This window comes from Zootermopsis nevadensis, unplaced genomic scaffold, assembly GCF_977971745.1.
Source record: "Zootermopsis nevadensis isolate Lab colony 2312 unplaced genomic scaffold, Znev_1.0 Znev_ptg000007l, whole genome shotgun sequence".
NCBI lineage: Eukaryota > Metazoa > Arthropoda > Insecta > Blattodea > Termopsidae > Zootermopsis > Zootermopsis nevadensis.
The window spans coordinates 18,846,738-18,917,841 of record NW_028259139.1 but is presented as its reverse complement, the minus strand read 5'-3'; the positions used below and the strand labels follow the sequence as shown (position 1 = coordinate 18,917,841).

Here is a 71,104-nt window from a genome sequence, read left to right as displayed (position 1 = left end):
CGCCCAAATCAGCTGGCACTTCTGAAGAGAACAACGGGGCATTTCGCAGTAAATTTTTACAATTTCCAACACATTTGTCCACCAGAACAGCTTGACGCAACTTTCCACAATCACTCGACGGTTTCCGATACGGAAACCAGGAATACAAATCGAATGTATCTTCCTCGCTGTCTGACGGAGTCAGTACTACGACCTTCACGACCTTCCACTGCCGCAGTTCCTCCAGGATCGGCAGCAACTCGTCCGGTCTCTCCAAAACCACGAGGAATCGCCCTCGGGCGTTCCATGCGTCGTAGTAGGACTTTAGCCCTTCCAATTGTTCCCTTAGTTGACCATGTGCGAACAAAAGGTAACTGTTTCGCTTGTCGAAAAATCCTCACTCTTCGGGGGGCATTACTTCATCCCAATCAGCGTCCGGAAGAATGGGTCCGGGTATTATTTTTGGTAAACGTGGGCACATTTCTTGCCCAGGACCAGAAACGACGATCGGTTTCCCGAGGCTGGCATGAAGTTGTCCTAACAACAGATTTCGATCGTCCGTGTCCTGCCGATGAGAATCTGCCAAATGTTCCTCATTCGGCAGACAAAGGACCGTTGTTCCTTCCTGGGCAAAAAACTTTTGTGCGATGGTTACGATGCAGGTCACTAGAGGACTCTGCTGTCGCGTAGTCTTCTGCGCAGGAATGCAATTGGCCATCAGAAGCCGTAATATGTCCGGTTGATATTCATCGCCAGATTTGTGAAGTTTATGGTGAAAATGCAATGAGTGATGGTAAGGTTAGAAAATCTGTTCACAAGTTCAATGAAGCACGTGACAACGTTCATGATGAGGCTCGAAGTGGACGACCGACGCTCCTCAGACTCACGTCATTTGATTGGGAACAAATGGACAGCCCTGACCTTTTCCTACACTTGAAGAAATTTTGTTGGCGACGATGAAGTGAAGCTGAGGCTGACATCGCAGGCGGCCGCGTTCTACGAGGAGGGTATACAAAAGCTTGATAAGTGCCCCAGTAACGGCGGTGCCTATGTCGAAAAGTAGCCTAAGAAACGTAGAATCTGATGAAAATAAATTTTTTAAAAAAATATATTTTGTTTTTTGTTAATTCCTAAATGATACTTCCCGAACACGCCTCGTACGTTTTAAGAATATGGTACGTAATTTTCAGTTCACTTTCTTTACCTTTTAAAACAGCTGTCGACAACCGCCGGCCCTCGATGGGCCGCAAATAATTTCTTGCGAAGAGAAGTCTGACTATCGTAAGACTAAACTAACTCAGCTGACCAGTTAACTGACGAATCAGTCCTCCTGTTCAATTACCGGTCACTGGAGTGCAGGGGCGTGTTTCGTGTTAACCTCCGTCTGTTTCTAACCATTTCTCTTAAGCACGTCCTTTCCCTTTCAGAGTCCTGAGTCGTGTTTTTGAAATCGGTGCGGGCTGTTGTGATCTCGGGTGAAAACTCATTCGGTTTAATTTTCACCGTGCATTTCCGTTCTGATTGTGCGAGTTTTTCTGTCGTCATGCACACGGAACAGAAGTGCCCGGGTTTTTGTCTCGTAGTTTTGAATTATGACGTCATAACACGTTTTTAAGCTTCGCGCATTTCAATGAGTTCTTTGCAAAAAAAAGAAAAGAAGAAGTTTGAATTGAACGAGTGATGAGTCTGAATGTCCGAAACTGCTGCAAAAATTTTGATCGCATTTGTACGCTCTACATAAAATATCGTCCGCTTAAGATCTTCAGCTCGTATTTTCAACATTTTCCGACGTAGTGTGAGGTTACCCTAACAAAAGTTAATTTCTGTCTGTAATAAATTGGTCTTACATAACCAGTCAAATTTACGAAGAAACTCTTATGTAGAATAAGTCATCCCTCTTCTGAGTGCAGTTTCCTGGTCTTATTATAACTTCCTAAAATGTTTGGTGGAATGTGGAAGGAAGCTGTTTCGATGTAGTGTAAGCTATTATCAGTGCATTTACCGAGAGGGACTGAGGAAATCCACGTGGCCCAGATTCGAACCCCGGACCCCTGTCGAATGCGAATCAGATGTGCTAAACACTTATCCTCACAGTTTGGTTATAACGTAAAATAAATTGTCCTAATTTTCACTAATCTTAGATTTTTAACATAACTGAACAGCCTATTGTGAGCCATGTGTATCAGCCCTGAAGATGGATGCGGTATGTTCCTCGGAAACGCTTGTTGTGAGAGCTACGAGACTGAATTACTTCTCAACCCAGCAGATCACAGTCGACAGGACCTCAGATCTCTTGACGTACCTCGACCGCCGACGGGCGTCGCTCTGAAATACCTGCAAAGTGGAACCACTTTGGTGTCTGGGGTCCGTCGCCGTCGCTGTGGTCAGGGCCTTCCATTAGCACCGCCCAATTCAGCCGTAAATGTCACGAGAGCAATTATTCAAAGACTTTTACTTCATAAGCGCACAGAGAGCTTATTAAATGCCTTCACGATATAGAGTCATCATTTAGTAGCTGATAGTCGCTTAGCTGGTGCTTAGAAATGACGTTATACAAGGCTGAGCCTTTTTAAATAAAGTTTACGTCTTCAGAACGTTTTTTGAAAATTCCTACTGGATTTTCTTCTCTGTCAACTGTGCCCAATGCATTTCTTGGTTCATGGTTTCCGTTGATGGTAATCAGTGGAATCATTTGCTCGGTTTACAAGGTAATTCCACACCATAATAGCTGATGACGTGTTTGAAGAACGTGTCATGGCTGTGATTATTCTGAACACAACGGGGCTTCCGTCCTGAAGATAGAGGCAATTTTTTTTCTCGGAATCGTTTGTGGTTGTGCAAGATTACACGATGTCATAACCCACAAGACAGCTTTCGAAACCTGCAATTCCGTAACCAAATGAAATTGTAAACGCTTTGAAAATCCAAGATTCCACATTCAAACCCGTGATTCCGGAGTGAGTTCATCTTTTGTTCTGATTTCCGTGTCACTTGGTCACTTGGTCACTTTTCATGCTACTCGAGGTCACTCGGCGCTGTATGTGGGATAAATGAATCACTAACGCCACGCGTTGTAAGGTGGCGACTTTTTAAGTAATGTTTTTTAAACTGGAAAATATAAATATGGCGGCCTCCCGAATGTTTAGATTTCACATCTGAAGCATTGAGTAGCAAAGGTTTGGTGATTGTGAAACATATAAAATGTGCTCTGACGTCATAATTCAAAACTACGAGACTAAAACCCCGGCAATTCTGTTCCGTGTGCGTGACGACAGAAAACTCGCACAAACAGAATTAGGGACCCTTAAAATCCACACTGAAGCCTCAACACGAATCATCAGAAAATTATAACTGACTGCGGTTTCTTTATTACACGTGTAAAGCTGACATATTTGGTTAATATATTGTGGTCTATAACTAACTAGATGGCTTACCGAACCCGAAGGTTCATCACCGAATTAACCAAAGCCCTCCACCGGACCCTGTCCTGGGCCAACAAAATCCAGTCTCCCTCAACTCCTATCTCCCGTAGATCCCGCCTGAGATTATCCTCCCATCTACGTCTAGGTCTCCCAGCCTCAGGCTTCCCAACCAGTACCCGGTGCACACCTCTCGCCCCATCCATGCGCGCTACGTGTCCCGCCCATCTCATTCTTCTCTACTTAATTACCCTGACAGTACTTGGGGGAGCAGTACAGATTTTTAAGCTCGTCATTGTGCAGTTTTCTCCACGCCCCATCGTCTTCCCTCTTAGGCCCAAATATCCTCCTCAACACCCGATTCTCAAACACCTGCAATCTGTGTTCCTCCCTCTGAGTGAGAGACCACGTTTCACACCCATACAAAACAACAGGCAAGATTATTGTTCTGTATACTTTAATTTTCAGGTTCTTAGAAATCAGACGGGAAGACAAAATATTTTGAACTGAGAAGTAGCAAGCATTTCCGGAATTTAATCTCTTCCTAACTTCCTCACGAGTGTCATTTTGATTTGTTGTTGTTGTTCCCAAATATTTGAACTTTGTCCCCCTTTCAAAGGACTTATTAGCCACCCTAAGATAATTTTGCCCTCCTGTCTTCTGATGACGAGACACTAACATGTACTTACTTCGAGCCCCACGTGTCTACTAGCCTCTAGTAAAACTTCTGCCCTTCAGGTATTCCCTTTTCTTAGTCCTAAAGGTTCTACTAGCCTCACGTCTCACGTTACATAGATTATCCGCATTTGTTTTGTTTGGGTTCTGCAAACATTGAAATTTTGTTTGCTTCCTTCGATCTATTAATTTGGAACATTCCTCATCAAACCACGGTTTATTTTGCTTTCTCCTGTAGTATCCTAGTTTCTCTTTTGCTGAAATTTTGATGCAGTTTCTGACATTTTCCCACTCCCTGTTGATGTCCACACTTTCATTATCCTCATTTGCCTCTAAAATTTGAAACCTATTCGAAATTTCAACTTGATATTGTTCCTTTGCCTCCCCTCACTTAATTTTTTCAAATCAAAATTTTGTTTAGTTCGTCTACGTACTGAAAGCCGCTCCCTCACTTTTGCTACCACCAGATAATGATCAGTGTCGCAATCTGCTCCTCTGAATGATCTCTCCGCCTTCTCTTATCTACTAACACATGATCTATTTGATTGTGTGTGCTGCCATCTGGAGAAGTCCAAGTGTATTTATGAACATCACGGAGTGGAAATTTTGTACTTTCTACAATTAAATCTTTTGACGTAGCAAAGGTTACTGCTCTAACGCCGTTATCATTACTAAGTGCGTGGAGACTCTCGCTGCCTATTGTGGGTTTGAAGATATCCTCCCTCCCAATTTTTGCATTGAAATCTCCTAGCAGAATTTTCATGTGATACTTGCCAAATGTATCAAATACTGATTCCAGTTCTTCATAAAAGCTATCCTTGATATCATCGCTTTTGTCCTCAGTCGGGGCACGAACATTAAGGACAATGATGTCGCACCAACGTCCTTCCAAAATTACGTAAGACAACCGGTCACAAACAAATTCTACTCTCTTAACCGCCGCCCTAATTCCGCTATGAACACCTCCTGCCACTACGTCTAACCTATAATTCTCTAATTCCCTACTCATTTATTTAAGTGACCCAGCCCTATAGAGGCTCCTGATGTTCCAAGTTCGTATTGTGGTCTATCATCATCATCATTACTCCGCCTTTCAATGTTCTGAGTTGGTGACCCATCATTAGACACGTTCCACAATCTGTCTCCATCGGCCCCGAACTTCTACGTCTCTACTGACGTCAAACATAAGCCGCGTTTCCTTTGATGGCCAGGAAAGTTGCCATAAATCATGAACATTAGCTTCCATGTATGATACGCCTTAACAACGCTTTGTTTACACACTAAGGCGTTTCTAGGCAACACGCCTTACAGACAGAGAACGAAACAATTGACGATAAATAAACTTTCTGGTGAATTCTCCACGTAAAACAAATGTCAAAGTTAACAAAATAAAGTTTCTGAAATGGCCCACTTCTGGCTGAATTATTTAGCGAAAATATCACAAAAAATATTCAAGTCATGAAGACCGCACTTCTTGCAAACTCGCTTTGCTCTTTTAATGAAAGTTTTACGTGTCAGAAATCACCTCTCTCTCTCCAACTACTGCACAGTTCTACGAGTTATTTTACGCAGAACCACGCTGACTGCAAATATTCAACGCGCTTATCTGTTTATAAAAATATCACAGCCAAATATATTGAGCTGCGTCCACCTCAGAAGTCTGCACATCAGTGACGATGGAAATTATGCTGGAAAATTAGAAATCTACTATCAGGGGTTCCGAATGGTTTGACACAAATATAATAATAATAATAATTGCCTCTTAATTGACATAGGAATGTTATTAAGAAAGGGTCAGAGAAGATCTTGAAATAGAAGGACCTTCTCATAGAAATACAGAGAATGTGGAACGTTCACTCAAAAGTAATCCCAATAATTATAGGAGCGACAGGAACTGTCTCCAGGTCCCTCAGTTAATATTTGGCCAACATTCAGGGCGAACACGACATCAGGGAACTGCAGAAGTCCGCCATTTTGGGAACTTCATACATCATTCGAAAGACGCTTTCATAAAATAAAATTATATAATACATGTGGCACGTGTTAAAAACAATATGTATCCCGGAAATGGCCGCTGCCCTACGTACCTTAGGGACAAGGTATTATTCTATCGCAAGTCGAAACACTTTCGTGTCTGGTTAGATATAAATACTGCAACTTCAGAACTTATACGCGAAACCTAAACGTAAATACGCGGCTGTTACGTCGAGGTATTTGTGTCTCGACTACGAATGCTGGTCCGAACGCCATTCTGCAACTCCTTAAATTTGGGATTTATGAAATGCAGCGTTCCTCAATTAAGGTAAAACACCTGCGAAGACCAAGTGAGCCCTGGAAGTTAATTTCCAATAAAATGACGCACAGGAAGACTGAGTTATGAAAATTGTTCTTTTGAACTCCGACCATTGTCCTAATTTAAAATCTGAGACCAGCTCAACCAGGGGGAGGGGGGTATCAACTGATACGTTTTCTGTTCTCTCCCCCCTTCGTCCCCTAATTATGGAAGCAGAATCCGGTTCTTGAAATCGTGTAATTTTAAGATTTTATAATTCAGACGATGGAACAAAGTTCAAAAGAACAATTTTACATATTATAACGCACATGTGTAGTCCTATAAGTTTTGTATTGAGACTATAAGACATCGTAACCCAGAAGACCACAGTCAGCGTTTCACCGACGTGGAAACCTGAAATTTTTTAAATGTTTCTTCGAACTATGGGACTGTTTGAACTTTGATCACAAAACTGTCAAATGAACACAACACCACAGAAAATTAAACTCAATTTAAATAATTTCGTAACACGTTTTTCGTGGTACAGAGTCCTTCTTGGAAAGCTAACAGTCGCTTACCTCGTATAGAAATTCCCTGCCTAACATGAAACTCGAGGGTTCATAGCCTCGTTCAAAACAGCCGGTCATCAGAACGTATCCTGAGCCAGATTAACCCACTCCACATCCTCATGTTTCACTTAAGATACATTTCAACATTACTACCACACCCAGGCATTCCTTCTACATGCCCCGTCCATCCGATCAGTTTAATAGTGTTTGGTGAAGACAACTTAGCATGAAGTTAATTTTATAATAGAACAGAATCCTTATTCGGAAGTTCACTGCCATCTGGACAAGTGAATCGAGTGTCGGGGCTAGGTTATAAATGTAAAAAGGCGTTGGAAGAACAAAGAAGCCTCGTGGGGGGAGGAGGCTCCAAAATTAATTTCATGAGACGAATACAGGCCACCGGGCTACCCCTGGAACACTGCTGACAGCATCACAACTCTTATTAATGTGTAGGGTTCGAGGTTTTCACGGCGGTGAGTCTGAAGATGGCGGTCTTCTGAAATTAATTTATTTAGTAAGTTTGAGAATCTGTCAGCATTCCCCATTTTGCTGTCAAATGGCGATACACTTTCGCCACAACAAAAGTCAATTTCTGTGCGTGAAGAATCTCCAACTCATTCGTGAACTGGTTTGTTCCTTCAGAACAAAGGCGATGTCTCATTCCTCCAGCCCTCAGAGAGTCTGTGACCTTTCACTAGAGGCTTGAGGCTTGATGAGACGAGCTAATGCATTTGTACCAACAGAAATACAGAGCAACGCTTGAGAAATGCCCCCCGTCTGCATTCCAAGGCAATGACGATGACGAATTTAAATTCCTCAGTGTGAGCATTGGCCACGATTAACGTCTGTCGTGGAGATGCTTACAACAGAGGTTTAAAGCTTCAGTTGTCAAATTGGCCACACATTTGGTTCAACGGTTTGTGACCTAAAGAAATATTTTAATATTTTCCGTCAAATCACAATTTTTTTAATAAGATAATAAAATATAAAATATTTAAAATATCATTTCATGTTCCGCATCGAATGATCGATTTACAAATTGGAACGTCTCTTACGACATGTTTCGGTTATATTTAACCGTCCTCAGGTATAAATTAGTTTGGTAAATTTAAAACTCGAATTACAATCATTTACAATGTTATGCAGTTTATTGAAATGTTCTTATCAGATTACTCTTAATATTATCTTATTAAAATTGTGATTTGACGGAAAATATTAAAATATTAACATAATTCACAATATGACGCAAATATACTACCTTATGACCTAAAGAAAGTTAGCAGTGGATAAATCCAAGGCCTACGAACAAACATTATGTAAAAACACACCATGAAATCAATATCGGATACACACACGTAAACAGAGAGCCTTATTAATATTTCAGAAGACAGTGCCTTCGGCCTCGATCGACCGAACTTTGAACGTGGTTCCTACGCAACGCAACGACAAACAATGACACCTCTTCTGTGAGTGATTTCTTTTCCTGGTCATTAAATGACACCGCAGCTTACAATCAATACGCGGCAAACGGACTGACGTGTATCATCAACGCTTTAGTACAGCCAGTGCCTAGAGACTTAATATAGCAGAAGTCTAGAAGCAAAACTTCAGATCATTTGAACTAACTTCGTGCGATCTCAATTAATCTTTCTGTCTACGTCGTTAATTATTTTTAATTCTATGGCTGAGTGGGCACCAGAAACCTTTCATGTTGTTATGAACTTAATAAAGTCACAGCCACAGCGAATCGGTGATAATACATGATTTACTTATACGACGTTAGATACAGAATGTGGCAGATGTCGGCTTTCGAGGATGATAACTGAGAGCATGGGAACCGCATTTTGTTGAAAAACTGGAAAATTATCCAACGTTTCGACAAATAATAAAGACGCCATCTTCTGGGAGAGAATGACAATGGGTTTGTGGTTTTGGAAGCTTAATAATATAGGACGGGCAGAAAGTGGCGAGGAGGACTCGATGATGGTGGTCGGAGGAGGGGAACCGCGGGTTGTCATTTGAGAGGAGATAATCACGTGGTTTTGGTTTCCATGTCGTATTGCAACATTCCAAAAAGACAGTCATCTTCATACTCGTCGTTATGACAACTTGAAATCTGACGATACGGAAGACAGGTCTACTTGAATTTCAGCATCAAAACTGTCATAACTAAAACAGAAGGACCTCCATCTTTACTTCTTAAGAATACGGAGTAACAGTTTGTGGAGAGAGAAACTCTTATTGGATGTTTTCTAAGACTTCTATAAATTTTTCATTTTCCAATAGACCGTTAAGTATACGATGTGCGATCGGAAAGTTTCCAGACTGTGTCAATAGAGGGCGAACCGGATGTAGTACGAGCTTCTGCCGCTAGGGGGTGCGGCCGGCATCATCGAATAAGCATTTGTTTCTTAGTTACGGGCGTTTTGGTAGTGCATTACACCGACCCTCCTGCGATTTCGGAATGGCGGATTTTCATGAACAAATCAAATTTTGTCAAAGACTCGCCAAAACGGCTACGGAAACCTATGAAATGCTAAAGCAAGCATTTGGGGAGTCAATAATGGGTCATGCACAAACTTTTGTGTGGCATTCACGTTTTAAAAATGGCCGAACCTCTGTCGATGATGACGAGCGTTCTGGACGACCATCTTCGAGCACAACGCCCGAAAATGTTACGAAGATTCGGCAGGCCATTCACGAAGATCGACGTCGTACCATCAACGACTTGTGCGACATTGTTGGGATAGGCTATGGGACCTGTCAGCTGATTCTAAAGGAAGAACTCCACATGCGACGCATCCTGTCTGAGGACCAGAAGCAGAATCGACTTCTCGTTTGTCAGGAGCTCAAAGATCTTGCAAGAACCGACCCCAACTTCCTTTCTAAGGTTTCCTCTTCTCAAAGATGAAAATTCAGCTAAAGGGAAGGAGATTTGAGACGATAGAAGAGATTCAGGCAGAATCGCAGATGGTGCTTGACAGGCTGACAAAGAAAGATTTCCAGGGATGCTTCCAGGCTTGGCAGCGGCGCTGGGATCGTTGTGTTCACTCCCAGGGGAACTACTTCGAGGGTGATAGATGAATTTAATACCTGAGATAAGTGTACGGGTTTTTATAGGCGCAGTCTTGAAACTTTCCGATCGCACCTAGTATGTTGTTCCCTCTGCTGTATTTTCGAAATGAGGTCGTTTTAATAAGCGACTATACAAACTTCTGTTTGTCCATTAGTCTTTTCCGCGTCTGTTACAAACACCGGCCCTTCCAAATGTGAACAGAAGACTGCTACAAAGCGATCTACGGATTTAAACCAGCGTCGTACATCAGCGGCCAGCGGGCCACATCTGGCTCGAGACCACTTGCAACCAGGGCTGCGAAATTATCTGTTAATCTCTTACTAGTCATTGCAAGTTGATCTGTTTTCTTGAATCCGAAGAATTTTAAAAAAAAATCATAATCTTTATTTCGTCTGCTGCCTTACGTACAACAGTCACACATGGTAATGACTAGGGTTTGTCGGTTTTTAAAAACCGGGTTTTTTGGGATAAATTTGTAAAATTCGAAAACCGGTTTTCAAAATTTAAAAAAAACTGGTTTTTAATACTAGAATTAATATGTAAAAATTTCTGTTAGATGAACTCAAAAATTTAAAGACTGAAATTGGTTCCAAATTATTAAATCCTTTAGAATTACGAATTCAAGAAAGAAGACAAGTTGGATTGGTAAGCCTTTTGCTATATTTGCAAAATCCACAAAACATTTCAACAAAGAAATCTAGTGTATTTCGACTACTTACAAAACTCGATATTATTAAGTTATCTGGAAAAATATTGTCTAGAATTTATCCAAATTCTTTATGGGAACTGATTCCGATGATGAATATATCGGAGACGGATAAACTGTTAATCAGGGCAATGCTTTAAAAGGAGCCATGGAAAAATCAGTTCATAGGTTTCTTGAGGAACCTGAAGAAATAATTTCAAATATGAAGACACTGAAGGCCGAATTTTCAGTATTTGAAAAGAACAAAGAATTTGGATTTATTATTTGATGCCCTGAAAACGATAGAACCAAGTTCAGTAGCCAGTGAGAGAGTATTTTCTATTTCAGGTAATTTTGACGTAAATACGTCTATATGGAAGGTTCATTCGGCAAAAAATAGAAATGAAAATGTGTAAGATCCGTATCAACAAATCGATAACAATTGTTACCTAGGGAACGTCGTGTTTACTCGGTGTAATGTTTTTTTATCTTTTGCAGTAGATGTTATATTGTCGTTGCTATCAGGTAATCTTGTAGTCGTCTATTGTAGTAGAGTTCCTGATAGGTTTTCTATTGGTCGGGATAATCAGTTGGTACGGTGAGGAAGCTAAGTCCCTCACGCAGGAAGCTTTGAGGTGAATCAGCAACAACCAGCGTCCACGTCCAAGTAGAGTTTATTTAAAGAGTAAGCTGACGTTCCAGTGAACAGCAGTGATAGAATAGTAGTCGTAGAAAAGTCCCTCTTCAGCCCAGATAGTGGTTTATATAGGATCAACAAATGAATAGTCATATTATGGTAACGGAAATGAGGCAAATTCCCAAACAGACCCTGTGACCGTAGACATCTTGACGTCTGAGGGGTCCGGATGTCCTCCTCAAGATAGCACCAAATTTATGTATCCTTAGTGTAAGATTTATACATCCGTTATTTCCCAAAACATACTAATTTCTACTGATATAAGTCATTCCACTATCTGGTCTGTTCATTCCGTGACTTACATATTGATAATAAGATGTCAAAGGAATGAATACATAATTATTTAGGAGGGGGTTCAAGGTACATAGTACAGTACATATTACACCTTCCCCCTTAAGAAAAGTTTTTACCTTTGTTTTTCAATTATTTTACCGAAATAATCTTGGTCTACTTCCAGTTCTAAGAGCTATAATCTCCTCATCAATAGAAGTGTTACTTTTGGCCTTAGGTTGCGTCACTGTGGGCAATGAATTTAATGATACTGAAGGTGAGAGACCTTCTGTTTTAGTGTAAGACACTTTCTGAGGGTAATTAAGTATGTTGACGCATAGTCTTTCATGAGTTTGTCTAACACAATCTCTAGGTGACCATTTATCATAAAGCCAAAAACAATCTTCTCGACAACATTTACAACAACATAAAACAATCATCATCAATATTCCAATAACTGAACCCCATGAGGTGGCAGTGAGAAGCCAATTATCATATTCCTTTTCTTGTTCATCTTTTATTAATTTTTCTACTTTTAAACTGGCCAACCTCAAATCATCTAATTGCTAAAGGTATCTCCAATGGTAACTTTTCAAAATTTTCATTTTTCAGCCTGTCAAAATAACAATCAAAATCAACTGGTGCTGTAGGCATAAAGTCAACAGTAACGTTATCAATAATTGTAAAAATAGCATATAAAGTTACGTAAGAAGAAAATGCTTTACAACTTGGTTTTAAAGTTAGTTTACCTTCATCTTTGTCTGTTGTGGACATATTACGGTTAGAGTGTCAGGTTGAGGTGCTATATATATATAGCCACTCATTACTCATGTGCAAGGGTATCCAAAATGATTTGTTTAATTTTAACAATCTGTATTCACAGCTTGGGGGAATTTTAGAAGTGGAAGGGTGTAGCAAAGTAGCTTCACAATCTGCGTCTGGAACATAGGTATAAATGGGAATATCTTCTTTACACACAAATTGCAACATGTGTAAGACTTGAGGTTCTCACAGCGGTGAGTATGAAGATTTCTGTCTTCTGGGTTGTTGCGCTGTGTAGTCTGGTCGATGTTAAACAACGTTTCAGAGGTCATACTGCCTCCATCATCAGGGCGATGAGTATGAAGATTTCTGTCTTCTGGGTTGTTGCGCTGTGTAGTCTGGTCGATGTTAAACAACGTTTCAGAGGTCATACTGCCTCCATCATCAGGGCGATGAGTATGAAGATTTCTGTCTTCTGGGTTGTTGCGCTGTGTAGTCTGGTCGATGTTAAACAACGTTTCAGAGGTCATACTGCCTCCGTCATCAGAGTATGAAGATTTCCGTCTTCTGGGTTGTTGCGCTGTGTAGTCTGGTCGATGTTAACCAACGTTTCAGAGGTCATACTGCCTCCGTCATCAGAGTATGAAGATTTCTGTCTTCTGGGTTGTTGCGCTGTGTAGTCTGGTCGATGTTAAACAACGTTTCAGAGGTCATACTGCCTCCATCATCAGGGCGATGAGTATGAAGATTTCTGTCTTCTGGGTTGTTGCGCTGTGTAGTCTGGTCGATGTTAAACAACGTTTCAGAGGTCATACTGCCTCCATCATCAGGGCGATGAGTATGAAGATTTCTGTCTTCTGGGTTGTTGCGCTGTGTAGTCTGGTCGATGTTAAACAACGTTTCAGAGGTCATACTGCCTCCATCATCAGGGCGATGAGTATGAAGATTTCTCTCTTCTGGGTTGTTGCGCTGTGTAGTCTGGTCGATGTTAAACAACGTTTCAGAGGTCATACTGCCTCCGTCATCAGAGTATGAAGATTTCCGTCTTCTGGGTTGTTGCGCTGTGTAGTCTGGTCGATGTTAACCAACGTTTCAGAGGTCATACTGCCTCCATCATCAGGGCAATGAGTATGAAGATTTCTCTCTTCTGGGTTGTTGCGCTGTGTAGTCTGGTCGATGTTAAACAACGTTTCAGAGGTCATACTGCCTCCATCATCAGGGCGATGAGTATGAAGATTTCTCTCTTCTGGGTTGTTGCGCTGTGTAGTCTGGTCGATGTTAAACAACGTTTCAGAGGTCATACTGCCTCCGTCATCAGAGTATGAAGATTTCCGTCTTCTGGGTTGTTGCGCTGTGTAGTCTGGTCGATGTTAACCAACGTTTCAGAGGTCATACTGCCTCCATCATCAGGGCAATGAGTATGAAGATTTCTCTCTTCTGGGTTGTTGCGCTGTGTAGTCTGGTCGATGTTAAACAACGTTTCAGAGGTCATACTGCCTCCATCATCAGGGCGATGAGTATGAAGATTTCTCTCTTCTGGGTTGTTGCGCTGTGTAGTCTGGTCGATGTTAAACAACGTTTCAGAGGTCATACTGCCTCCGTCATCAGAGTATGAAGATTTCCGTCTTCTGGGTTGTTGCGCTGTGTAGTCTGGTCGATGTTAACCAACGTTTCAGAGGTCATACTGCCTCCATCATCAGGGCAATGAGTATGAAGATTTCTCTCTTCTGGGTTGTTGCGCTGTGTAGTCTGGTCGATGTTAAACAACGTTTCAGAGGTCATACTGCCTCCATCATCAGGGCAATGAGTATGAAGATTTCTGTCTTCTGGGTTGTTGCGCTGTGTAGTCTGGTCGATGTTAACCAACGTTTCAGAGGTCATACTGCCTCCATCATCAGGGCGATGAGTATGAAGATTTCTCTCTTCTGGGTTGTTGCGCTGTGTAGTCTGGTCGATGTTAACCAACGTTTCAGAGGTCATACTGCCTCCATCATCAGGGCAATGAGTATGAAGATTTCTGTCTTCTGGGTTATTGCGCTGTGTAGTCTGGTCGATGTTAACCAACGTTTCAGAGGTCATACTGCCTCCGTCATCAGAGTATGAAGATTTCCGTCTTCTGGGTTGTTGCGCTGTGTAGTCTGGTCGATGTTAACCAACGTTTCAGAGGTCATACTGCCTCCATCATCAGGGCAATGAGTATGAAGATTTCTCTCTTCTGGGTTGTTGCGCTGTGTAGTCTGGTCGATGTTAAACAACGTTTCAGAGGTCATACTGCCTCCATCATCAGGGCGATGAGTATGAAGATTTCTCTCTTCTGGGTTGTTGCGCTGTGTAGTCTGGTCGATGTTAAACAACGTTTCAGAGGTCATACTGCCTCCGTCATCAGAGTATGAAGATTTCCGTCTTCTGGGTTGTTGCGCTGTGTAGTCTGGTCGATGTTAACCAACGTTTCAGAGGTCATACTGCCTCCATCATCAGGGCAATGAGTATGAAGATTTCTCTCTTCTGGGTTGTTGCGCTGTGTAGTCTGGTCGATGTTAAACAACGTTTCAGAGGTCATACTGCCTCCATCATCAGGGCGATGAGTATGAAGATTTCTCTCTTCTGGGTTGTTGCGCTGTGTAGTCTGGTCGATGTTAAACAACGTTTCAGAGGTCATACTGCCTCCGTCATCAGAGTATGAAGATTTCCGTCTTCTGGGTTGTTGCGCTGTGTAGTCTGGTCGATGTTAACCAACGTTTCAGAGGTCATACTGCCTCCATCATCAGGGCGATGAGTATGAAGATTTCTCTCTTCTGGGTTGTTGCGCTGTGTAGTCTGGTCGATGTTAAACAACGTTTCAGAGGTCATACTGCCTCCATCATCAGGGCGATGAGTATGAAGATTTCTCTCTTCTGGGTTGTTGCGCTGTGTAGTCTGGTCGATGTTAAACAACGTTTCAGAGGTCATACTGCCTCCGTCATCAGAGTATGAAGATTTCCGTCTTCTGGGTTGTTGCGCTGTGTAGTCTGGTCGATGTTAACCAACGTTTCAGAGGTCATACTGCCTCCATCATCAGGGCAATGAGTATGAAGATTTCTCTCTTCTGGGTTGTTGCGCTGTGTAGTCTGGTCGATGTTAAACAACGTTTCAGAGGTCATACTGCCTCCATCATCAGGGCGATGAGTATGAAGATTTCTGTCTTCTGGGTTGTTGCGCTGTGTAGTCTGGTCGATGTTAAACAACGTTTCAGAGGTCATACTGCCTCCATCATCAGGGCGATGAGTATGAAGATTTCTGTCTTCTGGGTTGTTGCGCTGTGTAGTCTGGTCGATGTTAACCAACGTTTCAGAGGTCATACTGCCTCCATCATCAGGGCGATGAGTATGAAGATTTCTCTCTTCTGGGTTGTTGCGCTGTGTAGTCTGGTCGATGTTAAACAACGTTTCAGAGGTCATACTGCCTCCATCATCAGGGCAATGAGTATGAAGATTTCTGTCTTCTGGGTTTTTGCGCTGTGTAGTCTGGTCGATGTTAAACAACGTTTCAGAGGTCATACTGCCTCCATCATCAGGGCGATGAGTATGAAGATTTCTGTCTTCTGGGTTTTTGCGCTGTGTAGTCTGGTCGATGTTAAACAACGTTTCAGAGGTCATACTGCCTCCATCATCAGGGCGATGAGTATGAAGATTTCCGTCTTCTGGGTTGTTGCGCTGTGTAGTCTGGTCGATGTTAACCAACGTTTCAGAGGTCATACTGCCTCCGTCATCAGGGCAATGAGTATGAAGATTACTGTCTTCTGGGTTTTTGCGCTGTGTAGTCTGGTCGATGTTAACCAACGTTTCAGAGGTCATACTGCCTCCGTCATCAGGGCGATGAGTATGAAGATTTCTGTCTTCTGGGTTGTTGCGCTGTGTAGTCTGGTCGATGTTAACCAACGTTTCAGAGGTCATACTGCCTCCGTCATCAGGGCGATGAGTATGAAGATTTCTGTCTTCTGGGTTGTTGCGCTGTGTAGTCTGGTCGATGTTAACCAACGTTTCAGAGGTCATACTGCCTCCGTCATCAGGGCGATGAGTATGAAGATTTCTGTCTTCTGGGTTGTTGCGCTGTGAAGTCTGGTCGATGTTAACCAACGTTTCAGAGGTCATCCTGCCTCCATCATCAGGGCGATGAGTATGAAGATTTCTGTCTTCTGGGTTGTTGCGCTGTGTAGTCTGGTCGATGTTAACCAACGTTTCAGAGGTCATACTGCCTCCGTCATCAGGGCAATGAGTATGAAGATTTCTGTCTTCTGGGTTTATGCGCTGTGTAGTCTGGTCGATGTTAACCAACGTTTCAGAGGTCATACTGCCTCCGTCATCAGGGCAATGAGTATGAAGATTTCTGTCTTCTGGGTTTATGCGCTGTGTAGTCTGGTCGATGTTAACCAACGTTTCAGAGGTCATACTGCCTCCGTCATCAGGGCGATGAGTATGAAGATTTCTGTCTTCTGGGTTGTTGCGCTGTGTAGTCTGGTCGATGTTAACCAACGTTTCAGAGGTCATACTGCCTCCGTCATCAGGGCGATGAGTATGAAGATTTCTGTCTTCTGGGTTGTTGCGCTGTGAAGTCTGGTCGATGTTAACCAACGTTTCAGAGGTCATACTGCCTCCGTCATCAGGGCGATGAGTATGAAGATTTCTGTCTTCTGGGTTTATGCGCTGTGTAGTCTGGTCGATGTTAACCAACGTTTCAGAGGTCATACTGCCTCCGTCATCAGGGCGATGAGTATGAAGATTTCTGTCTTCTGGGTTTTTGCGCTGTGTAGTCTGGTCGATGTTAACCAACGTTTTAGAGGTCATACTGCCTCCGTCATCAGGGCGATGAGTATGAAGATTTCTGTCTTCTGGGTTGTTGCGCTGTGAAGTCTGGTCGATGTTAACCAACGTTTCAGAGGTCATACTGCCTCCGTCATCAGGGCGATGAGTATGAAGATTTCTGTCTTCTGGGTTTATGCGCTGTGTAGTCTGGTCGATGTTAACCAACGTTTCAGAGGTCATACTGCCTCCGTCATCAGGGCGATGAGTATGAAGATTTCTGTCTTCTGGGTTTATGCGCTGTGTAGTCTGGTCGATGTTAACCAACGTTTCAGAGGTCATACTGCCTCCGTCATCAGGGCAATGAGTATGAAGATTTCTGTCTTCTGGGTTTATGCGCTGTGTAGTCTGGTCGATGTTAACCAACGTTTCAGAGGTCATACTGCCTCCGTCATCAGGGCGATGAGTATGAAGATTTCTGTCTTCTGGGTTGTTGCGCTGTGTAGTCTGGTCGATGTTAACCAACGTTTCAGAGGTCATACTGCCTCCGTCATCAGGGCGATGAGTATGAAGATTTCTGTCTTCTGGGTTGTTGCGCTGTGTAGTCTGGTCGATGTTAACCAACGTTTCAGAGGTCATACTGCCTCCGTCATCAGGGCGATGAGTATGAAGATTTCTGTCTTCTGGGTTGTTGCGCTGTGTAGTCTGGTCGATGTTAACCAACGTTTCAGAGGTCATACTGCCTCCGTCATCAGGGCAATGAGTATGAAGATTTCTGTCTTCTGGGTTTATGCGCTGTGTAGTCTGGTCGATGTTAACCAACGTTTCAGAGGTCATACTGCCTCCGTCATCAGGGCAATGAGTATGAAGATTTCTGTCTTCTGGGTTGTTGCGCTGTGTAGTCTGGTCGATGTTAACCAACGTTTCAGAGGTCATACTGCCTCCGTCATCAGGGCAATGAGTATGAAGATTTCTGTCTTCTGGGTTGTTGCGCTGTGTAGTCTGGTCGATGTTAACCAACGTTTCAGAGGTCATACTGCCTCCGTCATCAGGGCGATGAGTATGAAGATTTCTGTCTTCTGGGTTGTTGCGCTGTGTAGTCTGGTCGATGTTAACCAACGTTTCAGAGGTCATACTGCCTCCGTCATCAGGGCAATGAGTATGAAGATTTCTGTCTTCTGGGTTTATGCGCTGTGTAGTCTGGTCGATGTTAACCAACGTTTCAGAGGTCATACTGCCTCCGTCATCAGGGCAATGAGTATGAAGATTTCTGTCTTCTGGGTTTATGCGCTGTGTAGTCTGGTCGATGTTAACCAACGTTTCAGAGGTCATACTGCCTCCGTCATCAGGGCGATGAGTATGAAGATTTCTGTCTTCTGGGTTGTTGCGCTGTGTAGTCTGGTCGATGTTAACCAACGTTTCAGAGGTCATACTGCCTCCGTCATCAGGGCGATGAGTATGAAGATTTCTGTCTTCTGGGTTGTTGCGCTGTGTAGTCTGGTCGATGTTAACCAACGTTTCAGAGGTCATACTGCCTCCGTCATCAGGGCGATGAGTATGAAGATTTCTGTCTTCTGGGTTGTTGCGCTGTGTAGTCTGGTCGATGTTAACCAACGTTTCAGAGGTCATACTGCCTCCGTCATCAGGGCAATGAGTATGAAGATTTCTGTCTTCTGGGTTTATGCGCTGTGTAGTCTGGTCGATGTTAACCAACGTTTCAGAGGTCATACTGCCTCCGTCATCAGGGCAATGAGTATGAAGATTTCTGTCTTCTGGGTTTATGCGCTGTGTAGTCTGGTCGATGTTAACCAACGTTTCAGAGGTCATACTGCCTCCGTCATCAGGGCGATGAGTATGAAGATTTCTGTCTTCTGGGTTGTTGCGCTGTGTAGTCTGGTCGATGTTAACCAACGTTTCAGAGGTCATACTGCCTCCGTCATCAGAGTATGAAGATTTCCGTCTTCTGGGTTGTTGCGCTGTGTAGTCTGGTCGATGTTTACCGTTTCAGAGGTCATACTGCCTCCGTCATCAGAGTATGAAGATTTCTGTCTTCTGGGTTGTTGCGCTGTGTAATCTGGTCGATGTTTACCAACGTTTCAGAGGTCATACTGCCTCCGTCATCAGAGTATGAAGATTTCTGTCCTCTGGGTTATTGCGCTGTGTAGTCTGGTCGATGTTAACCAACGTTTCAGAGGTCATACTGCCTCCATCATCAGAGTATGAAGATTTCTGTCTTCTGGGTTGTAGCGCTGTGTAGTATGGTCGATGTTAACCAACGTTTCAGAGGTCATACTGCCTCCATCATCAGAGTATGAAGATTTCTGTCCTCTGGGTTGTTGCGCTGTGTAGTCTGGTCGATGTTAACCAACGTTTCAGAGGTCATACTGTCTCCGTCATCAGGGCGATGAGTATGAAGATTTCTGTCTTCTTTGTTGTTGCGCTGTGTAGTCTGGTCGATGTTTACCAACGTTTCAGAGGTCATACTGCCTCCGAAATCAGGGCGATGAGTATGAAGATTTCTGTCTTCTTGGTAGTTGCGCTGTGTAGTCTGGTAGATGTTTACCGACGTTTCGGAGGTCATACTGCCTCCGTCATCAGAGTATGAAGATTTCTGTCTTCTGGGTTGTTGCGCTGTGTAGTCTGGTCGATGTTTACCGTTTCAGAGGTCATACTGCCTCCGTCATCAGAGTATGAAGATTTCTGTCTTCTGGGTTGTTGCGCTGTGTAGTCTGGTCGATGTTTACCAACGTTTCAGAGGTCATACTGCCTCCGTCATCATAGTATGAAGATTTCTGTCCTCTGGGTTGTTGCGCTGTGTAGTCTGGTCGATGTTAACCAACGTTTCAGAGGTCATACTGCCTCCATCATCAGAGTATGAAGATTTCTGTCTTCTGGGTTGTAGCGCTGCGTAGTCTGGTCGATGTTTACCAACGTTTCAGAGGTCATACTGCCTCCATCATCAGAGTATGAAGATTTCTGTCCTCTGGGTTGTTGCGCTGTGTAGTCTGGTCGATGTTAACCAACGTTTCAGAGGTCATACTGCCTCCATCATCAGAGTATGAAGATTTCTGTCTTCTGGGTTGTAGCGCTGTGTAGTCTGGTCGATGTTAACCAACGTTTCAGAGGTCATACTGCCTCCATCATCAGAGTATGAAGATTTCTGTCCTCTGGGTTGTAGCGCTGTGTAGTCTGGTCGATGTTAACCAACGTTTCAGAGGTCATACTGCCTCCGTCATCAGGGCGGTGAGTATGAAAATATCTGTCTTCTGGGTTGTAGAGCTGTGTAGTCTGGTTGATGTTAACCAACGTTTCAGAGGTCATACTGCCTCCATCATCAGAGTATGAAGATTTCTGTCTACTGGGTTGTTGCGCTGTGTAGTCTGGTCGATGTTTACCAAAGTTTCGGAGGTCATACTGCCTCCATCATCAGGGCGATGAGTATGAAGATTCCTTCTCTTCTGGGTTGTTGCGCTGTGTAGTCTGGTCGATGTTAACCAACGTTTCGGAGGTCATACTGCCTCCGTCATCAGGGCGATGACGGAGGCAGTATGACCTCTGAAACGTTGGTTCACATCGACCAGACTACACAGCGCAATAACCCAGAAGACGGATATCTTCAAATTTCAACATGTTTGGTTGATAACATCCAGTTAACTCATTGGTAGTTAATTTTCCATAATGTTGGTGGATGGGGTCACTGAACACATATTCTTTATTAGAACTCATGTAAGCATAAGTGGAATCGTGATGTTTTACAGGAAAAGGAAGAATTCTATAGAGGTGATGCGCGGTAGGAGATGTCAAAGGGATTTCTAACCCATATACCAAATATTGCTTATAAGCGTAAGCATGAGGTGTAATAAGTTTTTGTAGTTCAGAGAAAGGAAAGTCCAATCCATTTGGCAGCTGTAGTTTAGTCATCAAACTTCTGATTTCCTCTGTGGTTATTAATTGTGGCTGTAACGTACCTTGCTTAGCGTGTACAAAATCATCTATTAAAATTTCAAATGAGTGTAGACTTTCATCCACACCTCTCTGGACTAATCTGACTTGTTCATTTATTAAGTTTACATTTTCAATTTCTTCTTGTAATTCTCCAAGTTTTTGAGAACTATAATTTGTTAAATACATATATTTATTTTTATTTTTCCAGTCTATACACAAACTTATTTAAAATAATGTTGTTAAAATATTATAACATTTACATTATAAAGTATATTATGTTATATTTATGGCGCTCCTTTATCGTAGTACGACATTACATTATTCAGCGCTTTTATTTTTGAACGACATGTTTCGATGTTTTATGACATCATCTTCAGGTTTATCAATCTATATTATTTTAAAAACTATTATTATATTTTAACAACATTATTTTAAATAAGTTTGTGTATAGACTGGAAAAATAAATATATGTATTTGATTCAACACAAACATGACGCACTTAAGATACAAATATAATTTGTTAATTTTGTGAGACTATATTTTAATGCTTTTTCATTTTGATTTACTATTTGGAGTGTTAAGTTAACCGAACTAATTGTTGATTTAATAATTATCATCTGTTCTTTAGAAATATGTAAAAATTCAGCTTGTTCCTTTTCTAATTGTGATATTCTTCAGCATCTGACTGTGTCAGAGTACCGAATACAATTTTAGCTATGTCGCCCACGAAATTGAAAACTCCCCTTTTTACTCGAGTTTTATTCAAATTGACTTTTCCTGAATTTGGTGTATCTATCAAATATTCACTAATTAAATTCTTTAAATTGTCGATATATCTAACTTTTGATTTCAAGTATTGATCAAAAGCCTCACAATCTGTTAAATGATACCAATTTTTATCATGGATTTTAGAACAAAATTCTGTAACTCTACGCTGATGGTCCTTGGTTTGTTTCCACAATTCTCTGACTGGTTCTAGATTAATATAAGTACCCACTTCATCAAAATATATGCCTGTTTGCGATTTTAATTGCTATACATCTTGCGTAAGAGTAGTACCATTGACCAAATTCTGCTTCTTTTCCTACAAAGGAAGAGAAATGTGCTTTTAATCTGTTTGTATGTACTTCTTAATGTTTACGTTTTCCTAGTTCTTGAATAATTGCATTTGGTCTTTTCATTTCTTTAATCTCATATGGCCCTCTCCATATGGGTTCTAATTTGTGTCTAGCTTCTACTTTTAAAAATACCAAATCATTTACATTAAAATTGACACTATTGGCTTTTGTTCTCCCTTAAATGTAATCAGCCTTTCTTTAGCTACCTGATGACAATTCTGCATTTTGAACTTTACATTTTGCACAATGTCGTCATAATTATACAATGGTTGAGGTGTAGTTTGTAAAGTACCTGGAATATTACATTTTCTTCCATACAGTATCTCATAAGGTGAAAATTTCGTGATTGTGTGTGGTGTAGTGTTATACGTAAAACTTGCGAAAGGTAACCATTTATCCCAATCCGGAGTTTTTGGATCACAAAAACAACGTAAATAAGTTACTAATGTTTTATGTGTTCGCTCTAAGGCACCATTACTTTCAGGATGGTACGCTGCGGTATGAATTTTCTCAATTTTAAATAGTTTACAAATTCTTTTGAACATGTCGGACATAAAATTCGTGCCTTGATCTGTCGCTATGTAATTTGGAACGCCATAAATTAAAATAACTTTATTCACCAAGGCGTCTCTTACTTCCTCTGCTGTTTGATTTTTAATTGGAATTACTATGACGTATTTACTCAAATTATCTTGGCATGTCAAAATATATTTATTATAATTTTCTGTCTGCGGTAAGGGTCCTACTATGTCTAAATAAATTTTGATCCACGGTCTATCATGTGTATCTGTAATTTCTAGGCGCTGTTTTATTTTATGATTTGATTCTTTACTTATTTGACAAATTTTACACTTTCTCACGTACTCTGTCACATCTTGCTCTAAACCCGGCCAAGTAATATATAATTTTATTCTTTCCACTGTTCGTTGAACTCCTTGATGGCCTCCCACAGGGCAGTTATGCATTTCATTAATTATTTTTAATTTTCTAATATCTAGCCGCACGGTGGTCTAGCGGTTAGAACGCTGGCCTTGTAATCCTGGGGTCTCGGGTTCGATTCCCGGAGGTGCCCGAATTTATAACTTGTGTTGGGCAAGGCCGTGGTCTAGGCAACACGGAGTTTTCCTCCGTGGCATCCCAACAATTACTCCATTCACACACAGAAGAAGGCAATGGCAAACCACTTCTGGATCATCTGCCAAGAACGTATATGAACAGGTCCCAGTCCGAGAAAAGGATGGAAGGATCCTGTTCATATGGACCTGTCGTCAGACAGAACACTAAATAATAATAAGATGAGGTGGTCTAGCGGTTAGAACGCTGGCCTTGTAATCCTGGGGTCTCGGGTTCGATTCCCGGCGGTGCCCGAATTTATAACTTGTGTTGGGAAAGGCCGTGGTCTAGGCAACACGGAGTTTTCCTCCGTGGCATCCCAACAATTACTCCATTCACACACAGAAGAAGGCAATGGCAAACCACTTCTGGATCATCTGCCAAGAACGTATATGAACAGGTCACAGTCCGAGAAAAGGATGGAAGGATCCTGTTCATATGGACCTGTCGTCAGACAGAACACTAAATAATAATAAGATGAGGTGGTCTAGCGGTTAGAACGCTGGCCTTGTAATCCTGGGGTCTCGGGTTCGAATTTATAACTTGTGTTGGGCAAGGCCGTGGTCTAGGCAACACGGAGTTTTCCTCCGTGGCATCCCAACAATTACTCCATTCACACACAGAAGAAGGCAATGGCAAACCACTTCTGGATCATCTGCCAAGAACGTATATGAACAGGTCCCAGTCCGAGAAAAGGATGGAAGGATCCTGTTCATATGGACCTGTCGTCAGACAGAACACTAAATAATAATAAGATGAGGTGGTCTAGCGGTTAGAACGCTGGCCTTGTAATCCTGGGGTCTCGGGTTCGAATTTATAACTTGTGTTGGGCAAGGCCGTGGTCTAGGCAACACGGAGTTTTCCTCCGTGGCATCCCAACAATTACTCCATTCACACACAGAAGAAGGCAATGGCAAACCACTTCTGGATCATCTGCCAAGAACGTATATGAACAGGTCCCAGTCCGAGAAAAGGATGGAAGGATCCTGTTCATATGGACCTGTCGTCAGACAGAACACTAAATAATAATAAGATGAGGTGGTCTAGCGGTTAGAACGCTGGCCTTGTAATCCTGGGGTCTCGGGTTCGATTCCCGGCGGTGCCCGAATTTATAACTTGTGTTGTGCAAGGCCGTGGTCTAGGCAACACGGAGTATTAGGAAGGAAACAGTGTGATTAGAAGAAATAGGGGAAAGATGGAATTTTGAGGTGCGAGAAAGTTTTCTTCATATTTTCCTGTAGGTGTGCTAATGTTGGACGCGGCTTACGAAAGATTGTCCATGTGAAATTCCTATAGGCTGATGAAGCGGATTAAGAGATTCAGATGTGTTCCCTGTCAGAGTAGATTTACTGAACAAGATCTCTGCAGTATATTCTGAACAGTGAGGACACAATGGGAGCTGAAGGTACAGAAGCAGGAGCACTCCGATTGAAAAGTGCCATGACAAGGAAGAAAGGGGAACAAGAAACGGAATGGACTTCAAGAGGTATATATATGCGAGGAAATTTATGCGTAGAAGGAATCTTTGGTCAGACAAGGGTTATGTAGAGTGGTGGACTCCAGTAATGATGCAGATTCTTGACAGAGGAAAAGTAACTTAAGAACTGTGGTGGTTGTAGTTTCTGGGTGGATATACAGCAGATGTTTTGAATTTCATAATTTGTCACAGGAAATTGATTCAGAGGTTATGTAAGGAGCAGCAAGAAAATCAAACCAAATGGAGGCAGTACTTGGAAAGGATTTGTGCAGTGTGGGGTGTTCACGTGAATCGTTAGATAGGTTTTGATTTTCGATCAGGGGCAATAATTAACTCAGCCCGGAGTTCTTCCTCCTGCAAACCTCATCATGATCAAAATTCTACAGTAACAACTTAAAGTTCTTCTTGAGTGAACTTCTAAGAGTTCTTGCTCACTTGTTTGTGGAGAGCATCTCACCCCAACAGCTACAGATGTGTAAAAAGTATTGAATTCCATTTAGGAAAACTGCCTTCACGTTGTCTTGCTGGTTTTAGAAAACTGAAGTTTCAGTTTCTTTATTTAATTTATTTTGTGCTCCCGCCAAATATTAATTTAGAATTGTCCTAACAGGCAGATACTTCACAGACAAGTTTCAGTTTCATTGTATGGTGCAAGAATAAATTTTGTTCTGGTTTTGAAGATGATCTGCATGAGCCAGGACAGTTCAGCTAGTTCAGTGACTAGGGTACTGATGCAGACTGCAATTTAGCCAGTGGGGCAGGATGTCTCTCTTCCCTGTAACATTAAAACTGGGTCCCACCAAACTATTCAGTGGATACTGGGGTTTATTCCTCTGGTATAAAACTGCAGGGCTTGAAGGTACTCAACTCCATCTTGTGCCAAGGTTAAGAACATGTGAAGACACTTTCAGACACAACAACTTCACCTGTATTACTGTTAACAGAAATGGGGGTTATTGAAAGATGTTTTGTCTGTTCATTGAATATGGTTGGCTAATGATATGTGTAGCTCAAATGTAACTTGTGGAAGATAAAACCCCTATATCCACCTGTGCAAAGGTGGTCCTATTTTGAGTTCTGGGTTCTGTGAATGGCATGATGGCTGCCTTCTGGAATGTTGCACTGTGTCCCAGCAGTTGTGAGCTTGGATTGACAAGGTTCTGACTGACAGTTCATAAGTTTTAAGAAAAGTGACTTAAAAGTTTTATAACTTATGCAGTTATTGCCTCGTCCCTTTCAAAGTTTTCATCATAATTAGTGGAAGTATGGAATAGCATTAACTCTTATTTTTAATTTGTTAATAAGTATGTAACATACACTAAGCTATAAGATATAGGTTAGAGTGCAATGACATTTAATGTTTCAGATTTTCATAGTACTCAGAAAATTGGGTCTCTTCTGTTCATACCAAATTATTTGAAGGAAAACAAATTGGCTAAAAATTTACGTTCAGTATATTCGTATCTGTACTGTATAATAATTAACTAGGGCATTTTATGTGAGGCATGTATATAAATGATCTCAACCTGCGCTATGTAACCTAAACATATTTCGTGTGATTGTAGGAATTCCGTGTAACTGGTCCCATTTGAATTTATTTTAAACTTGCATTATTTTTAATTATACCACTGTGTAACATCTATTTCAGTAGTAACCCTAGGTACCTTTTAATTAATTCTCTTCTGACTTCTGTTTTGAATAACATGTAAAAGTTGGCCTGAGGATGGTACAATTGTACCAAAACATTTGCCAACATCAAAATAAAGGGACAAATTTTAGAACATTAACCCTTTGAAGATGAAAATTGTCTAAATAGAATTTCAGAATTCAAAACTGTGGAGAAAAAACAAGTCTTCACTAGCACAAAAATTAGCTTGTTAACGCAGTTTAAGAAAGTAGTTATCCCTGTTTAAAGTAAGAATTGTATGAAACTCAAATATAAAATGAGTTACTGACTGTTGAAGCACACGGATCATGCAGTTACCATTGGACTTCATTAGTTTTATGTGAATTGAAGATGCTAGTTACTATACATCAAGGAACAGGAATGCTAATAAAAGTAAAATAAGAATGTTCCAAATAGCTACAAAAGTTATAGAAGGCAGCCTGTGTTTGCACCCCCCTTCTTCAATGTAAATATTTTGTAAGCAGCATTTGTTTCTTGATAAAATGAATGCTACAGATACCAAAATTACTAGAATCAGAATAGTATTTTTGATACAAAAAGTATTGAAGTTCTTGGTTAGCTAGTTGCAGGAGTTCATACTCTTTTTTGCATATAAATCCCATCTGGCATTTGCTCTGATAATATTGCTTGTTCATGGCTTGTGCCGTCTTCAAAATCCAAATTTCACGCCGTGTTAATATTTGCTTTTATTTTAATGATGTGGTTTGTTTGGTTCAACTCGTTCCATATCATCTCGATTGTGATAAATATTTCTCGAATGCAACCTGGTGGCATTAATGGGAACTAAGATCGGCCGTTTGATGTATCTAGTTCCATCTCGTAGTAACCATTGGAACTACTTGGAGTTGCTGATTGGCATATATTTGGGTTTATATGCGCTTAACAGAGTTTAACTTTCACGTTTTCCTCTGTGGGTTAAGGCGTTGTTGTAGGTTGGGTATGTTTGTGACACAAGGTGGCCCTACTTTGAAACGTGTATGGACGTTTGGGAAAATGAGAAAAGTTTTATGCTCCTGTCGTCGCTCAAATTTGATTTAAATATATCCTTACGAAATAGAGTTATACTTGTCGCCACAACGTAAGAGTATGTATGGTCATTCTTGAAATCTTTAAAGATTACTGTTGTTTTATTTTGCAGACGCTGTAAATAAGCAGTAGATTATTTCGGAATTGCTTGCATTGTTGAGTGACGTGTCAAGCATCTTTGATAACTACAAAACATTTTATCAGATTTGTGTTGATACAGTACCAACACCAACAAAAGTCTTGAAGTAAGTTTGGGAATGCTTTAAACGGTTAAGTGGAATGCTTAAACTAGTAATGAATTTTCAGTATTCAGTACTTTTTGTGATGTACAAAGTAATACTTCACCCAATAAGTGTAATTTGAATTCTCACAGTGGTGAAAATGATGATCATTTGAGTTGGAGATCGATACAGAAGAATGCAAAAGGAAACTGACCAGCTTACTTGCTTCTCTGAGAAGAGAGAAACCAAAATGAAGAAACCTACCAGAACGGGAAAACGTTAGTCCTACGTAATTGTAGTATATTTTATCAAGTTTTAGTTCAAATTCTTTCCTTTAACTAACAGACTTAGAGTGCCAAAATTTCCCTTCCTTTTGGCTTTGCTGTAATCGGGTAATTAGTAAAATAAAATAAAAGAATAGGTAATAATATTTCTGTATTAGAGGTGTTCATATTTTCCTTAACAACATTAACATAGGGTAGCTTACATTTTCTGTACCTACGTACAATTTGTTATCCTATTTTTAAAGAGTATTCCCACTGTTTTAGGTGCTGATGAAGTTACACTAGTGCGTGGTTTGCATTTGAAGCGCTGCAATTTGTGTTGGATCGGAATGAACCACGGACCACACAAGACACGGTAAGTTCATCTTTAAGCATACGATTCTTGCCAGATCAGTGACCCCTCCTGAGTACAGTATTCAACAATTTCATCACGAATTTGTTGTACCGTCCTATTGCCTCTTCGTGGTCTATTTACCAAAGGTAAGAGACCCGTGTTATCTTCAGTATCGTGTCTCCAGGTTCCCGGTCTCACATGTCCTTGTACGTCTTCATCAAAAGTCCCCAGAGGTGTATAAAGATTAGAAGATTCTTCATTATTTCGTAGAAAATTATGAACATGTACTATCGCCATTACTACTAAGGAGGCATTTTCTGGTTCGAGTAGCATCGGATGTCTTAACACTCGAAAAACCGCTGATATTATGCCGAGTACGTTCTCCACTACACTTCTTGCTCTGCAAAGTCTCTAATTGAATGTTATCTCCTTAGATCCTTTAGGGTGATATCCGGAATAAACTTTCATTACATTTTGTGAAAGCGCAAATGCTTCGTCGCCCACGAAGTAATAAGGAACTCTTTGAGTTCGCATCGGCAATGCAGCTGCTTCGGGAAAATTTAGTGATTTTCTTCAATTCTTTGATATAATTCACAATTTCTAAACACTCCGCCATCTGATATTCTCCCTTGACATCCAGCGTTCACATATATAAAATTTTCCCATCTAATGCGCTCATGCAATGGGGAAAATTCCACAGAACATCATATACTTGCGCTATAGATAGCCATCCATCTTGGTTTATTGGAACCTGTAACAGACAGACAGACAATGTGTTTTTTTGTTTTATGTTATTTATTGTATTTTATTTTATTGTTTATTTTCCAGCTACAAAGTGGGACCACGGATATACAGAGTCTGGTGGAACCTCAACAGAGTCTCTGCCACAGGTGATGTTACGGAAAGTATTGACAATCGACGGAGGGGCAGAAAAGTGCACAATTTCTACAACTTCACTTCACTGCCTCCAATTTGTCAGAAGCAACCTCCTGGTAATAAATGTAATACTTGCATATTTATATTATGATACAGGCAACAAGAAATTTCACACAAGATTAAAAATTTGTTTATGAACTATCTGCAAACTAAATTTCTTTAATTGAAAGTTCTTTGTCACTGGAATCAAATATTATATTTACCATATTAATAGAAGCACATATTTTCATTAATTATTATCTGGGAATTACATAATAAAGTTGAAATAATGTCTGTAAAGTATAAATGTATCAAAGTATATCTTTGGAAGAGACGTTTTCTTCAGGGGGCTGTCTAGAAGTCAAGTAAATATTGTATTTGTTCTGGTACTACTATTCTTGATTATGGCTGAAACTTTGACGTAATTCCTTACCTTGTCAATAGCTAGACTTCTAACAGACGAACGAGAATTACACACAGTTTGGTGCCGTTGTCACTGTCCCTTTGATCTGCCCTCTGCAGGACATGTCTCCAGAGAATCCCACTGTCAGCACAACAGTAAATGCCTTGCTACACCATAATTTTTGGTACTCCACTTTCTTGCCCTTTTGATACCGTTGTTATCATCTCGTACATTATCATGTTGCGGAACGGAAGGTTTGCAGTCTCTGACCTCGCTCTTTCCACATTTTTCACAAGTGTTCCTTATTCTCATATTAGTTCTGTGCCTTCCCAGCTTCTTGTGTGTTCACATAATCACACGTTTCTTAAAATCAGTTAAAGCCAAATGTATATTTGCCGAATTCCCAACTCTTCTGTAATATCTACTTCACCGCCAAAATTGAATCAATCATTGACCTGTTCTTTTGAGAGCCATATTGTTTTTATGGTTCATTGTATTGTAACAATTGGTTTTGGGCGGTTTATGATCATAAGTATTTCTGCTGTATTGATATTTTTTAAGTGCCATTGCATTATCTTTCCACTGTAAATGATAACTGTGTCTCGTCACGAGATATTTTGAGTCAGAAGAGAAAGTGATACTCACTCCCTTGCAGTACTCGAGTATGGTGCAGTGTAATACTTCATTCTGTGGTAGACACGGATGGTTTCAGTGATGAAGATGGATGTCTTACGTCATCCGGGCGACGATGATGGAGGCATCAAGGACCTCTGAAATGTTGGCAGACTTCTACATGGTGCAAAAACCCAGAAGACTGCCATCTTCAGACTCACTGCCATGAAAACCTCAAACCCTAAATAGTTTCAGTGATCTTGTTGCAGTTTTCATGGTCCCTTTTGATACACCTGTTTTATTGTGCAAGACCCATTTGAGCTTTGCAAGGTGAATGGTAATGCCATTCTTTTCTTCTGTTAGTACCTGATAATGACATTTTGTTGTTCTAATGTCAGTTCTTGATTAAGAACTGTTTCTGTGGGGAACTTGAACACCGAGGACTGTTTTTATGATTTTTCTGTGACAAATTGTTTTTATTCTTTGAGCTTATCTGTATCCAGCAGTGAGTCACGCAAGAATATTGCAAAGGAGTATAATAACACTCTCTCTTTTTATGACTGCTTATTTGGAGTTACTGTCAGCGGCCAACGCAGTATCACATGCAGAAGACAGGTCATGGTACGTCACAGCTGCAAAATATTTCCTGTTTTTGGGTTCTTCTGCATCTTTTGCTCAGCATTATACTGTGATGTTCAAAATCTTGATCTCATTAAACATAGCGAATGCTTTATTTATTTAGTAAAATTGTCGCAGATGTGTCCTAAGGAAACTTTCTTTCTGTTTGCTAAATTACAACTTTCATTCTGTAAAGTTTTGCAATAAATCTGCTGCTCCATTTAAAGTCACATACAGTTTTGGCATTATTCAGTTGGCACACTGTAATAATGGCCTAGTATTTTGTTTGTTATTTTACTGGTGATGGAAAACTGTCTGCAAAGTGTTCAACACCTTTTACATTCATGTTGTTCATATAGTACACTGATTGTTTTTTTTAAATTAATTGTGTGGAATTATCCTGGGGGGGGGGGGGGGGTCCTCTGTCTAGTAATATATGAGAGAGAACAAAAGCATATTTATCTGTGTGTTGCATATGTGTAGTGACAGACATGCATTAATAACTAATCTCAATTAGGGGTGATGGATTAATCAGGATCAAATTCTTCATTCCTTACTATATACAGCATTTTCATGTAAAAAAATTAGTGCTCTTATAGTTTTTACTTGAGCGAAATTTCTCCTGAAATTTTAGCAATATATTGTTTGTTTCCATGTAAAGAGAATAGAAGTGCACTAGGTGCATCTAAAGTATTTATTAAAATGGATATTTGATTTGTCAACTTCTTTTATTGCATACACTGTAACATCCTGGATCTGATTTAGCCACGTGTGTATGGAAAGAGGGAGATGATTAAGAATTTAGCTTTACCTGGTGATCATGAAACCAAGGCCAGGGGCGGTATCACACTTGAAAAGTGGAGGATGTGGAGTACTGACATGTTCTTTGACACCAGACTCGTGTAATATACATGTTACAGAAGTCAGCTTAAACATTCTGCAGGATTTGTGATCAGTCCTTACCTTAGCTGATATCCCAACAGACACTGAGGATTCATTTTACCGGGCTAGAATCAGCATGGTGGCAGCACTGTCATAATTACAGGAAACTTGAATTCGCAAGGGTTGGCAGCGTTGGAAATCTAGAGTACTTAGCTATAGTAAGCTTTTGCAGTTGGTGCCAGTGGTAAGTTAGTATATTATATGAATGGCGTTCGTGTGTGTGGAAGTGTGTTGAGAGTGATTTATGTTGTAATAGAATACAGATTTTAATGGAGTCGGTCGTTTTCATTATAGTAAAGCTTTGCAACTGTGACAGATTGTTAGTGAGGTAAATATATATTTTTATTATCTTTCGGATTTCCCTGTTGGCTTCTATTTTACTAACGCTTAGAATGCCAGTTAAGAATTTGGGGTCCCTACGAATCGTGCAGACTGCAGGGAATTCACCATCTCTTTATTTTACAAAACAGTGGAGTTCAGCGGACTAAAATAACAGGCAGTATTTTTATTGATGTGAAGTTCATTTTACTGCTGTAGAAAAAGTTCATGATTATGCCATTTCCTTTGAAGGGCTGCCAACTTAGTTTGTAACAGTGGCATTCATACTGCTACGGTATTCCCTGCGGTGTACTCATTTTAATCACAATATGTCATACATTGCAAAATATTGAAATGTGGGAAGCAGGAGAAAAATATGATTTCACTTCACTGTCAGATAGTGTAGAAGTATAATCACACATCCACATGCAGATATCAGTGGATGACGATGTTGTCTTCTGGCACAAAAGAACTGGTTTTTTGGGATGCAGTTCATCATTTTAATAAGGCAAGTTGAAATATCTTATGAAGCCTAATTCTGAAACATTAACCCTTGCTGTTCCATATAACTCCACTATTCCCTGGCATTAATAAAATGCCCTTTTTGGCATTATGTTTTAGCATGTTACATGCAGCAGCAAGAAATGTTTTATTTTGCTACAGTCTACTGTAGAGCCATCATTTTACAGTCATTTGATTCCTTGAAGACTGGTCAGCATGTTATAGAAGTGTGTACATCGTGTGTATTTTGTAGCACTGCTTTTCAGCATTTTTAATACAATGGTTTTTGTTTGAGGTTTTCAAAAGGTTAAATTTACTGGAATCAAGGAAGGTGGCTTGAAAAATGCAATGACAGAAGTCCATAAAACAGTCTTCCTTGAAAATGAAGTTCATTAACTTAGAAGATATTTTGTTGGAAAAAGTTATGAAAAACGATCTTTACATTCTTTATGGGCAAATATCATTCGGCAGTGGCACCAATTTTGAAAAAACTGAATTATTTTATTTTATTGATTTGTTAAATTTGATCAGTGTGGGGTGAAGTGTAATTATTTGTTGTCCTTTATATTTGTCCATTTATTGCAATTGTGATTGTGGTATTTTGGCTCTTTATTTTGTTGTTGGGATATAAAATTTGTTTAAATAGAGTCAAAATAAGAAAAATACTGAAATGTTGTAAAAAATTTTCATTTATATTGTCTGCTCTTTTGTGTTATTTGTTTATAGAGGTATTTTTTCTAAAAGTGAGTCTAAATGTAGATATGTTATAAAGCCAATCCATCCTTGTAAATGCTACTGTCAAGGAAGATGCTGAATTAATAAAAATTATTTTATAAATCAATTTTATTAAATTTTGTATATGACAAAAAAGCGTGAGTTTTCATCACTGTAGAAAATTTAGTGCCAAGTCTTTTAAAGAAGATTCTCAGTCATTAATTTTCAGCACAGAAGATCCGATGCTAAATACACCATCATAACACCATTAACCAAATGTGTACTAATGTTTGCAATTCCTGGCTACCAAATTTTGGTGATCGCCATAGACTTTTGAAAGAGGCCAAGTCAGTGCTGCCTCACTTCGATGTGCTTACAAGTCAAGTTCACTATAGGACATAATGGGTTAATTTCTTCCATCATTTGATTTTGGCATGGGTACCTGAGTGATAATATAGAACTGCACTCATTCCAGTTCTCCTTGTGCTGAAAGTTCTGTGATTCATGCTGCCATTGCAGTTCTAATACTTATCTAGACTGCCTTCCCTGGAAACCGTATTCTTTATTGGTTATGTGTAGTAAATTATGAAAGTGTTATTTTTCAGTGTTTCTCAGTGACCAGACCTCAAAGAACATGGAAAAGCATCATGACTTGAAATTAACTTACGTTCTTAGAAGTTCTAGTAGACAAAAATCCAGTGCAGAGGTGAGATGTAACATAGTTTTACTGGTTATTAATATCTGTTACATGACGTGTATATATGAAATTGTTTTGTTATTGTCATTCAGATTGTTCCATCAGTGGAAGTAAATTTAGGAATCCTTCAGGCATTTCTGTTGCTCAAAGAAACGAACAGAGCGGAACAACAAGGGAATCCCTAAATGTGGTAGAAGAAATAACAGACCTGCCTATTTTATTGTTTTCTTTTGATGCCAGAAAGATAAATGAGAGACAAAATGACACAAGATTATGTTATAGACAGTACAGGAGCATTTTCACAGTCAGTGTAAATAAAACAGATGTAAGAAGTTGTTTTATTTTGCTCTTTGATTGCATTCCATTAAGAGCGTGACAGATTTTAAATATTTGGGAGCAACAATAATTAATCGAAATGATACTCATGAGGAAATAAGGAGGTGACTGTATTCTGGAAACGCTTGAAACTTTTCAGTTCAAAATACTTTGTCTTCCCGTCTGATTTCTAAGAAACTAAAGATTAAAATATACAAAACAATAATTTTGCCTGTTGCTTTGTATGGGTGCAAAACGTGGTCTTTTACTCTGAGGGAGAAACACAGATCTAAGGTGTCTGAGAAATTTTGTATTTGGTCTTCCATTCTAATAAAGACACATTTTACACATGCGTTTACAATGTAAACATTATGAACATGTGTAATTATGGAACTAATATAGTGAAAGTCATTTTTGAAAGAAGTCCTAGTCGTTTGTGGGGCCAAGTTTATTACATTATCATTAAGTTCATGACGGAGATAGCAAGCACCTCTGAAACGTCTGTAGACTTCTACCTGACTACACGGCACAACCCATAAGACAACCATCTTTTCCGTTTTATCAGGTACAAAGCTCATAATGGAAACCATAAACGTAGTATGAGACCTTAAATTGCCAAATGAGGCGAGCTTCCTTTTACATTAATGAAAGAATATAACGTCTTAATTTGGTAATTTAAAAATATGATATTTTTTAATAAATTAATAATGTTCTGTTTCATTCGCACTTGAGATTATTTGGTTCATAATGTTGTGATATCCGTTTTTGAAAGTGTTTCTGCAGTGGCACTGTCAAGGTTATTTGTATGTCTCAGAGATGGCGCACGCATTTTATTCCAACAGCACGCATTACCAACCATACTTATTTTTATATATTTTTCCGATGATGCGATACAGAAACCATAACAAGCTAATTCCACGCGTTAAAACATTTGTAATTATAGAAACTGAAACTTTTGGGATGTATCCAAATTAAAATTGTTCGTACAAACACTCAGCACAAGTCTTTAAGATTGTCATGCTGTTATCCGGTCTGTTCAAAGACTTCACGACTTAAGAAGTGTCACTGGTTCGTGAAGAATTAGAGACTCAACGTGAATCAAGCGTTCTGCTTCATGATTATCCATCGCGTCCCACAAAGTCTAATCGATTTTGCTCGCGAATTATCGCATCTAGGATTTCAGGACTCCATCACCGACAATCAAAGCGACATCTGATAGAAATCGCTTGGAAAGAAGGAATAGAAGGTTGGGGACTATGATGCGTGTACTATAGCAATCTGAAATCAACTTATTACATTTATTTACATATATTCTAAGCTTCTTTAACTGTAAATATACAGAATATATTACACTTGCTTAGATTCATGTAAGGTCTTACGTCAGAGAATACCGGCCGGTCAAGGACGACCTCGGACTGAAGACGCCTGGCGTACACAGCGTTCCCTGTGAGTGCGGAAAAGTCTACATCGGCCAGACGGAAATCTTCATACTCACCGCTGTGAAAACCCCAAATCTTACACAGCACTTTCGTTACATATTATGCCATCCGAGAAATTATCAGCGCCAACTTTTTGCCAGACGTAAGATTTTGTAATCGAACTTTTCTGACCAAATTTATTTTGGATGGAGATCTCTGTCGATAAAAAAAGTTTACGTCACAAGGGTAATTAGTGCGTCATAGTATTAAATTTGGTTTATTTTTAACTAATTTGACTCTACTCTCACGAGTAAAATCATTGATACGACACCAAATATATCGATCGTCGTCATTCTGGCCACAGACTTCGGCGAGACTCTGCATCTGACCATCTGAAAGTAAAATAAACAGCTCTGATCGCAGACAGGCTCAAGGTCATTTGTAGCAGCTGAGCTCTGCCGTGGGTTCAGTTGTCCACGGACCGTTGCCAGAACAGTTTCAAGTGCCTGATAAAAGTGTTGTGACCTCCTCCTCTACAGTGAAGTCAAGAATGAGAACAATGTGACCTGTGACCATCTACTAGAAGCAAAATTCCTCTCGAATTCTTGGTATGAAATGATTTTTCATCCACTCCATCAACAAGACCAAATCTTCGTACGTTGGAACCAGGCGGCATCTATCTTTCGTTTCAAGTAAGTGCAGTGGGGCGCCTCGAATTCTCCATCGGTATTGCAGCAGGTAATCAGGTCGACTGCCTCGCCAAAACAATTTCCCGCCTGTTACCGAACCGAAGGCTCGCCATGTTCTTTGCTATTCTGCGCCAGATGATTCCACGGAAGACTGTACTTATTCACGCTCCATTTTAATATTATACCGCGATCTGCGTCTAGCCGTACCAGGGAACTGCTTCTCAAGGCGTCTATGATACCGCCAGCCAATCGCCTCAAGACGTGAAATGAATCGTCACGCGTGTTAATTGGGGGGCGTGGCACAAGGCCCAGGTTCGATCCGGCCTTCGGACCTTCTCACAGAAACGACCGATAAACTTCCACCTCGTCAGCCGAAATGCGCCGAATACATAAGAGAACGCGAGGCGATTCAACGATCACGAGGTTACACTCTGTCCATTCTAAGTTGGCACCCGCGGCACATGGGCCCATCCGAACATTCTTTCATTGTGAGCTTCTTCGTCTGTTTAAGACAAGCAACGTGGAAAGAGACCACTCGGAAGACCAAGGGGTAGATGGTAGGATAATATTAAAGAGCATCAATGAATGTGTGAGGACGTTGACTAAATCCATCCCATCTTAACCACAACTGAAAAGTGGGGACACGTTTTAATGAAACTCGCCAAATCTCAGGACCGATGGAGAGGGACAGACAGACATCACAAAGCTGTTAGGCACGTTTGCAACTTTTCGTAAGGAACGTTCTGATATAATTTCTCTTCTTATGTGTGTCCCCCCGACACTTACTTTGGCCAACTCATACAGAGTAATCACGACATCGCATAAAACCCGCGATTGTACTCACCAAAAAAATTTTCTTCTCATTCTTATTTAAACCAAATGCAAATTAATTGGGGAAAAAAACATGGCGGCTAATTGGGATTGTTAGCGTAAATGACTGTTGTCTGTTATTAAGCGACTTTTGAAAATACGAAACTGGTGTGAACAGAAGAAGCTTTTAATCAAATTGGGCGTGTGACGGGGGTTATTTTGTTTTCTCTGAAAACTAAACTTTTATATATTTTCATTAGGGACGTTTTAAAAAAACAGCTCCAACACAAAAGAACGGCTTCCCCGAAACCGAGTCAGATCAGAGCAGTGCATTGTGACATACGGGCAGTTAGAGGAACAGGAACTCACAGAGAATATGATCGATCAGTGGGTCGATATTGACAAAGGAGGATTAGTGTGTCACTAATTAACTGTCGTCTGCTGCACGTACGTCAAAGCACGTCCTTCGTTAGGAAATTAATTTGGATAATGATTTATAACTTATAAAACTATAAACTTAGCCATTCATTGTAACGCAGATGATGGCGTATACACGGACCAAAATTTAAGAGTGTAATTAAACCTCTGACGTCTTCCTCGTGGTTTGTTTCGTCTCGGGACGCCGTCGGTTGGAAATCAGCAAGTTTAAAAAATCGTCAATAAATCATCATCATCCGAATCCCACAGATGAACAACTGAGTTTGAGATAATTAAAATGTCACAGATGTTAACAAGGCGATCAGGTTTAATGCATTTACATTAAGGTATTCCAGAAAGATTTAAGCTTTAATGAAATATTTGCCTTGCATCAAAATCCCGTTCTTTAAACAGGTGACTTAGTCGTGAGTTCATCACATTACCAACAATTACCATAAATGGTTGCCTCTGAACTAGCAACTCTTCAAGGTCGCCCTTCGATCGAGTCGCAGAGTGAGCTCAGCAAAACTGCGATGCCGTCTCGTGTTCTGCTCGTAACACGTGAGTAATGCGATGCTGACGTCATACATTTGTCAGGACAGACAGACGGCGTGTGAAAGGCGTTCTCTCGAGAGTAACACACGGACTTGTCCACTAACCACGACCTCTCGACTCGGCATTTTTCCCTTCGAAATTGCACTTAAAGAACCAAGTCGCTTCCGGGTCCAATCTTCTGCGACTTTAAGAGAGTTTCAGAGGCTTTTTATATTCCAATACATTTTAATTAGGACTTTCTTTACACAGAGCTGGAGGGAGGCAAGGCCACTGAATGGAGTGTGTTATTTCTACGCAAATATGAAGGCTATTATGTTTCAGAAATAAATGCTTTTCTGGAAAGTGGGCACCTAGAAACGTATTACTGAATTGACGTACGAGAATCCTCCTTGAGAAGCTGGTGGTGGCTCAGCTGGCTTAGAAATTCTCCCATCGGAAAACTTGTCTCAAGATATCTGCGAGCTTCGTTGACGGCTAGAAATTCACAAGCCGAAGACCAGTCAGTGCGGGTGGGACGGGAGGGAAATCTGTAACGCTGTGACGTCATGCTCACCCCTTCCCCTTCTACGTCTCGGACGTAGCACAACAAGCATTGTCTTCTACTCAAATACAGCATCTATAATCTCAGAATAAAATAGATTTATATAATAGATGGTCCAAGGCATAATTTTTCTGTTCTTGCGAAGATATTTGAGGAACTGAGGGGGTATGGATCAAGACTGTAACTCCCCCCCTCCCCCGAATCCTTCACCGCTCTACGGAGGGAGAGTCAGTTCCGACCCAGCGATACGCTCCGCGTACTCACCTGATAGTTTTTTATATTCGTGAGGACCGTCGGAACTGGGTATTGCGTGATTTCTCTGTTGATATCCGTCGTTTATCTTCTGTTTTTGTAAGGTATTACGAATGTCATTATTTGTTGTTATATTGTTTGAAGAAAAAACCTGATTTGTTGTTCATGGAAAGAAAGTTGCTGTACAGCTTACACCTTCTCCCACCCTCTTAGAAGGGCGCGTCGGTCGGCGAACGTTAGAACTGGAAGTGCTAGGTCCGCCCGCCAGCCTTGTGGAGTCGCAATTTTTATTTATCGTCCTAATTGCAATAAATACATTCTACCTGCGTGGATCGAAATATATAAACTAACTAATAAAGAGAAAATATATTTTTAAATGATGTTATTGTGTCTAAAATATGTATCAATAAATGTCGGAAGGTGGATCGTGATGTTGATATTGTATTTCAGCGTAAACAACTGATATATGAATTGCCTTTCGCCAAAGCATTATTATTATTTATTGAACAATTATAAAGCCATAACTGAACCCCAAGTCGTGATTTAGTGCGCAGAATACTGAAGAGTTATCGTCAATTGACATTTTAAAGACTAGATATTTTTTGGTGGCTGGAGATAAAGTTTTGTTTGTAGTGAAATCTATATTTTAACCAAATGCTGCATTAAAGAGAAATTGTTCTGTTCATATAAGCACAACTAAAAGTTTAGTAACTGTAATAAACAGAGAGCAAATAATAATTGTCATGTGACATGACAGCAGTAACCAAAAGGTTTCGGCTAATGAAGCCACAGTCAAACTACGCAGTTGCCATTTCCCACCCCCTACATTTCCCCTCCGCTCCTTGGGACTGCGTTGCCCTGTAACTTGTAAGACCTTCGCCCACAGTTCAGCCTTTTCCATAAAAATCTCTTTTGGCTCTGGGGTGTTGGCCCTGTGAGGGTGGGGACGTTCACTGTGGTAAATTATTTTCCTTTATAAAACGGCGGACGTGGCTCCTGTGTACATTTTTTCTTCTTTTTATTCTTGGTCATGCAAATATATTTACTTACTGATTTGTGTTCTTTGGTTATTTGTTGGTCCACATAGCAGATTAATGCACAATCAAGTTAAATTAATTTCATGTGCTGTTGCCTGACAGTATCGTAGTCAGTGACGACCCGTCCGTAAGGCAAGCGAGCTCGGGGTGTCATATGAAGCGGGCAATCGCTCGTTGTGTCCTACGTGAGAGAAACATTCCTGCACACGCACCTTCCGTGTACTACACGGCCAGCGCAGCGACTCACGCGAACATATCGAAATATCTGATCTCGGAATCCGGCCGCTTTACTCTCCTGACCGCTTCGCTGTAACCTAGGACAGCGCCACACAAACAGCCAGTTTGATATTTCCGCTTCGCCCACGCAACTCGCATTTAATCGCTCACGTAGGACACCGGGTTAGAGCTGAAGAGCTGTATAATTTTTCAAAAAGTGAAAAGTTCATTCTTTGTGTTTATGAATAAAACTCATCATATAAAATTTATAAAATTGTTTATGTACATTTTTTTCCTGCAATAATTATTGGAATACATGGACATTAATTTAATGTTCTTGTATTCCAATAATTGCGCATCCAGCGCTCACAAGTCCTGTGCAAAGCAACACCCACAGGTGGAAATCCTCCAGCCCGGAGGCTTCCTGGCATCGCCGCCACTCCGGCTTATATCGGGCCACATATACGTAGACCCGAGCAAGCTGAGGCATGGAACAAAACAGAAAAAATTAGAAAATAATAATAAAAACATTTCGTAACTCACAACAAAGCGATACCCGTCACATCTGAAATGAAATGTTGATTTAAGTTACGCGAGTGAATCGAAATTATGCTCTTGTATTATTGCTACTGTACTTACAAATTAATTGTGACCAAAGGAATTTCTAAACAGATCAACAGAAAGTCTAGACGCAGCCTCCAAATTTAATGGAAGAAGCCTGAAGGTTAAACAAATAAAATCTAATGGGTAGAACAAATCAGTATACGCAGGGCAGCAAGTGCAACAGATTTTAAAATTTTAATTGATAGACCTGACGATGATGGGATGAACATCGAAACATGTCGTCATTTTAAAATGTAACAATATCAAATGAAGAAATGTTATAATTTTATGTGATTTTAACAATCTATAAGCTTGTGTAAAGACGGTGAATAAAATTATTATATTGAAGAACACAAGCATGACGCAATTAAGATATAAAAAAGATATAGAAAGTGGGTATTTACGAGCATCGATTAGCGGCTTAAAATGGCAGGCCAAAGTCCTCATATTTTAAACTGGAGTCTACATATTACAAGCAGTTTTAAAAAGCCCTATTAAAGGAAAGAACGTGTGATTGGGAGACTTCCTTCGATCTCCGGGATCTCGCCACATTCGAAGACTGACTTCATTTAGTTTATAAAGAATGCGGAATGTTCGGGCCTGTCAGCGAGGTTTTATGACACGCAGACTAATTAAATTGTCTGATCAGTTAAGCGAAATTGTAATTAGCTCCAATTTCCTTCACTTAATGCCGATCCTAGGCACTTGAAAGCAAATTTCCCTACTTGTTAGATCCTGCACTCTCCGATATTTTTCTTATTATCAGTGATTTATTTTGGTTTCCTTCTGGCTCCACTTTCTCCGCTCCTCTTTCGCCTTCTTTTAAATAATTTACGCTTCTGCGTAATGAGACCATGTCAAAGGTCACAGGATCATCGCGGCAAAGAATCTCGTAGATCGTTCAAGGCTTAGGCAGGACCAGAATGAGCGTGTGAGCAACGAACACAGAAACCTAAGACTACGTGTCACTTACTTGCAAACAGGGGGCAAACATCACGAAGGCCAACACCCACCCGAAGGAGGGGTGTGAGGTCCCCTTCATGGAAAGGAACACCACCTGGCTTAAGAGGCCGATGATTGTGTGTGTGAAAGTCAGCACCCACTTCACCCATGTTAGCTGTAATGAGAAAGTGCAAATATTTTAATCCCTGTGATCAATTACGTATCTTGATTGATGAACAGAATGGGCGTGTGAGCAATGAACACGGAAACCCAAGCCTTCGTGTCACTTACCAAGAGAATGACGGCGATGGCCACCAAGAATCCCAGGGTAATTACTGACGGGGTATGGTCTTTCATCCCCCTCATCTTGTTGATGGCCTTCCCTTGGCCCCAGATGTTCAATACCTGGGCCACCTCCGCCATGGCGATGCCCAGTTTCTTTTTCCACTGTAATGAGAAAGTGTAAATATTTTAATCCCTGTGATCAAGATCTGCAATTGCGTATCCTGATTCATGATTTATGCGTCACTTAGGGTTATTTACCTCGGATTAATATTTGTCTTTGATAATAATAAGTTCTTAAATTAGCGAGTTCATAAAAACGGTCTCTCGGCTTACATCGGGGAATTAGCCTGGAAGAACCGAGGAAAATCCAGTTTTCTAGACGCGTTTCTGCCGACATTCAGACCTGAGTCATTTTGATTTGCTAATTTTTCTCTCCGTGCGATTTACGAAAATGAAGTGAACAATTCCATGTAAACAATGAATAAAGAAATCAGATTTATTGGTGGCATTTGAGGTTCTGACGGCGGCGAAGACGTGGCTTAGTCATCACACTCTTGAGTCGTGTATGGCTCAAGACTCGATCTTACCGGGGAAATCGTCGTGCTCTCTTGACAGGGGGCCTTTGTGAGGTGTAGAATTATGGCAGTGATACTGCCAGCTATTGTTAGGACTGCCGTCACAATTGCCACCCAAAGGCGGAACACCTCCCTCCGACGATCCTTCAAACGCCAGTAGCGGCCGTAGCAGTGGACGTGGTCACATACACAGATGTATATGCGTAAAATCTGAGGCACGGAACAAAACAGAATAAGGCATTTCTTAACTTACATCTGAAATTAAATGTTGATTTAGGTTACGCTCTTATATTGTTGCTACTGTACTTACAAATTAATTGTGACCAAAGGAATTTCTAAACAGATCAGTCGAGCATCGATTAATGTGCAGAAGATTAGCGGCTTAAAATGGCAGGCTTAAGTAAAACAGATAAAGATCCCTTGGTCCTGTCCTGATATTTTAAAGTGGAGTCTACTTATTACAAGCAGTTTTAAAAATTCACGGGGGTTTCCCTATTATAGGAAAGAACGTGTGATTCGGAGACTTCCTTCGATCTCCGGGATCTAATCACATTCGAAGACTGACTTCATTTAGTTTATAAAAATACGGAATGTTCGGGCCTGTCAGCGAGGTTTTATGACACGCAGACTAATTAAATTGTCTGATCAGTTAAGCGAAATTATAATTAGCTCCAATTTCCTTCACTTAATGCCGATCCTAGGCACTTGAAAGCAAATTTCCCTACTTGTTAGATCCTGCACTCTCCGCCATTTTTCTTATTATCACTGATCTATTTTGGTTTCCTTCTGGCCCCACTTTCTCCACTCCTCCTTCGCCTTCTTTTAAATAATTTACGCTTCTGCGTAATAAGACTATGTCAAAGGTCACAGGGACAAAGGATCATCGCGGCAAATAATCTCGTAGATCGTTCAAGGCTTAGGCAGGAACAGAATGAGCGTGCGAGCAACGAACACAGAAACCTAAGACTACGTGTCACTTACCTGGAAACAGGGGGCAAATATCACGAAGGCCAACACCCACCCGAAGGCGGCGGGGTGTGAGGTCCCCTTCATGGACAGGAACACCACCTGGCTTAAGAGGCCGATGATTATATGTGTGAATGTCAGCACCCACTTCACCCATGTTAGCTGTAATGAGAAAGTGTAAATATTTTAATCCCTGTGATCAATTACGTATCTTGATTGATGAACAGAATGGTCGTGTGAGCAATGAACACAGAAACCCAAGCCTTCGTGTCACTTACCAAGAGAATGACGGCGATGGCCACCAAGAATCCCAGGGTAATTACTGACGGGGTATGGTCTTCCTTCTCCCTCATCCTGTTGATGGCCTTTCCTTGGCCCCAGATGTTCAAAAACTGGGCCACCTCCTCAATGGCGATGCCCACTTTCTTTTTCCACTGTAATGAGAAAGTGTAAATATTTTAATCCCTGTGATCAAGATCTGCAATTACGTATCTTGATTGATGATTTGTGCATCACTTAAGTGCAATTTCGAATACGAGGCTCCCTTAAAAACGTGCGTTTTGGGGTTCCTGTTGCCTGGGCCACCCCCCGGAAAATCACGATTTACGAAGATAAAGTGTACAATTCCAGAAATCAGATTTATCGGTGGCATTTGAGGTTCTGACGGCGGTGAAGACGTGGCTTAGTCATCGCACTCTTGAGCCCTGAATGGCTCGAGACTCGATCTTACCGCTGGATCGAGGATCTTCTTATGCTGGGTGATGCCTAAGGCTCCCCCAGCAATTACGACTGCATAAAACGTGCAGTCGACCCAGTACTCGAATGTATCTAGCTTGCAGCAACATTCCAGGATCCACACCCATTTGTAGGTATGGCATCCGCAGATGTAGCCCCGAACAATCTGAGGCATGGAACAAAACAGAAAAAATCAGAAAATAAAAAGAAAGGCGAGTCTGATTACATTTCGTAACTCACAACAAAGCAATACCCGCCACATATTAAGTTAAATGTTGATTTAAGTTACGCGAGTGAATCAAAATTATGCTCAAACTGGTTTCCTTCTGGCCCCACTTTTTCCACTCTTCCTTCGCCTTCTTTTAAATAATTTACGCTTCTACATAATAAGATTATGTCAATGTTCACAGGGACGCAGGATCATCGCGGCAAAGAATTTCATAGATCGTTCAAGGGTTAGGCAGGAACAGAATGAGCATGTGAGCAATGAAGACAGAAACCTAAGACTACGTGTCACGTACCTGCAATACGATGGTGAATAACACGATGGCCAACACAAACCAGCAGATGTCGTGTGCCATCTTGTTGGCGATCAGGAACACCACTTGGCTCGCCAGAGGGACGATTATGGGCCCCAGAGCGAGCACCCTCTGAAACCACTTCAAGCATGGATGAGAAAGTGCAAATATTTTAATCCCTGTGATCAAGATCTGCAATTACGTATCTTGATCGATGATTTATGCGTCTCTTAAGGTCACTATAGTACCGCGCACTTGTTATTTACCTCGGAATAATATTTGTTATTGATAATAAATGTTAAATTATCGAGTTCATAAAAACGGTCTCTCGGCTTACATCGGGGAATTAGCCTGGAAGAACTGAGGAAAACCCAGTTTTCTAGACGAGTTTCTGTCGACATTCAGACCCGGGTCATTTTGATTTGCTAATTTCTCTCTCCGTGCGTGTGTTTTAAGGGCAAATACGCAGTCGAATGCCTGCGTGCCTCATTCTCAAAGGAAATGCCGGACGCCGTCAGAGTTCTTTACGTGAATGTGGAGTCTTTCAAGGACGAAGAATCGAAGGTTTCCTTTATTTATGCTTCCACGGCATTTCTTAGCTTCTAGTAAAATAAGAATTATCTAAAACCTTCTCTGCATAAATTCGACTCTCCCACCTCTAGCGTAGTTTTTCAAAATGAAATTAAGTATCTCTGGCAAAAATCACGTGACTGTACCATTAGGTCCACTTATGAGTAACGTTGAGAGTAACAAATCAACTTCCTTTCGTCAGAAATTATTTTTAAGATTTGTTGCACGTTGTGTTATGTTATGTTTCCTCCTACTGCGTCGGCCGCCCGCCACGCCAACTACTACTTCGCCTCAGATTTTCCTCAGTCACTCAACTCAGTGACTGTCGCAACTGCGCATCGTTGTTTGTGAAGAGAAGTAAACATGAGACATAAAAAGATTGTAAACAAAAAAACAGAATCGCTATCAATGCCCTTATCTATCACGCGTCGAAGTGTCTGACATTCTACGATTAATTATGGAATTATTGAGAATTTAGAATTACACTCGATCGGAGTTTTCTAAAATTTAAAATGGAGATAACAGTTCTAACCTAATGAGACAACAAATCTGTGGAATTATTCCTTTGCTATCAGATAGAACAGTCTGCGTAATTTCTACCCATCCCTCTCATCAATTGATTCCAAGTTTTGTCTCTGTAAATGCAACATAGGAAGAAAACTTTACATTTCACTTTTATTCGGAGGCTAGCCGGGACCTTCGCGATTCTAGGGAGGAAGCTCTGTCCCCATCTTCAGGGTTCTGATCTGACTGGATCCTCGGAAGTCGCCTGTGTAACTGCGTGCACTGGTCCCGAGCAGGCAGTTACACAGGCAACTTCCGAGGATCCAGTCACGTCAGAACCCTGAAGATTGGGACAGAGTTTGTTCCCGAAACGTCGGATTACTACCATAACCGGTTAACGCGGCTGTTTGTCCGAGAAGATTTATTGAATTTGTTCCCGAAACGTCGTTTACTGTAACGCGGCTGACTGCCCGAGATTTTATTGAATTTGCTCCCGAAACGTCGCTTTACTACGGTAACCAGCTAACGCGGCTGATTGCCCGAGAATATTTTGATTTACTTTTTGAACCTTCGATAAATTGTTAATCCAAAATTCCTGCTTGAATCCGATAATTACGCTCTTTGGAGAACGGTGGCGCCATCGAATGGCCCGTGAATGACATCCAGGGAATAATAAAAATAGATAGACCCTGTTACCTTTTTCCAGTCCAGCAAAATAACAAAGTGAGATTACACAAAATTATCATACGACCGATTGTATCCTATTGATGTGACCTTGGACCATGGTAAGGAATTCAGAAGACATGTTGGATGTCCTTGAAAGGAAAATACTAAGACAAATTTATGGTCCGAAGCTGGTAGATGGAGAATTGGGTATAATTATGAAATTTGTGAACTGTACAAGGACCTAAAAATTTTCCCTGTTTATTAAGCTCAAGAGATTGCGGTGGGCTGGCCATGTGGTTAGGATGGAGGATAATCGCGTATCCAAAAAGGTGACTCAAGAGACAATACATGCATATGGAAAGCGAAGAATAGGTAAACCCAGAAAGAGGTGGGGAGATGCTGTGAGGGAGAATGCCAATAAATTTCTAGGAATAAGGAAAAATAAGAAATGAATGGAGGCAAAGATTGAAGAGGCCACAGTTCAACTTTGAGAGGTTAAGGCTGGACAAGCTTTCTAAATTTTACTTGTTATTTCATCATAACCTGATCAGCTTTTTGATTTGAGGGACTGTACATGTAGCCCTCGATTACGCCGGAGATGCGTTCCTGGACGAATCAGCGTAAATTGAAACTCTTTAATAATGTAAATCAATGGGTAGTCAATTACATGTGTTCCCAGCACCCAAACATCGACGAGTAATATAATGGAAATACATTTAAAGCTATGAAATAATGTAAATAAAATAAAGGGAATTTAAAAAATATATTTGGTCCCCGCGATTGACTGCGATCCTTTCTTGTGATTGATGTATACAGTCATCTCTGCTGTTATGCAATGTAAGACACCGACCTATAGAAAACTGCGTAGCAAAAATAACCCCGGGACCTCCGCAGAGATTAAGTTAGTCCTTTGAAAGTTTAAAGCACCAGGAATGAAATTGCATGAGAGCAAACTTGCATATGCAAAAGTTTGCATTTCACAAACAGCTTTTATCGATTCATCGATCTCATTGGAGCAAATTCGCGTTAACGAAACATACGTAATTGCAGAGATGACTGCATTTATAATTTTTATTCAAAACCAGCGATGTAAGAATTACGATTTAGTATAAGAATTAGTATGAGAAACATTGTAAAACGTTATAAGCAATTTTTTCCACTTTTTGACTTGCAGGTTTCAAAATTGGCGTTATTCTGAATCGGCGCAAATCGAGGGCTACCTGTACACTAACTTAAATAAAACACAAAAGTTGCTAGAAACCGTTTGTAATGGTTAAGGAAGTCTTACCCCGCTGGATTCATCTTCAACCCTTGGGCGAGCTGCTCCACCATTACGATTTTCAGTCGCTGTAGCCTTCACCGCCATGTTTTCTTGTTAAAGCTCTCCAAATTCTAAGCAAGGACCAGCTGTTTTGATTTACCTATGGTCACAGAGAATAATAAAAATCCATACATAAACACATCCATATTTTATTACATTCCATAGATCCCATATAGTTGCCAATTTTTAACAAGAATTTGAATGTGCAGAAAAGTCTGAAAAATCCGTAATTTGAAATTTAATGGTAATCCTTTCAGGTGTTCTGAATTCCTTGCAAAAAGACATCTACGACAAAGCATTTTTACAACTTCAGTGGATGGTCATGTTAAAAGGCAATTTTACAATAAAGTAAACTTGTGTATGGCCTCTTCCTAAATTAGCCTATATATTATTTTATTTTTCCAGCCTATTTACATTTGAAACCATAATCTTTTAGATCTGTGTCATAAGTATTAACTTGTTTTTGCCAATGATGATGACCACTTGAGATCAAAACGCGTTTGGCATTAATGTCCTTCAAACTGCAAACAGTTTTGTATTCCAATACACTACACAGTGTGCAAGGTCTTAAGATTATTGGTGTTTCACGTTTCAACCACACGACATGGCTGGCAACCTAAGAAGAATTTTAGTTGCAACAAAAGCTCCAGGTCAAACTGGCACTTACTTGTCAGACTCCAGCTGCTATTACTACTTCTGCAGTCACCATTAAGGGCCCAGGCTGCAATTGTTCCAGCCCTGAAAACAAAAATGTACAAAGTCCTGTGAAGACTAGTTGACTGGATTCCTGACATCACGTTCACCCTAAGCAACTTCTGTGGTAACCACTTTCATCTCCTAATTATGGTTACACATTTTAGTTAATGTGTGTTTACAGTGCCTTTCAGAAATACAATGATGTGAAAAGTGAGCGAAGGAAAATTTAACTAGGAAGTGGCTGTGCGTTAATTGAGCCCATTATCTCGGACTAACTTAAATCTCACATACAGAATGCACATGCGATATGTCCTATTGCTGATCTAATGCACTTAAAAAGTGATATGAAGTTTCTTAAGAACACACAACAACATGTGGGCCTTCAGCACATTATCTTGAGGCAAACACAGGAGACACAATTTGCTACTCAGCAGACTATGCATGATCAAGCCTCTAGTAATGAATTCCTAGATTGATAGAAAGCAATTATATCCAAAATATCCTGTTTCCTGAATGCATACATACTCAAACAAATCAGCAGATTCTTGGGCAATGAGCTTTTTATTAAAATAGAGCATATGTCTAACTCAGCCCTCTCTTATGAAAATGGTAATATGCGTTCGACTTTCCATGTCCAAGTCACACCCATTTGAATACGGTACCAAATGTAATCATGACGCCACAGATGGGTGATGTAATAATGGCAGAACCAATCAGCATTGATATTTCGTTTTCCAGATGGCGCATATTACAATTCTCAGAATGAAGGTACACCAGAAATGAATCCTAGCCTAATCAACAGAAGTTAATCAGACGCATTCACCCCCCCCCCCAACCCTTTTGCACAACATTTCGCAAACTCATCCCAACCTCAAACAGCAAAAAAAAACATCAACTTACGTTGCAGCGTCTTAAAGGATAACCGAATGATAAAAGCGAAACCATAACGTTCACCTCAGTTTCCTTACTGCAATGAATATTCTGATTTAATACCTGGGTCCAAGACGCACAAAGCGAAGCAAAGCATGACCACACAACTGCTCCATTATCTCACAGACTATGGCAGACCGACGTAAGGGCGGAGTCCTGCGCAAGCGCAAGACATCGTCTCTTGCTAGCGAGTCACTCTCACTCTCTCTCTCTAAACGTGTGCGGTTACCAAGGAGATGGCAGGATTTGCAGCAAATGTTGCAACATTTCTGGCAACGTTGTTCCAAGGAGTATCACAATGAACTTCACAACGAGTAAAATGGAAATTTGAAAATCGTAACATCAAGGTGGGGCTCATCGTGCTATTGCGAGAGGACGGGCTGCCACCCAAGGTCATAGCAGTGCATCTAGGAAGAGACGGCAACACAAGATTGGCGACAGTTAAAGTTGCAAGGGTGACATAAATAAACTGTGTCCACTTGCACATGACTAGTGAAATGGGCTTTAAACAAATTATGTGTGAATAAGTATTTGTTTTAGTGACCGATGAATACGAATATCGTTCAACTTACACATCATTTCTTGTTTTGTTTACAATTGAACAATTTGGATTTACAAGTTATGTAATTTGTAGTAAATGTTGACATCCGTCAATGTAGGCGGAATGTTCGGTGTTCATGTTGGAAGCACTGTAACCGTAGCTATTGTACGATGTTTAATGTTGGTACGACTGTAACCTTAGCGTCCTGTCCTGTTCCGCGTTGTTCTTCGTCGAGGCAAGGTTGCTGGAAGTCCTATACGAGTTTGAAGTGTGTTTTAATAAAGAAATAGTTCACTGTAGTGGGACATACGCCCACTCAAGGAACAACAGTGTTACATTTAACTGATGTAAGAGACCATTGAAATAATAAAAATTTGTGTACATTTGTTATTGTCAAGTATTGATGAATTATGGAATGTGAATATGTAGAGAACGCCGAAAGTGCTGGAAAAGCTGAGGCGCACACTTGTAACTTAATATTCCTTTTATGCATAAAAGCGTCTTGTTACAATAATTAATTATCTTGCTGTATCCGGTTTCCAGTGCGGTGGAGCTGTTGTCCTATGAGGGAGGAAGCAGCTTTGAGTATTCAGAAAGGTAAGTTTTTATTTGTAGGTTTTTGCAATAAAGTTAATATTTCGGGTAGTATTTCACCAAGTTCAACAGAATAGAGAGGTCATTTACGACATAATGAAGTAAAACACAGTGTTATATATAACTGATATACGGGGCCATTAAAATAATGTAACTCCTTCATGTTAAAATAATTATCTTGCTATATCCGTTTTCCTTTCCAGTTTTGTGTAGCAGTTATCCTGTGTGCTTGCCTGTATGGGAGGAAGCTGCTTTGAGTATGCAGAATGGTGAGTTTTTATATGCAAACTTTTACAATTATATAATATCTTAGGAACTATTTCACCAAATTCAATGAAATAAAAATACAATTGGTCATAATGAAGTATATGAGTTATATATAACTGATATAAAAGGCCATTAAAATAATAATTTACGTACACAAATTCCTGTCAATTATTGATGAATTTGTGAGTCATCAGTGTGGGTTCAGATGTAACAGATCAATGATTGATCAGATCTTTTGCATTTGTCAGCTGTTAGAGAAAAGATGAGACAGTACATCAATTAATTAAAAGTTTCTAAAAAGCCTACCACTCTGTTAAAAGAAAAGTGTTACACAATATTCTCATTGAATTTGGTAAACCAAAGAATCTAGTGAGTCTAATAAAAATGTGCTTAAATGAAACCTGTAGCAAAATTCGAGTACTTAAATATTTATCTGAGACATTCCTCATCAAGAACGGTCTGAAACAAGGAGATGCTTTGTCTCCCTTGCTGTTTAACTTTGCGCTGGAATACGCCATCAGGAAAGTCCAAGATATGTAAGGAGGGTTTGAAATTAAATGGGACACATCAGCTATTGGCATATGCTGATGATCTTAATTTATTGGGGGACGATATAAATACAATAAAGAGGAAAGCAGAAGTTTTACTAGAGGCTGGTAGACAAGTGGGGCTAGAAGTAAATTCAGAAAACTAAGTACATGTTAGTATCTCATCATCAGGAGACAGGCGGGCAGAATCATATTAGGGTGGCTAATAAGTCCTTTGAAATGGTTACAAACTTCAAATATCTGGGAACAACAATAACAAATGAAAATGACACTCATGAGGAAGTTAGGAGGAGATTAAATTCAGGAAATATGTGTTACTTCTCAATTCAAAATAGGGATTAGCTGTATCGATTGGGTCCAACAGATTAGGTTTTACCTGAGGATGGAGATAGGCTTATATTGATTTTATTTAGTATTGGAGGATGGTTAATATCCAGAGAACAGTTTACTTCATAAAAATATTTTGTGTTCCCGTCAGATTTCTAAGAAGCTGTAGATTAAAATATACAAAAACAATAATTTTGCCTGTTTTGTACGGGTGCGAAATATGGTTTCTCACTCTGAGGGAGGAACATGGATTGTAGGTGTCTGAGAATCAGGTGTTGAGGATATTTGGGCCTAGATGAGAAGACGATGGGGTATAGAGAAAACTTTATAATGGTGAGCTTTAAAATTTGTTCTCCCCCAGTATTGTGAGGGTGTTTAAGTCGAGAAGAATGAGATGGGCGGGGCATGTAGTGCACATGGATGGGACAAGAGGTGTGCACCGGGTATTGGTTGGTAAGCCTGTTGGGAAGAGACTGTTAGGGAGACCTAGACGTAGATGGGAGGATAATGTCAGGCGACTGGATTTAGTTGGCCTAGGGCAGGGTCCGGTGGAGGGCTTTGGTTAATTCGGTGATGAACCTTCGGGTTTCCTAAACCATCTGGTTAGTGAGTTATCTAATGGGTATATGTAGCTAATGCTGGAAGTACAGAAGAACTTGATGCACACTTATTTGTTTCTTGGTATTCCTTGTGACAATGTCTAAAGCAACGCATTGAACATGTAAGGTAGGGAATTTATTATTTACATGCAGACTTGTATCATAAAAGTAATATCTCGGGAGCTATTTCACAAAACTGAACAGAATAAAAAGATGATTCAAAATAGAATGAAGTAATACAGTTATATATAACTTACGTAAAGGTCCTTTAAAATAAGAAAAGTATGTATACGCTAATTGCTGTTCATTACCTAATGTATATATGTAGCTAATACTGAAAGTACTGGAGACATAGACATGTTTGTGGCCTGGTATTCTTTATATCTTATTTGAGACATGATTTAAAATATAATGAAGGAAGAGAAAGTTATATATAACTGAAATAAAGGTCCATTAAAATAAAAATGTTGATACATTACTTACTGTTAATTACTAATGAATTATATGTAGTGAATGCTGAAAGTACTGAAAAACTCCACGCATAAATTTAACTTGGTGTTCATTTTATTCTGTGACAATGTCTAAAGCAATTAATTGAATTTGAGTTGGGAAATAACATTTATATACAAGATGATTTGTAATATAATGAATTGTTATATAGACTGATATGAAGAGCCAGAAGGAAAAGTACTGGGTCTACAATTTGTGTCTTTCGGGGCATGGCTTGCGTTGCGTGGTCGGCCGGCGATCTGTTGATGTCGGCAGGACTGGTGCGTGTTCTACCCGTGAGTCGCAAGCGAATCAGTTTCAGTGCCGCTAGTAACAGGGAGCTGCGAGTGTTTCTCGTCGCTGATATATGTTATTACATTAATTGTTCTTACCTTAAATCACAAAAGATGTTCAAAGTGACTTCCTTGTGCTTGCAGGCAACTTCACATCTCGTTAACTTGTTTCGAAATACTCGACAAAGCCCTTCTGGGATATTGCCGAAATGAATTGTCGTTTCCTGTTCTTCTTTTTATCCAAAACTGATCCCGTACTACGTACACTCTAGAGCAGCGGTCACCAAACGTACAAAATCTTTGCGTCCTTCATCAGGGCGAGGCAGCAAGTACCTCTGGGACGTTGGGAAACTTTTGCCATGCTACACGTGGCAACAACGCAAAGGCAGCGGAAACCATGTAGCCCGATGTGCACTCCATCACATTTATAACAATTCGTAGTGATGATGTTACTTTTATATCAAATCACAGGATGACCGAGACACTGAAATAATGACCACCAAATTACGTATCAGCTTTTGGTCCTGCCTTCGAACTCCGGCTCAAGCAGCCATTTGCCACGTTCTTTCCTTATACATTTTTCAAATTTCTGTTTTTGTCTGCAACTTTTATTGTTCCTTGCTCGTTCGTTGTTGACGTTTCTTCTCTCTCTAGCAATATCGTAGCCGAGTGATTGGCACGTGTTCGGGAGTTCCTGTGCTCAAGTCATGGCCCGGAAGACAGTCTGTCTCGACAGAGGTTTGAAGGTTGTTTCTTTCGAACAATGAACAAATAGTCTTATCAGCCCCACTCGTCGTGCATGTCGGACCTAACACGACATTGCTACAAAACAAATTGCTCTCGCCGCTATAGTTGTACAGAACGACACAGTAATTGTTTTAAATTACAAATTTCAGATTGCGACCGGCACCCTGGCGCCATACTTCCGGCTTTGGTCTTTCACAAAGTGTCCCGTGCCAAATTATTGTTTGCTCGAACCCAGAATCGCGCTGTCACAAGATACTAGAAAAATAAAAAAGTTTTTCAGACAAGAATTAGGAGGAATATATGTAGTCAGGACTTAGATTACTCTGACACTGTCATTTCAGTACATTTCAGGTTAAAAACCTAACTAATTGGATTTGAACTCTGAAATTGTATTAATTCAACCGTGCTCAATATATGAAGGGATGACAAGGTCCATCTAGATCATCGTCCCAAATATCAGAGAGGAAGTACCCCAAGGGATGCTGTATTAATTACTATGATATCCTGAATATAATTTATTCTAACTGTTTCACCTTCTTGAACCGGTTTGCTGAGGGGTCGCTTAACGGGGTGTAGTTATGCAGACTTAAAATATATTTTATTATAAAGAATACAAATCATGTGTTCAAACTTCTGTCACTCCATCGTCTCCTTCATTAAACCAATGGTCTCCAAAGTAGGGTGTGCGAGATGCTCGTGGGGGTCGCGAGATAATTTCAATTTAATTTTGTTTTGTATTCTTGTATTGAATTTTATTTGTGATTGTATGATGCGATGCTAGATATAAATGCATACCGTGTAAATTATTTTTTAATATAATAAAATTACACTTAAATATTTGTTTGTTCCGGGGGTGCGTGCTACGTTTTTTTACTAAGTAGGGTGCCCGACCAAAAAAGTTTGGAGACCCTTGTATTAAACCACTTCTGACTCAATAGACCCCACTTTTAGGCTGTACACCTGCGTTCACACAAAACTCAACAGCTGTGTCAATCTCGAAACATGTGCAATATCTCGACCATCTTTAAGGCAACTCCACAAGACTAAAACAGAAAACAATATCATGACTTGCCCACGTGGCCTTCCGTCGAAAGAATAACTAAGTACAAAAACACTTAGAAAGAAATTAACAGTTGGTATTTGTGAAACTCCTTGATCTTGCAAGTCATAAGTCGCAGACATCACCAACAATAGAATCCAGAAATCAGAAACTACCACATGTCAAACTAATACAAGCCGTAAAATAAACTGAAATTAATGTTTTTTCCAATAACATTATGCATTAAGCGTTTTAGTGACGAAAGAGTTTATTGTGAATGCAGTGAAGAAATTCAATTTAAATTTTAGGATTTATATTGGTTTTCTTAAGACTGCAAAAACGTCCTTTAGAATCCGTTCACTGTTTCCTTGCCATTACATTAACAAAAGGAATTAAACGCATTTTAATTTAGAGTAACACTTGGTAACAATAATTTTTAAAAATATCCCCGGTTGTGTCTGGAGAGACTTTGGAAAATCACAAAAGCTGAGGCAGGACTGCCATTCTTTGAGCCAGGTTCTGAAACTGGGAAAGTTTCTGGACGAAAGAGACTGCAGAAAACTGCACAGTCAGGGATTCCATGGTTCGGACGTTTTTAAATATTATTATCATCCTTATTTATCAAATAAATAAGGATGAGATGGGCGGGACACCTAGCACGGATGGGAAAGATGAGATTACTCGCATGAAAAAAACATTTTTTATAATACTAAGACGTTGACGGTAGGGTAATATTAAAATGGAACTGAAATTTGAAGTGAAGTAGTGGCATGGAATGTAACTTGCTCAGAACGGGCATGAATAGTAAGCTTTTGTGACTACGGCAATGAACTTAAGGATTTCATATAAAAATCTACCGTTTCCCTTAACGGGTTTGGCAGTCTTTATTGGTATGACAATGACATTGAACTAAACTGGTTCTGTCCACCGGCCGCTTGGAAATCCCCGTTAGGGGAAGTCGTTTCTGGTGCAGTGTATGGGGAGTGTTTCTTATCAGGTGGACTAGAGGGCTGCTATTGGTGGGAAGTGTGATACGTCAAGAGTTTTACGCTACTACACAGACTGAAAACATCAAGCAGTTAAGAGTAGCGTGTAGTTAGTGCACTTGTAATGTGTTCTGATAATCTAGATTAAATCTGTTCCTATTAGAACACATGAAAGCCTGTTGTTGTCTGTTGTTCGTTCAGTGGTTGTGGAACGAATGTTTTTAGAATTGCTAGTAGCAACTCGTCACTTCCCCCCCCAAATTACATTTCAAAATTGTTTGCTTTGGTCATTGCAGCAATGTGGAAGAAGCTTACTGCCTTGCAGTCAGTGGCGAGCGTTACTAAGGATAGGTTGCAGTTCGTTGATCTTCCCTGGTGTGGCGTGGCGTGGCTTGGCGTTACTTCATAGACCCAGGTATTAAATCAGAATATTCATTGCAGTAAGGAAACTGAGGTGAACGATATGGTTTCGCTTTTATCATTCGGTTATCCTTTAAGACGCTGCAACGTAAGTTGATGTTTTTTTTTGCTGTTTGAGGTTGGGATGAGTTTGCGAAATGTTGTGCAAAGGGTTGGGGGGGGGGGGGTAATGCGTCTGATTAGCTTCTGTTGAGTAGGTTAGGATTCATTTCTGGTGTACCTTCATTCTGAGAATTGTAATATGCGCCATCTGTAAAACGAAATATCAATGCTGATTGGTTCTGCCATTATTACATCACCCATCTGTGGCGTCATGATTACATTTGGTACCGTATTCAAATGGGTGTGGCTTGGACATGGAAAGTCGAACGCATATTACCATTTTCATAAGAGAGGGCTGAGTTAGAAATATGCTCTATTTTAATAAAAAGCTCATTGCCCAAGAATCTGCTGATTTGTTTGAGTATGTATGCATTCAGGAAACAGGATATTTTGGATATAACTGCTTTCTATCAATCTAGGAATTCATTACTAGAGGCTTGATCATGCATAGTCTGCTGAGTAGCAAATTGTGTCTCCTGTGTTTGCCTCAAGATAATGTGCTGAAGGCCCACATGTTGTTGTGTGTTCTTAAGAAACTTCATATCACTTTTTAAGTGCATTAGATCAGCAATAGGACATATCGCATGTGCATTCTGTATGTGAGATTTAAGTTAGTCCGAGATAATGGGCTCAATTAACGCACAGCCACTTCCTAGTTAAATTTTACTTCGCTCACTTTTCACATCATTGTATTTCTGAAAGGCACTGTAAACACACATTAACTAAAATGTGTAACCATAATTAGGAGATGAAAGTGGTTACCACAGAAGTTGCTTAGGGTGAACGTGATGTCAGGAATCCAGTCAACTAGTCTTCACAGGACTTTGTACATTTTTGTTTTCAGGACTGGAACAATTGCAGCCTGGGCCCTTAATGGTGACTGCAGAAGTAGTAATAGCAGCTGGAGTCTGACAAGTAAGTGCCAGTATGACCTGGAGCTTTTGTTGCAACTAAAATTCTTCTTAGGTTGCCAGCCATGTCGTGTGGTTGAAACGTGAAACACCAATAATCTTAAGACCTTGCACACTGTGTAGTGTATTGGAATATAAAACTGTTTGCAGTTTGAAGGACACTAATGCCGAAGGCGTTTTGATCTCAAGTGGTCATCATCATTGACAAAAACAAGTTAATACTTGTGACACAGATCTAAAAGATTATGGTTTTTAACTGAGCATAAAACGCAAGTTCTTTACTAAATCATATTTACGTAACACCTCACTGGACGTTGATTGCTCAGGAGTTGGTGCATTATATTGAGCACTTGGCTATTTTGTCCACTGGTCTGCTTGCCGTTGTTAGTCTACGGTGAGCCGTGGTTGCGTCGCCTGTGTCTGTGAAGTTCAACGGTGCGTGGGTGTTACCGTTAGTTTTAAAAATGTATAGGGTGTATATTAACTCTGAAATCAAGGTGGCCCACTATTGCATAAGAAATTTCGTACCTCGCCTTCAGTAGTATTCCTTCATTCTGCAGAAAAGAGACGGAATCTTCCTCACTGTTAAGTGAATTCCAAACTTTTAACTTGGTACCGAGCAGCAATAAATAACTGGACAAACTAACAGATAACAACAACCGAGTATACGGGTATACTGATACGCATGCACAGTTTTCCGTCCAATCCAAGTCCAGATATTCGACTCTGCCGTTTTGTGCCCCGTTTACCAACAAGTACCGAAATTTACTTTTTTCTGTTTATTGCAGGGTCAAATAACACAATGATATTTTGGTTTTTACTAGTTTTGTATTTATGGGATTTTTCTAAAATTTCAGAGGATTTTACCTTTTGAGGCTTTGATCTCGTCCTCAGTGCTAAAGTGCTCAGCACCTTGAGGATGAATATGTTTCTTAGAAAATAGATTTTCTCGTCTTTCAACCACCTGGCACGGCTGGTAGCCTGAGAGAAATTCATTATATAAGTGAGATGCAGTGTTTGAATGTCGGTTTTATCATGCAGTGTGGAATAATAACTTTATTCTAATAGTGTAAGATAATGGAAAGAGATTGATTTGTATCCCAAACCATTTTCTTTCATGCGCACATGCTTTCACTATTTTACCGTTACTGTTTTGCTGTTTTTGCCTTGATGTCTCCTGTTTATAGCCATTTACGTAGTGGAATCATGAATTCATGTCCCACGATTTAGTTCTGGTCTTCAGCACCAGATACCACAGGTGCCATAACTTGAATAAAAGTCGCCCGGCTTCTTATGTCATGCCACGCCTCACTTGAGTGAGTGAATGGAATTGAATTGTCTGTGGAACAGGTGCATAATGAAAGTTTAAAAGAAGGAAGAATCAGAAATAAATTTGTGAATGTAGACAATATTAGGCTGAATACATTTCACTGCAGTTATTTCTACAAAATTTTGATTTTTTTTTTTTTGAGAATAAAATGCTAGAAATGATTTATTGTTCTCAGAATTGGTGAGTTTGAAAACGGTCTCTTTCTGCGCTGAGCAATTTTAAGTTTTATCATGAAAGTTATTAAATTCATCTTTTAAATACGTCGACTGGACGTGCTTAGGTTTGCGGTCATTGAAATGTGCCTGCACCAACAAGGCAGTTATTCAGACCACATTTGTCTGACTGCGGCCAGAGATGAGGTGTGTACGATGCAACCTGAAAGGGCTGTTCTCATGGCGTAACTTTAGAAGTTCATATTTATCTGAAATATATAAAATCGTGCATACAAACAGAACAGTTTACACTTTGAAAAGCATTTAGTGCCAAACGTGTTTCGACCTCATGAGGTGATCATCAGTGCCAAAAACATGAATTCTTTAGTCTGTCTATTAAAATCATACAATTCACAAGACGATTGTATGTTATAAAGCACTCGGCATAAAAAGGTCGCACTTTTTGAAACCATGCTTCATGTAATACCACACTGAATGATTAAGCTTTATGTAAATTTAGTTAGCTTAATGTCCGCTGGCCTAAGTTGTGGTTTCCGTTGTTGGTCTACGGTGAGCCGTGATTGCGTTGTCTGTGAACTTCAATATTGCGTGGGTATTATTGTCACCACGGCTTGCTTACGAAGCACCTCGTTCATGCTCGTAAGGTTCTTTTACATGCCGTAAATCTGCGAAATGGGACTGCTGGCTTTCATCGATTGTCTGTTATTGATCAGATTTGAAGCAGGAAAGTAACGAGCATTTTCATAATTTTGTTGATTCGTGAATCAGTATATGAATATTGAAAAATGCTCAAACTTATATTCTGCCTCTCTCTCTCTCTCTCTCTCTCTCTTTTTCCATTTGGATTTATTATTTAAACTGATCTCTGTACTCAAGTGTAGGAAAATTTCTGTTGCTGAAGCAAAACCACTTAACCCCAGTGTACCAACTGAGAGGATGAAGGAATAACATTCATGCAGCAACAAGAAAGTAGTTTTTCACGAATAGTTTAGATTTTTCTAGAGTTGATGATTTTTGTCATCTTCTTTATCCCCCCCACCCCCACCGAATAGTCTGTATATACTGAGGATGATGTTATTAAATATGTACAAGAGTCCTATTACATTGAACGTATCAGAAATACGGTGTATTACGGTGTTCTGTAATTTTGATGAGAATATTACTAAAATGGTGAACAGAAATTGATTTAATCAGAGATAATGAAGTGGTTTTATTTGTTAAGTAGCATTCTATGTCTCTGTTTTGTAGTTACTTGTTGAAGTTCTTGGAGTATGTCATAGAGGGGCGTGCCCTTCTGGTTTGCCATTTTCATGCTGCTGACTTTTCTCAGTAGGGGAACTTGGGTTGCATTTGTTTCAGTAATCTCTGCTTTATACGCAGATCTTGTGTCGTCTAACGTCACTTACACAAATTCAGTAATTTGGATTTTATTCTGGGTTATAATATGAGACCATGGAATTGTGTTTCATAAGCAATTAATTAATTTAGGAATTATCTATATTTACCTCATTTGATAGATTAGTAGTTAATGTCAGCCACGTCCCTTTGTATTCTCCTTTGATTTGTGGACGTAGAGTATGAAAGTCGTGTTGGTTTTTGTGGTTGTGATGCCATGTGGCCTCTTAGATAGGCACCAGTGCTTCAGAAGAACATGCCTCCATCTTCAGGGCTGAAGTGAGGATTTTGCAGAAGATGGAAATGTTTCTCGAAAACGTTGGTATCTACGTATGAGTCCACGTGGTGTATCAACCAGAATGCCATGGACTTGGTCGCTGTTGTAACCATAAGTGGTCGGATGTTTAGTTGGGTTAATAGTGGAGATTTTTGTTGTTCAGGGTCACATTTTCTCGGTCCTAAGGACGTGTAACGGCCGAATCGAATATGGGGGCGGAAATATATAGCTCGCAAGTTGTGTCAATATTACCACACAATACAAATACAATTCATGGAATTCACCTGCTCTATGATATGTATCCATCTACTGAATAAAATGTGCGTTCTAATAGGTAGGACGTCAGCTCGTTTTTGAAAGTCATAATTTTCTCCACTTTCCTCATTTGAATTGGTAATTTATTGTATAGTTTTATTCCTATATTCACCGCACGTTTCTTGAGAACATTTGTTCTACAGAACTGGATACGGAGGTCCAACTTTTGGCTTGTGTTGTGGTTATGGATTTCAGTGTTTTGTTCTAATTCATAAATAGGGTCCAGTGGCTAACACAGCAATGAATCTTCGGGTAATTTCTTTACCAGCTGAGTGTCAGCTTCTCAAGTATTAAAGGTCACAGAGTCAGTTTAAAATATCATTCCTGTAGTGAGATTTCATGATAACATGATGGAGGCAGTAAGTGCCACCTAAACCTCGGTCAATTTGTTTCCCAGTCTGCTAGGGACCGGCATGGGTGTTGAGGGTCAAAGGTCTAATACGATGTATGGGATTATAGAAAAATAAATTTTTATTAATAATTTTTATTGAAAAAGGTATGTATCATGAAATTCAGTCAACTTCTAATGTGGCAGATGAGCCTGCTTCTTTACTAGATTCTCAATCCGTGGCTGAATTGAAGACAGTGCCAAGCGCAATGGAACATGAATGTCCATATTATTTCTGTACTTAGTCTTAATGACACACTTGGTCGAAAATCCAGTCTCACAAAGGTATGTTGAGGGAAACGGAAGCAGAGTTTTAAGTGAAATTTCAGCTAGTTCGGGATATTCGCCTTTGAATTTTATCCAAAAGGAGGCAAGTGATGATGCATTTTTGAAAATATTGTTAAGCCCTTGATCAGCAGCTATCACCAACAACTTGTCTTCCAAAGTGACCGGCAAGCCATCCTTCAGTGTAGTAAATGGATTACGGATCTATCCAGTTCCTTTCCGTGTATCTTCTTCAACAGGAAAGTAGATCTCAAAATGGTGTGCCAGATTTGTCAGGTGTTCACTAACAACATTTTGTACAGACGAAACATTAAGCTCCTCAGCTGCATCGGCAATAGTTGTAGATAAGTTATGGAACATATCAAAGCAATTCTTTGAGACACGAGTCTTCCATGCTTTTAGCTTCCTCTTTTGTCCATCGATCTTATCCGCCATAGTCAAACATGAATTCATTCTTCCTTGCATGGAAATGTTCAGTTCATTCAAAATTCCGAAGATATCAGCCAAATAGGCCAGCTTTGCTATCCAATCAACATTTCGAAGTAATTGTGACCAATTTGGCTTTTTTTGCTTGGCAAAAACTGCAAGCTCATTTCGGAGGTCAAATACTATCGACAAAACTTTACCGCGTGACAACCAACGCACTTCGGCATGTAAAAGGAGATGTTTATGGCTAGCTCCCATTTCATCACATAATACAGCGAATAATCTTGAATTCCAAGCGTTCCCTTTTATAAAATTCACAATATTAACTATGTCTGTAAGGACGCTGTTTAGTTCTGTTGATATTTTTTTGTCGCCAAACTTTCTCTATGTAGAAAACATTGCGTAGACTTACATTCGGGGGCTACTTCCTTAATTTTGGCAACAACAACTGAATGCTTGCCTGTCATTTCCGCAGCACCATTGGTACATACTCCAACACAAAACTTCCACATTTGCCAACTATGTAGTCGTTAAGAGCTTTGGATATTTCATAACTGGTTGTATTTGTTAGAGATTCCGCAAACAAAAACTCTTCCTTCAAATCGGCTTCATATTGATAGCGTACATATACCAAGAGATCATTAGCAATATCTCGATTTCTTCGAGTAATTGTGTCATTTGTTGGTGATATCTGAGCCACTTTCTTAGCAGCCGCGTCGCCAAACATTTCAGAGCAGACATCTCTGAGACAACCATTCACCAGTGTCTCGGCAGTTGTAAACGGCTTCTTAGCTATTCGAAGTGCAACCTTATAAGATGCTCGCAAAGCAGAAGTACTTATTATGTGACACATCAAAAATCTGTTTCTGACGACTTTTGAAATCAAAGCACTTCCTTTCAAATCGCCACAGATAACACACTGCGGTTTTGGTACTGCACCATCAGCCATGGCTACAAATCCGAACTCAATGTATGAAGCATCGTAATTTCGAGTAAAACTAGTGCGTATTCTTTTCATTGTAGCAGGTGGTTCAATGTTGATTACTTCGCTAGCAAATGATTGTGAAGAATCAGAATTTTCGTCGTCATTCATATTACGTTTCTTCTTAATGAACTTATCCATTGTTCCTTGCTTTGCCATCTAAACAAAAAATCCATGATACATTAATTAATAAAATTTACTAAAACATGTATTCAAAGTTTCATATAGTTAGGGGCAATTTAATTAATGAGATTCTACTCTACACGTGTCCACAGACCGACAGACTGACATGACGGACGCCGATAACCCACCATATCACAAATGTTTTATTAAATAAATAAAGATGCGCTTAAAGTGGATCGTACATAACCTGGGAATTCTAAGATCTAAATTTTATAAATGCAATAATTATTTTTTTTTCTACAAATTTAAGCGTTTCAAATTATGTATTCTTTAAAATGCTATATGTTTTAAAAATGTTGGAACCAATTTTCCTATTTGTTATATATTCTTAAGCTCCATTTATTCAACGTTTTCGAGGTACCAATTATTCGATTAAATGGAGAGTTTAGTGTACTAATACTGCAAACTAATAAATGATTAACAAAAATCACAGGAAAGAAGAAGATAATTTCCACTAAAATGAAGTTATTATCAGTAGTAACCTGTCAAAAATGACTGTAAATTCGCAAACTCGCTATAAACTTCGAAACAGCAACAGTTGTCACAGAATACCAAAATAACTCGATTTTCTGTGACAATTTGATATGAAGTTACTTCGTAGCAACATGATCACAACTTTCATAGATACTTTTTAAAGAATTTGGCTGATTATATGTAATATGTTTATATGTTACTAAGATGAAATATTACTAAAATCTCACCTCAACACTCTTTACTCATTCAGGAATTAGTAGAAAATGCATTTCTGCAGATTAAGAATGTCCGCTAAAATTTTAAATGCGTCAAGACATGCCCACTTTGAGAAGCGCTGTAATAGACTACACGCCCAGTAACACAGAAACACTTTCAATACTACATTCTCATGCATATCTCCTCACACCACTGTTTGTTCGTAAAATCCGGTTTTGTAATTTAAGGACACTTTAACTTTTTTAAACCATACCTCAGATGAGCGTGGCTGTATGCAAAGTAAGTGCTCCTTATGATGTGTGGACTCGTTACATTTTTGAAGGATTTGATACTAAGTTTGGAACTGAGAAACTTTACATGTACTTAGCATTTCTTATAATTATCTTAATTATAAGAAATTTTAAATAAAAATTATATTGTGATCAGACGGATTAAAATAAATAATTGATATAATATTTACAATATGACGCAATTACACTATCTTAGCATTTCATGTTTAAACCGAGATGCAATGATAGGAATTTTATTTCTGAATTATAATATAAATCCCTGTTGTCAAGTTTGACTTGAGGTTACACTGGATTTTAATTTTGCCTATTACAAAACGACATTGCTATTGTCTTGTCAATATTTATTATATGACTGTTACGTAAAACCATGAGGGCAAATTGTTCATAACCCTATTTATTTTCTGTTCAAGGATGTGGCCATTCTCTGCTGTTACTAAAATATTTGTGTCATCTGCAAATAAAATTATCTTTGATTCTTGGATATTTATTGACCGGTTGTTCATGTATAATTAAAATATTGTCGTCCCGAGAATTGAACCCTGTGGCATTCATTTCTGTTGAAGCTGAAACATGTCCTTGATTTTGCATAGTTACTACCTTTATTGTTTATTTAAAAAACTTGTTTCCGGTGTGCTAATTAAGATACGCAATGCCTCTAACGACATATATGTATAACTTTGCTAATAACATTTTGTGCATTAGCGAAGCAACCCGCCTCCGATTATTATTATTATTATTATAGATTGTTCTGTCTGACGACAGGTCCATTGTTAAAACGTGCGTTTTGGGGTTACTCTTGCATGGGCCACCCCCCGGCAAATCACGATTTACGAAGATAAAGTGTTAGTTATTTCCGGTTACTCCTGGTGGAGCAGTGAAGACCTTCCATCTAGTTCTGTTGACAGCCAAGCGTTTCACTTCACTCCAAGTTTTACCAGCTTCCATAGCCTCTTCTTCCACCGTTCTCTTCCATGTCTTCCTCGGACGGCCCCGTCTCCGTGTTCCCTGCGGATTCCAGTCCAGTGCTGTCTTTTCAACTGGTCCAGGTTGCTTGCGCAATGTGTGGCCAATCCACCTCCACTTTCTTTCCTTAATTTGCTCGTCAATCGGTGGTTGATTTGTTATCTCCCACAAGACATCATTTGATATTATATCCGGCCACCTCACATTTATAATTTGTCGCAAACACCGGTTGGTGAAGACTTGTAACCGGTTAACAATAGCTTTTGTAACCTTCCATGTTTCACAGCTATAGAGGAGAACTGACTTCACATTGCTATTGAACAGTCTAAGCTTGGTTCGTCTCGAGATGTTCTTGTTTCGCCAGACGGGATACAGTTGAACGAAGGCTCCATTTGCCTTCTTTACATCCTCTTCTGCCCCTCCATCTTTCCCGACCATACGGCCTAGATATACAAAGGAGTCAACTTGTTCCACTTATTCTCCAAGCGCTGTTAGTTTTGTCTCATTTTCAGATGGAATTCTCATCTCCTTTGCCTTTTGGATGTTGATCTTTAACCCTGCAATCTCTGCTTCCTTTTGCAATCTTGCTAGCTTTGTGTCCATATCCTGAAAACTTTGCGAGAGCAGACAGATATCATCCGCAAAATCGAGGTCTTCGAGCCTATCTTGTATTCCCCATTGAATACCTCTTCTGCCACCTTCAACAACTTTCTTCATTACTCTATCCAAAACCAGCAAGAATAAGGTACATATATTCATTTTCACAGTCTATACACAAACTTATTTAAAATGATGTTGTTAAAATATTATAACATTTATAGTATAAGATATATTATGTTATATTTATGGCGCTCTTTTATCGTAGTACGACATTACATTATTCAGCGCTTCTATTTTTGAACGACATGTTTCGATGTTTTATGACATCATCTTCAGGTTTATATCAATCTATATTATTTTAAAAACTAATATACATTTTGATGCGTTGCATTTATTGATCTTTTAGTATGTTTGTAGAATTTTCCGTCTTCATAATGATCTGGTGTCTGAATTCAGACGTTCATTATCTGTGGAATTAATTTCCAAGTATTATTATGCAAATGAGTATGGAATTGACATAGGGAATAAATACAAAAAGAATAAGGTAGGTGACAAGATACGTCCCTGCCTCACCCCAGCATTTGTTTGGATAGGTTCAGTGAGTTTTCCATTGTGCAAGACTCTGCATTCATATGCTTCATACATCTCTTTCATGATATTGATAATCTTTGATGGTATTCCATATTCTTCCACGGATTCTTTAATTCGGTTTAGGATTATTCTTGAGAGCACTTTACTCGGTACTGACATGAGAGTTATGCCCCGCCAATTATTACAATTGGTAATATCCCCTTTCTTTGGTAACTTGACAATCAGGCCTCCAGACATCCAGTCCTTTGGTAGTTTCTCTTCTGTCCATATCTTCTCAAGCAGTGGGTGAAGTAGATTCACAGTGGTGTCGATGTCTACTTTAAGCACCTCAGGTGTAATACTATCCATTCCTGGAGCCTTTCCATTATTTATCTGTTTGAGGGCTACTTTGATTTCAGCCTTTGTTGGTACATTTATACCGATTTTACAATCAGTTTCTACCACATTTTCTCGCGTCACCCCTCCGTCCTGTCGATCTCTGTTTAGGACTTCAGAGAAATATTCCTTCCATCTCTTGAGATGATCTTCTGTTGTCAATAGTTGATCATCCTTACTTCTCACAGGTCTATTCTTGCTGAAGCCTTTCCTAGCTAACATCTTGGTTATACTACAGAGTTCTTTGGCATCTCCCCTTGCTGCAGCCGTCTCAGCTCTCTGGGCCTGTTCATCCACCCACATTCTCTTATCAGTTCTCACACTTCTCTTTACTAGGCGATCAGTAATTGTGTATTCAGTTTGGATCCGGGCTTTTTGTTGCCGTGTTGTGCTTTGAACTCCTTTCTATCACCGATTAACTTCCATGTATTTTCAGACATCCAATCTTCCTTTAAATAATTTTTGAAGCCCAAGACATGTTCACTCACGCTGCAGTAGATATCCTTAACCTGAGTCCATGTACTTTCAATATCGGTTTCCTCTACTTCTTGTAATGCTTCATAGCGGTTTTTTAGCTCTAAGTGAAATTCTTCTCTTTTTTTGCTGATGTCCTAAGTTGTTTCACATCATATCGTTGGTTCCGTTGTTCAAACCTTCTACCTGTAGCCATGATTTTTAATCGGAAGTCTGCGACAACAAGATGGTGGTCACTGCTGATATCAGCTCCGCGTTTATTCCTCACATCCATCAATGATCTTCTAAATTTTTTACTCAGTGCTATTTGATCAATTTGGTTTTCTGTTTTGTGATCCGGAGATACCCAAGTGATCTTATGGCAATTCTTATGAGGGAATATTGTACCTCCAATCACCAAATCATGGCTGGCACAAAAGTTTGCAAACATGTCTCCATTTTGATTCATTTCCCCAATGCCACGAACTCCCATTACCTGCTCCATGCCTTCATTTCTGTCCCCAACTTTTGCATTCAGATCTCCCATAACAATCAAAACATCCTTGCAGGTTTTCCTGACAGTGTCATTTAGGGATTGATAGAACTCTTGTTTTAGTTCAACGTCTGAAGTTTCTGTAGGAGCATAGCACTGGATGATTGTGACATTTCGGATGTTTGTCTTAAAGCGTGCCGTCATTAACCTGTCTGATAAGGGTTGCCATTCCATAAGGCTTCTTTTTGCTCCTTTTGTCAACAAGAGACCAACTCCGTTCCTATGTTCTGCATCTTCTGCAGTAGGTCCTGAGTACAAGAATGTCAGCCCATCTTGTGTTTGCATTTCTCCAAAGTCTGGCCATCTCACTTCACTAACCCCAAGGATATCCAATCTGTATTTCAGCATCTCCTTTGTAACCTGCTTTAATCTGCTGGTTTCTCTCAAAGTTCTCACGTTCCAAAAACCTATTTTCGTGGTCCTTTTCATTCCACAAGTCGTCAACACTGAATCTATCCGGCTGTCTTTTTTTGCTGTTTCCGTAACAAGAAATTTTACAGGTCGGGTTGTTAGCCCTACGCCAACCCCCAGCCATCCTGGAGGACCGATGTTTTCTGTCGGGGTTGTCTCCCTTAGCTGGTAGGTCCCGATTTTAAAGCGTCGGGAACTCGCTTTTTAGCCCTTACATGGCTTAGCCGTGTACACAGAGTGTACCCGTTGCCCAGGAGCCATGACGTGGATATGCATGCATCGGACTTAGTAGGAATAAATGGCATTTCCTGTGTTTTATTAGTGCACTTCCACCAGCAGGGAGTGCACCCACAGGACCACATACTACTCCTTAATAATTAAGAATGATTATATATATAAAAAAACAATTATATGCTCATAAATATACAGTTAAAACCCTGACTTGTTAAGAAGGCTTCCTTAATGGTGCTTACATTAGGGGGGGTGGCCTGAGTCGGCGTCTGTAAGATGTAACTCTTATAAGCGCGGTGACAAATGTGTCTCCTACAGTGAGTATCCGAAAAGTGGGCCGACATACTTCCTCTGTTCCTTGCCTTCGTCGTATCGATCCTGATACAAAGCGCATCTCGTCCGGAACTGTGTCTGAGGACTCCGTAGTAGCTGTTACGGCTTGTATCTAGCGATGAACCATTGTTTAGCGTAAAATGTATTGGAATATAAAAAACCTGTGAAACTGTCTTAAAGTCGCAGAAGATTGGACCCGGAAGCGACCGGGCTCTTTCAGTGCAATTTCGAATACGAGGCTCCGTTAAAACGTGCGTTTTGGGGTTCCTGTTGCATGGGCCACCCCCCCGGAAAATCACGATGTACGAAAATAAAGTGTACAATTCCAGAAATCAGTTTTATTGGTGGCATTTGAGGTTCTGAAGGCGGTGAAGACGTGGCTTAGTCATCGCACTCTTGAGCCCTGAATGGCTCGAGACTCGATCTTACCGCTGGATCGAGGATCTTCTTATGCTGGGTGATGCCTAAGGCTCCCCCAGCAATTACGACTGCATAAAAGGTGCAGTCGACCCAGTACTCGAATGTATCTAGCTCGCAGCAACATTCCAGGATCCACACCCATTTGTACTTGTGGCATCCCCAGATGTAGCCCCGAACAATCTGAGGCACGGAACAAAACAGAAAAAATTAGAAAACAATAATAAAAACATTTCGTAACTCACAACAAAGCGATACCCGTCACATCTGAAATGAAATGTTGATTTAAAGTTACGCGAGTGAATCGAAATTGTGCTCAAACTGGACGTTTAAACATTTTAAATGCAGATGTAATTAATAGCTCTTATATTATTGCTACTGTTTGTATTATTATTTAGTGTTGACGACAGGTCCATTATCCTGCCTAAAAAGAGCTCTCCAGTCTTGCCTATTCTCAGCTTCTCGCTTTAACTCCAGAAACTTCATCTTCTGTCGTCGGTTAGCTGTATCAATCTTCTTCCTAGTCCTCTCTTTCCTTCAACCTGGCCTTCGGTGATATCACTCATTAATCCATTCCTTCTCATAATATGTCCCAGCCAGTTAGCTTTCCTTCGTGTAATCTTTGCTCGTTGACTCTCCTCAATACTTCTTCGTTGGTCACTCGATCCGTCCACCTGATCTTCTCTATTCTTCTCCAACACCACATTTCAAAACTCTCCAGGTATTTCTGTTCCTTCTTCCTGAGTGTCCAAGTCTCTGCTCCATACGTAACACTTCACTAGTTTCGTCTTCATCTCCGAGCCCAACTTGCTAGTGAGAAGTATCCTCTTCTTGACGAAAGTTGCCTTGGTCATGGCTATCCTTGCCTTTACCTCCTTGGTCCATAGAGTATCCGTCGTGCTCCACATTCTCCAGCTGTTGGTTTCCAACTACGACGTTCAATGGTTCTGCTCTCGGTGCTATCCTCATTACCTTTGATTTTTCAATGTTGATTTCCATTCCATACTCTCTACCTCTTGCTGCATGTACAGGTTTTCGGTTATTCTTCTATTTCTCCAATCAATTCCAATTCTCCGCTACGAACCCTCTTTGTCTCGGGTCCTGCCGCACCAGCGACCCCGAAAGAGGCGACTGAGGAGGGAACTAATTGTAATCGGGCGCTGTCTTTCCCGTCTTTGGGGAAGAGGGTGTTGTGGTTGTTGGTCCAAATTGTTGGTAGGATGCCAGTTATTAGGATCAGACTGTAGAGGGCCCAAAGTTTTAAGGCTCCCAGGAATATTTCCAACGAAATTGCTTCCTGCGACGCGGCAGGATCAGCTAGTCGCAGACAAGGTTTGGTTCCCCACAATCTGTCGTATAGGAGTTTGGTTTCTCCTCGCTTTTGGTCAGTGTCCATTATTACGTGTTTTTGTTATAGAGGTCTCTGGTCCTTGCATATATGGGCCCTCTTTTGTGATTTGTCCTTATTGGCTTTGATCGACCGGAGGCGGTACTGGGTATGGCGTTGATCCCAAGTACTCCAGGTCAGTCATATATATCCATCGTGTCCTGCGAACGACACAGATGTGCTGCCTGCTTTATTTTGTTTATGACCTCCGCTGCTTCCTTAGGGCCCTCATTGGTGATTAGCCCTTCTCTCCACTTAGCCTCGGCCTCAGTATCATCGTGGGAGTGGATTGCAGACGATCCTTTCTTGTTTCCTGTTCAGTGAACTGGGCTGCGCCACTCCGGCTAGCCATGGATGGTTGGGAAACCTCCACTGGTTCGCCTATCGCGTAGTTGTTTTTGGAAAATCAGCGCAAGCGGGACCCCATTAACCTGGGGGTGGATCTTAGCCGCACTAGTATTGTGCGTTGTCCGGGAAAGGCCTCGACATGTACGGATTAAAATTGTACGCATGTACAACCACCAA

General features: G+C 40.2%; 5 protein-coding genes, 2 long non-coding RNA genes and 1 pseudogene across 13 annotated transcripts in view; 3 read left to right on the top strand and 5 right to left on the bottom strand.

Annotated features, from left to right (window-relative positions):
- The window catches only part of LOC147874669 (uncharacterized), a 3,078-nt gene extending 1,990 nt beyond the window's left edge, over window positions 1-1,088 (top strand). Inside the window, exon 2 of the mRNA XM_087344558.1 lies at window positions 1-1,088. This exon is cut by the window's left edge and continues 479 nt beyond it. The gene's annotated coding sequence lies outside the window, so the exon portion shown is untranslated.
- Window positions 1,089-24,117: 23,029 nt separating this feature from the next.
- On the top strand, window positions 24,118-48,181 carry LOC147874666 (uncharacterized). Of its 6 annotated transcripts, XR_015533988.1 has the most exons (8): window positions 24,121-27,459; window positions 27,661-27,793; window positions 27,922-28,047; window positions 28,318-28,408; window positions 29,216-32,205; window positions 34,016-34,116; window positions 34,200-36,532; window positions 44,874-45,032. XR_015533988.1 is itself a non-coding variant. In XM_087344533.1 (7 exons), exons 2-5 carry the CDS (start codon window positions 27,966-27,968, stop codon window positions 30,381-30,383), a joined length of 360 nt encoding a protein of 119 aa, XP_087200659.1. In that variant the 5' UTR covers window positions 26,117-27,793; window positions 27,922-27,965; the 3' UTR covers window positions 30,384-32,205; window positions 34,016-34,116; window positions 34,200-34,448. The 6 variants fall into 6 exon arrangements, 3 of the variants coding, with proteins under 3 accessions (XP_087200659.1, XP_087200657.1, XP_087200658.1); XM_087344533.1 differs by lacking the exon at window positions 44,874-45,032 and having other exon boundaries at window positions 26,117-27,793; window positions 29,216-29,379; window positions 30,361-32,205; window positions 34,200-34,448; XM_087344532.1 differs by lacking the exon at window positions 44,874-45,032 and adding an exon at window positions 47,896-48,181 and having other exon boundaries at window positions 26,121-27,793.
- On the bottom strand, window positions 28,188-31,959 carry LOC147874668 (uncharacterized). The gene is made up of 2 exons (XR_015533996.1): window positions 31,899-31,959; window positions 28,188-29,138 (listed from the first exon to the last, which is right to left on the bottom strand). It is a non-coding gene; the product is annotated as an uncharacterized LOC147874668 (long non-coding RNA).
- Window positions 40,618-48,140, bottom strand: LOC147874667 (uncharacterized). Its single transcript, XM_087344527.1, has 9 exons — window positions 48,010-48,140; window positions 44,985-45,122; window positions 44,459-44,629; window positions 44,007-44,162; window positions 43,744-43,890; window positions 42,775-42,972; window positions 42,194-42,349; window positions 41,934-42,077; window positions 40,618-40,838 (listed from the first exon to the last, which is right to left on the bottom strand). The coding sequence occupies exons 1-9, from the start codon at window positions 48,085-48,087 to the stop codon at window positions 40,686-40,688; spliced, it is 1,341 nt and encodes a 446-aa protein (XP_087200653.1). The 5' UTR covers window positions 48,088-48,140; the 3' UTR covers window positions 40,618-40,685.
- A 1,716-nt stretch (window positions 48,182-49,897) lies between the features above and the next one.
- Window positions 49,898-58,589, top strand: LOC110835166 (uncharacterized). Of its 2 annotated transcripts, XR_015533990.1 has the most exons (5): window positions 49,898-50,556; window positions 50,753-50,806; window positions 51,007-51,072; window positions 56,395-56,513; window positions 57,465-58,589. It is a non-coding gene; the product is annotated as an uncharacterized LOC110835166 (long non-coding RNA). The 2 variants fall into 2 exon arrangements; XR_015533991.1 differs by having other exon boundaries at window positions 49,898-50,806.
- A 2,955-nt stretch (window positions 58,590-61,544) lies between these two features.
- Window positions 61,545-63,243, bottom strand: LOC147874665 (SCAN domain-containing protein 3 pseudogene; annotated as a pseudogene).
- Window positions 63,244-65,702: 2,459 nt separating this feature from the next.
- On the bottom strand, window positions 65,703-67,097 carry LOC147874664 (uncharacterized). The gene is made up of 2 exons (XM_087343836.1): window positions 66,472-67,097; window positions 65,703-65,949 (listed from the first exon to the last, which is right to left on the bottom strand). Exons 1-2 carry the CDS (start codon window positions 67,095-67,097, stop codon window positions 65,703-65,705), a joined length of 873 nt encoding a protein of 290 aa, XP_087199962.1.
- Window positions 67,098-67,371: 274 nt separating this feature from the next.
- Window positions 67,372-68,148, bottom strand: LOC147874663 (protein CFDP2-like). The gene has a single exon (XM_087343835.1). The coding sequence runs from the start codon at window positions 68,146-68,148 to the stop codon at window positions 67,372-67,374; it is 777 nt and encodes a 258-aa protein (XP_087199961.1).
- Window positions 68,149-71,104: the final 2,956 nt, after the last annotated feature.

Coding starts and splice junctions, on each gene's coding strand:
- LOC147874666 (XM_087344532.1), top strand. CDS start 27,966: ATGCAAAAGGAAACTGACCAGCTTACTTGCTTCTCTGAGAAGAGAGAA. Junction 28,048..28,317: donor ACCTACCAGAACGGGAAAAC/GTTAGTCCTACG, acceptor CCACTGTTTTAG/GTGCTGATGAAGTTACACTA. Junction 28,409..29,215: donor CACGGACCACACAAGACACG/GTAAGTTCATCT, acceptor TTTATTTTCCAG/CTACAAAGTGGGACCACGGA.
- LOC147874667 (XM_087344527.1), bottom strand. CDS start 48,087: ATGGCGGTGAAGGCTACAGCGACTGAAAATCGTAATGGTGGAGCAGCT. Junction 44,163..44,458: donor AGAAGATCCTCGATCCAGCG/GTAAGATCGAGT, acceptor TTCTCATTACAG/TGGAAAAAGAAAGTGGGCAT. Junction 40,839..41,933: donor TGTTTGCCCCCTGTTTGCAA/GTAAGTGACACG, acceptor TCCATGCCTCAG/CTTGCTCGGGTCTACGTATA.
- LOC147874663 (XM_087343835.1), bottom strand. CDS start 68,148: ATGCTGAAATACAGATTGGATATCCTTGGGGTTAGTGAAGTGAGATGG.
- LOC147874664 (XM_087343836.1), bottom strand. CDS start 67,097: ATGTGGGTGGATGAACAGGCCCAGAGAGCTGAGACGGCTGCAGCAAGG. Junction 65,950..66,471: donor ATCAATATCATGAAAGAGAT/GTATGAAGCATA, acceptor GGTTTTGGATAG/AGTAATGAAGAAAGTTGTTG.